Source organism: Metopolophium dirhodum, chromosome 8, assembly GCF_019925205.1.
Source record: "Metopolophium dirhodum isolate CAU chromosome 8, ASM1992520v1, whole genome shotgun sequence".
NCBI classification, from domain to species: Eukaryota; Metazoa; Arthropoda; class Insecta; order Hemiptera; family Aphididae; genus Metopolophium; species Metopolophium dirhodum.
In genome coordinates, this window is record NC_083567.1 from 22434920 (window position 1) to 22507008 (window position 72089).

General features: G+C 29.3%; 5 protein-coding genes across 8 annotated transcripts; 2 read left to right on the forward strand and 3 right to left on the reverse strand.

Annotated features, from left to right (window-relative positions):
• Positions 1-10363: 10363 nt before the first annotated feature.
• Positions 10364-14164, reverse strand: LOC132951375 (uncharacterized). Its single transcript, XM_061023188.1, has 3 exons — positions 13965-14164; positions 13212-13910; positions 10364-10370 (listed from the first exon to the last, which is right to left on the reverse strand). Exons 1-3 carry the CDS (start codon positions 14162-14164, stop codon positions 10364-10366), a joined length of 906 nt encoding a protein of 301 aa, XP_060879171.1.
• An 11898-nt stretch (positions 14165-26062) lies between these two features.
• LOC132951376 (uncharacterized) lies at positions 26063-27637 on the forward strand. The gene is made up of 2 exons (XM_061023189.1): positions 26063-26186; positions 26943-27637. The coding sequence occupies exons 1-2, from the start codon at positions 26063-26065 to the stop codon at positions 27635-27637; spliced, it is 819 nt and encodes a 272-aa protein (XP_060879172.1).
• Positions 27638-31089: 3452 nt separating this feature from the next.
• Positions 31090-42291, reverse strand: LOC132950112 (muscle LIM protein 1-like). Of its 4 annotated transcripts, XM_061021343.1 has the most exons (13): positions 42144-42291; positions 39655-39804; positions 39434-39593; positions 36739-36868; positions 36188-36284; positions 36044-36128; positions 35082-35153; positions 34695-34824; positions 34291-34466; positions 33895-34027; positions 32574-32761; positions 32359-32464; positions 31090-31744 (listed from the first exon to the last, which is right to left on the reverse strand). In XM_061021343.1, exons 2-13 carry the CDS (start codon positions 39767-39769, stop codon positions 31574-31576), a joined length of 1563 nt encoding a protein of 520 aa, XP_060877326.1. In that variant the 5' UTR covers positions 39770-39804; positions 42144-42291; the 3' UTR covers positions 31090-31573. The 4 variants fall into 4 exon arrangements, with proteins under 4 accessions (XP_060877326.1, XP_060877324.1, XP_060877323.1 ...); XM_061021341.1 differs by lacking the exon at positions 35082-35153; XM_061021340.1 differs by lacking the exons at positions 36044-36128; positions 36188-36284 and adding an exon at positions 36550-36646 and having other exon boundaries at positions 35082-35181.
• Positions 42292-53799: 11508 nt separating this feature from the next.
• LOC132950351 (DNA repair protein complementing XP-C cells homolog) lies at positions 53800-70156 on the reverse strand. The gene is made up of 14 exons (XM_061021767.1): positions 70014-70156; positions 69702-69858; positions 69403-69631; positions 69143-69318; positions 68972-69068; positions 67541-67697; positions 67348-67460; positions 66989-67285; positions 66785-66925; positions 55504-57117; positions 55070-55311; positions 54688-54913; positions 54464-54629; positions 53800-54383 (listed from the first exon to the last, which is right to left on the reverse strand). Exons 2-14 carry the CDS (start codon positions 69842-69844, stop codon positions 54052-54054), a joined length of 3933 nt encoding a protein of 1310 aa, XP_060877750.1. The 5' UTR covers positions 69845-69858; positions 70014-70156; the 3' UTR covers positions 53800-54051.
• LOC132950350 (periodic tryptophan protein 2 homolog) lies at positions 57789-63084 on the forward strand. Its single transcript, XM_061021766.1, has 19 exons — positions 57789-58065; positions 58145-58257; positions 58336-58430; positions 58494-58622; positions 58712-58829; positions 59100-59252; positions 59318-59478; positions 59550-59772; positions 59827-60034; positions 60146-60294; positions 60361-60508; positions 60574-60730; positions 60800-60980; positions 61624-61771; positions 61844-62021; positions 62080-62223; positions 62287-62361; positions 62458-62659; positions 62833-63084. The coding sequence occupies exons 1-19, from the start codon at positions 58048-58050 to the stop codon at positions 62966-62968; spliced, it is 2736 nt and encodes a 911-aa protein (XP_060877749.1). The 5' UTR covers positions 57789-58047; the 3' UTR covers positions 62969-63084.
• Positions 70157-72089: the final 1933 nt, after the last annotated feature.

A 72089-nucleotide genomic window follows, 5' to 3' on the forward strand; every position in this document is an offset into this window, starting at 1 on the left:
GTAAATTTTAATGATAAAAAAGAAAATATTTATAGCCTATATTGCCAAAATTATCTATTTTAAAAACCGTTCGGTAAAAATTTGTGGACTATTTTGCACCGACCTATTATAATTCTATGCCTTTATCTTTAAAATCAAATATATATGTAAATAAGAGTTCTAATATCAAAAAACCTATTCTTGAATGGTTATTTGCATTAATTATTTAACTTTTAATCTTTAGTATTTAATAATGTGTAATGTTTTATTGTATATATCTATAAACTTCTATAATAACAAACCTTTTTTATTTTTTCCTAATTAAATTAATTTTGTTGTTTTTCTGTATGTATTCAAGAAAGTCCGTTAAGAATTTTTTTTCTTAAAAAGTATAAAATTATGAAATGTTAAATCAAACTAATCTATATTTCAACTCTCTGCCTTTAACAAAAGCGTTAGCTTAAAAAAGGTAGATAAATGATATATTTTTGTTTTATTTGTAAAATTTTAAATACCGATAAATATGTATAATTTAATAAAAAAAAAAAAATTTTACTGATCTTTAGAGGACCATAGTCAATAAATTAACGAACCAAAATTGATGATTTGACTATCAAAATTTTCAAAAAAAATAGACTTACTAGAATCCATTAAAAAAATAAAGTAATTACCATTTGAAAAAATAAAGTTAATTTAGCTATTGGTACACCTGCGTGTTTAAAAATTTTGGAATTGTTATATTATAAATTTAATTATAAATTTGTTCATATCTATTTTGAGGAATTTTCTTAATTCTAAATAGTTTTCTAATACAATTGCATTAGAAAATGCATCTATGTCCGTCGACAGGATGAGCCTTAACCGATAAACCTAGAAAAAAAAGGTCCCTACGAGTACAAGTGGCCCACCAGGAAACTCCCGGTATCCCGCCTGCCCAGTCCGGCCCTGTCTGGTACATAGTTGTCTACTAGCTAGGTATATTGATTATGAGTAATAACGTTACGTTTTATAAGTAGGTATAATATAACCCACACAGCATTTGAATATTTTTTTACTATGGTAAAAATATTTTCAAGAAAATAATATAGTTGTCAAAATATTGAAAAAATTGCGTAAATAATTAGAAAATATTTTAGTTATATTCATTGGCCAAGAAGTTCATATTTGGAAAAATACAAAACATTTTAATCATATATTTTCAAAAAAGATTTTCATGGAAACTTTATAAAAATATTTAGTCAACATTTTTATGCAATCATATAGTACATTATTATATATTATCATGAGAAGAAAATATTTATTGAATATTTTCAGTCAAATATTCATTATTCAAGCACTTCAAATAATTCACAAAATTGAAAATATTATTATTTCCCAAATGCTGTGTGGGAAGCTATTATAAAGATCATAATTCGGTTATTTCTTAGGTATTAGATATTACTACGACTACACAACTTTTAACTTCGTGTTGTACACTCAATGCTTTGTATTCAACAAAGTATGTGCTACTGCATACAGTTTTATTAGGTATTAACACACATTTTGATGTTTAATTTTCGTCAATATTGATAAGTAATAATGAATCATAAACAGTGTCGGGATTAGATAAGTACTTTTTTATCTAGATAAAGATAAATATAAAGATAATATGATGAACATTTATCTAGATAAAGATATAAGATAACTAATAGCGTTTTCCACATTACCATAGACATTATACGAGAGCTCACGCGAGCTCGCTCAAATTAAGCCCATGGCCTGTCTATTAGTATAAGGTCTATGGCACCAGTGCGGTATGTTGGAAAACGATATAAATTCAAATCTATCTAGATAAAGATTAAAGATAAATACATTTTTATCTAGATAAAAAAAGATGTTTTTTTTTAATACCAGCACAAAATACGTCGGAACTAGGAAAACACAATTAAATACGTGGTATATAGCTCTGAATGAGTAGCTTACTCTACCTAAAAATAACTTATAACTTATAAGTTAAAAATTAAATCATAATAATAATTTTTCCACTAATTTACTGTTGACGAGTCACCAACACCAGATAACAATGAAATATAGGTATAATTGAGCACTAAGCTGGGCCCCTAACGAAAATATTAATAATAAATAATAGGAACCAAATATATAATGTTATTATGGACATACAATTTTTTTACTGAGATGACGAAAATTTAAATTTAAAGTATTAATTATCAAAAATAAATAAATTGACAATAAAAGTGTAATTCATTTTTTTGTCCAGAGACGAATTTATCTACATGGATGAATTTTTTATCTCAGATAATTATTTAGATAAAACGCAACTATTTATCTAGATAAGATAAAATATAACTAAATATTTATCTAGATAAGTCTCAACACTGCTCATAAAGTTAATTTGTTATCAAAAAGAAGATTGAGGTTTGTCACGCCATGTGTTTAAAACACTCAAACTAAAAATGATTTTATATGCATTGCATTTTAATATTTTGTTAACTATTGTTGTTTGCTATATTATATAGATTTAAATTATTTGCATTGTGTAGTTTTAAATTTGACAAAAATTTAACATTCATAACTTTAAAAGTTTAATTTTACGTGGCTTATTATTAGATTTACTTGGGATAACTAACCCCGAAATGGTGTGATAACCTAGTACCAACTTTGAAAATGTCAAAAATTAAATATTTTAAAATTTAAATTTAAAAAATGTACTCTGACTAAATACATTTAATTTTTTTCAATGATCGATGGTAAACAATTGTTAAAAATGAATTAAAAGTTAAAAGCTAAAAACAAACCAGACGGTCTCCCTAGTCCCTAAAGATTTATTTGCATTATAAATACATCGTAAAATTAGACGCCATTGAATAATTATGGTTTAGCGATTATGAAATTTGATATATTTATTCAAGTGTGTAATCAAATATACACTTTGTTGAGTTGATACAAGTGTAAAAAACTTTTAAATACCTTTTAAAAATGGGATAAATTAGGTTACTGTTCCATGGATGTATTAAATTTGAATTTAATGATGAATCATTGCATACGACAAATTAAAACCAAGTAGGTAAGTATAATTACACTGAATTTCTTCTAAGCTGGATTAGCTGAATGGTAGGTACGAATCAAATGGAGGCATATTTCTGTGGTTGAAAATAATTAGGCTTAACGATGCCAAGCACCTATAATAGTCACTGATAGATGCTTATATAAAATAATAATTTTAGCTCCTGGATATGTGTTATTGGCCAATGTTTAAAATCTAAGTCCCTACATTTGAATTTCGTATGTCATTGCATCACCAGAAGAAGTCGATCGGGTAAGTGTTATCTTTTTCAAAAAAGTAATTTTTGCAATATTTCTTTCAAATTTTAGTAATTTCATACGTTCGATCTTTATTACAAACAGCCAAGGATGGGCAAGTTTATGATGTATTTTAACTCATTTATTTACTGTACAAATGTCAGTAGTTAGTGGTTTTAATTAGGTTAGCTTCTGTAAGGGAGTGTAAGACACTGACGGATTTAAAACAAAAATACTGGTAGTAGTTAAATTTATATAACTGCCCAATTAGTTTATTTATTTTTAAAGAAAAGTTTGTTAGTAGGTACTGCTATTTTTAAGATTAATATATATAAATTTATGCATAATCAAGCTAATAGTTGTTTTATACCTAAAAAAATGCCCCCCTTCAACAAATTGTTGCCATATAAATAGTAGGTATTTATACAAAATGAACAAAATTAATTATAAACTGGGGATAATTAAATCAGTTTAGTATACATCAATAACTTTACACGTAATATACTTATCTTGCAGATTTGTGTTCTAACGATCAGATCTGCGTTAATCACGTTCACAGTTTACATTTATTAAAATATATCAATTATCTTTTCACGTTTTAATAAATTATCCACAGTAATCTTACAGATCAAAAAAGACAACGTCGCAATCCCATGTGATTCCCTTATAATTTACAAGTCAGTATTCAAAATCCGTAATTTTAGCAAGAAAAGTTGGATTGATGGTTAATACAATTATTTCTGTTGTTATATATGTCTTTTATAAATATTATATAAAGATACATGGACAATTTTTGACCTCATAAAAGATTAATAAAAAAATATATTTCATGCACTGATAAAGTTCAATATTATATTTTCACTGTTCGCTTTAAACATTTTCAATAATATTCACGTCAAAGTTCAATAGTATTCACAGTACCAAAATATGATGCAAAGATATTGATGGCATAATTATGGTCCGATTCATATGCACAGAAATCACAAATTAAAGTTGTCTTAATATTAATGTTACTAGTTTCGATTTTTCAATAGTAATTATTATTCGTGAATTTTATGCACAAGTATATAAAACGACATTGATAAAGCTTTGAAAGTAAAAAAGTATACAGGTGTTTGAATACATATCAAAACAATGAAAACAATATTAAATATAATCATGGATTTTTTAAATGTTTTATTAAAATAATTAGTATATTTGGGGTGGGTGATATTACAAGAAAAAAAAGCATAAAACAACGTTCGAATAAAGTTTGTTTAAAAGTTATATTCTTTAGCCTTTGATTTGCATTCATTTCACAGTAATCATTTATGCCATAGACAGAAAACCAGCACCCATACCGAAGCCGCAACCTCTTGGTCCAAAATGTTTTGCATAACAAGGTCTGCAATGAATATCGCCATCAGGACCATCATTCAAACTTGTTGAATCTAATGATTTACTGCAATCAGCGCAAGTAAAACATCTCTTGTGCCAGGACTAAAAATAAATTCATAAAATATATTATTAAAATATATAATATATATGTATTATATATATTATAATTTATAAAAAACAGTATTTATTAGTATGAAACATGTGCATATGTTGGACAAATTTTCAACATTAAAATGCAACATGGTGGGCAAAGAGGCATAATATAGAATAATTATAATAAGAAAAAGAAAAAGAAATGTAGGTTATGATATTATATACAATATGGAAATACTGGGTATAGGCCATTGAATTCTCTTCAACATTTAGTTCATGAAAATAGAGGGAAATGTATGTACGTTTACAAATTATATAGATAAACTGATAATTTATCGAAACAGATAATTGTATGCTATGAAAAATAAATAGTTGGGAAACTTTTGGGTATCATTAAATACCTTTCGGTTTCATCGTTTAAGTCACATGTTAAACCAATTGACTGACCACCAGCACCTCTGTGACCTATACCTCTGGGACCGAAGCGCTTCGAATAACAAACTATACGGAAAACAAATTCTGAGTATTATGATGGACTTGGTCAATTATTATTTCAATTGTAAGGTTCATGAAAACAAAGAAAATCAATCATAATTTTCTATAAAAAAGATTATAAATTGGTAATTCACGCAAAATAAAAATAACAGGTAATATAATTTAATAAAGTAGGTAACATGCATGAAATAAATTTGTTATTTTGAAAATATCAATAAGTTCTTCGCTTGAAAAATAATAACTTATATAGGAAGTTCAGTGGTGCACACGAGGGGGAGTGATAAGGAGGCGATCGTCGTTTGGCCATAATTCTCATATTCTACTTATACTTGTTATCGTTCAATATTTTTATGAATAAGTTAGACAGGTTTGCCGACTATAGCATTTCATATATTTATACTAATCCCACATAAATATAATATATATATATTACTAATATTTCATGTAAATATATTTTTTTAAATCATCCACCCTTTCTTAGGCACTCTGCAAATCCGCTTCTGAGGATACTGATGCTATATCAAAAAACAAATATTAACTGCAAGTATTTTCATGAATACTGAATAGCCTATATAAAACACCATGCTTAAAACAATACAACTATATATTATAATTGTTATGTATTTACATTTTACATAATAAACTTTGTACAAAATACATTTTTATTGTAAAAAATTTACCGATTCTACTTGATGTCATAATATCAATTAATGGTTTTATGATTTGAATAAATTGAAATATTTAGATACGGCTATTTACAGTTTTACTATTTGTTCGATTTTTTTTAATTCTGATAGCGGAGCAACGGATGTATTTTTTATTCTAACTAAACAATTATAAACGTATCCATTATATAAGCGCGATCGCTTTGAAGGGCTCCAGCTCCTTATCCATATCCATAACCCTTAGGTCCAAATTGCTCGCCATAACATACTGATTTAAAAACATTTATTTTAAAAATTAGAACATTCAAAATACATGGATCACTTTACCTTTGGCGTATCACACACAAAACAACGCGAAAAAGCATCTAGGACAAGAAGAAAAGCTGGCAAGGAAAACAACGTGTCTTAACGGCTAAGACTACTGCTGATCACACAACACCAGTGCCGCACTACAGGCTAGCCAACCTTGACTAGCCAGTCTTGCTCTGACATACTCCCCCATTGGAAGAGTCATCTTACAATTCTGGATGAATAGCACCACCGAATAGAAAAGATACGGCACTGTAAATGGTAGTTGCTTGAGATCACTGAACAACGAACGGAAGTTGACAAAGAACTGATGTATGGGGTGACCCGTGATAACAGCTTACAATGAAATCTTATTTAAACATTAAAATAAAAACATAAAGAAATAGTTGAAAACAAGAAGCATACATATATTGTATGCAAATAATTATTTGATAAATCAATAGTTGAATTGCATGGTTCATTTACAAAGCCATCAATACAAAAATATTCTACCTAATTGGGGTAATTAGTTAAAATAAACAACATCAAAGAAATCATTTAAAACATATATATACTCGAGAACTTTAATTTTAAGTTACATAGATGTGTCATTTTTAACGAGTAAAGGAACAAACTTGATTACAGAGTGCACTGGTGTCATAACCCACGCAACTCGTCTACCCCATCGGTTCCCGGCAGCAATTTAACCACACGTCCCAGCTTCATTCCAAAAAGGCATTGGAATGACTTTTTGGAAATCAGACGGGTCAATGGATACCGGAGCTAAAGGCCATGAGATTAACATGGACTCGACGTAAGCCAAGAAGGTAATACATTTCTCCAGAGTTGTAACTTGTGTGCCAATTGAACGAACAAGTAAAGACTTCGCAGATTTAACAGCAGTCTCCCATTTGCCATCAAAGTGCGGAGCACTGGGAGATTTTAAGTGCCAGATACAATTAAAAGCGTTGATAAGATGTGGTCAACTGTGAGCATGGTTGACTAACGCACGAAGTTGACGTGCAGCACATACAAAATTAGTGCCATAGTCCAAAAAATAACATCGGATGGCAAGCATCTCCTGTCCACTACACTACAGACTAGCCAACCTTGACCGAACAATGTTCTTGCTCCGACAATCTCTGATATTATTATCCTAGTTTTCTATGTCAAAATTATATTTATTATTTATTGTAAAGTGTAAGATACTGTATTATTGTATACCTCCGTCCATTATATATATATCAAATAAATCAATAAGTAATGCCACTTTCTACGATGAGTATTATGCACTTAATATAAGTGGCGTAGCCAGGAAAGGGATTGAGGGGGCTGCAACAACCCCCCCCCCCAGAAATGTTAAAGAAATTTAAAAATTGTTTTAATGGTCTATGGTAGTTGCTCAAAAAGTCTCAAATTGTATTTTAAATGTTTAAAAATGTACTATAAGTTTTAACACTTTTCAGCTATCTATCTATGCTAGTACGTATTTAATGTGTAGAATTGTAAAAGTTAACAGCCACCCCCCCCCCCCCCCCCCCCGAATAAAATTCTGGCTACGCCACTGCTTAATATTTAGTGTAAAATATAAATATTTTATTAAATTACATAACTTTCAAATTATTCACTGTTTCTTATGAGTACAGAACAATATAGATGCGACACTGAATAGGTGATCAGGCCACCATATCCCTAGGGTATTAAAGATTGGACTCTACAATTTGAAACCGTATCCGTTATCTGATAAGATGTTAGTTGCTCCAAAAATTCTTCTCTTATGGCTCCCACCAGTAATAATAATACCCTAGAGCATAGTTATAAAAACTTTATTCAAACCTTGTGGAATGAGAAGGAATTTTAAAATTCTCTTGCGAGAGCAGTTGAGCAGGAGCATATTATAATAAAGACCGGACTAGAGAACAATAAATGGTTTTGAGGACTCTAGATTCTAGATAGCTTGAAAACTTGAAATCTTTCAATGAGCACATAACAGAGCTAAAAGTCTTGGAAGCTCTACAACAAACAATCTCAATGTGTAATCATAAATCAAATCAGAACGGCAAACATAAAAAATTTACAATTGTTGACAGCATTTTGTATTCCATTTAAAAATAATAAAAAGAGCAGGGGTGAAAGGTGACCTCCTTGAGGAACTCTAGACGACATATTTACAGCCACATACCTAAATCCAAGTTCTTTTACCTATTACACTCTATTATGGACAAGTATAATTTAAAGCCAAGATAAGATAGGCTCACCGAAAGCGGACTTATTGAGCACATCCATAAGGATATACGGTCAATACGGTCGATTGCTTTGGCAAAATCGGTTGATTAGAGAATGATGATTGAAAATTTTCAATTGAAGAATTTTTTTTCATTCAAATTTTCTGAAAATATTAGTGTATTTTTCTGAACTTAATTAATTTTTGAGGTTTTATGGTTGTATCACCGTATGATAGCTGTGTATTTTGTTGGTTATCAATAAAGATATTTATGAATATAAATCTAATATAACTGAAAATAAGTACATAGGAGGGTTCTGAACCAGAGAAATCCTGTAAGAACTGAATTCCTCCGGAGAAAAACTTTGGTCACCCGAAGATAACCTCCGAAGTGAGGAGTTGTCCGGTGAAAACCGTTGAGCCTCCGGGAAAACACCGGAAAATCGACGAAGCCACCTGAAAAAATCCATTGAAAACGACGTTCCGGTAAAGGAACCACAGTTCGTGACAATGGACCGGGTAAATGGTTTGGTGATGGAAACGTGTTCCGACCAGCTGGACAACGGATCGGGAAAATTATTAAGGATCGTAAACGTTCCAGACAAAAGTGAAAATCTAACCGAGGTGAGTTATTTTTCCAATAAAAATGTCGCGGACAGCATTTCAAGTGATACAGAACAAGATAAGTTAACACAGGAGTTGTTAATTAGTCCGGTCACATCCAAAGATTCCTCCGAGGAGTTCATTCCTTATACACGTGTAAAGTGCAAGAGGAGTGACTCAGATATGGACTCAAAGTTTGAGTTGAGAAAACGCTTTTCGAATCTGCGGACCGGAGTGTTAGAGTCTCGAGCCATTACAACGGTGTCAACGGGGAAAACAAAAGTAATGGATGTTCCATTACCGGCCATAGAACTAGAGTTTGCACTCAGGGCAGTAGTAGCGTTACTGGACTCCCAAGCGGCGAGGACATACGTCAAACCTTTGGTGGCAAAGAAGTTTGGCCGGAGTTTTACCGAAGAACAGGAGATTGTCCAGATGACGGACGATCGGACCCGAGAAATTACGAAGTTTTCCGAATTTCGGGGATGGATAGTGGATCTGGAGGTAAGCTTCAGCGCCGCAGTGCTAGACGATCTAATCGGAAATGTCTTCCAGGGCCATGATTTCCTCGTGGAGCAACAAGTCGCTTGGGACTATAGCTGTTGCATAATCCACCTAGGGAAAGAAAGACGTGTTTCCGTGAGTTGGAGAAATCCAGTAACTCCGGTCACCGTAGGAGTGGACTGAACAACCGCAAGTTTACCTGAAGGAGAGTACGGATGCGGGTCAAAGAAGTCCTATGCCAATATCCGGAGGTTTTCTCCAGAGAGGTAGGCAGAACTCGGGTGATAGAACACCAGATCCGTCTCAATGATCCAAATCCGGTGGCTCTAAACGCTTACGGGTACTCCCGAGGTTAGAGAAAAACGAGGTGATTGCCGAAATGGGGCGAGACATGGAAGAACAGGGATTTGTTGAACCTAGCATATCTCCATGGGCTGCACCAGTGGTACTCGTGAAGAAAAAGGATGGCTCACGTAGATTTTGCGTTGACTATCGCCGTCTGAACATGCGGACGGAGTCGGACGCTCATCCGATGCCGGACCTCCATGACATGGTTCTAGGAATGGGTGGAGCGAAGATTTACAGCACCATGGATTTGAAATCAGGATATTGGCAGGTGGGTCTCTCACCCGCTGCTTACGAATTGCGTCCTGTATAAAAAGGTATAAAACGGTATAAAAAGGTATAATACTAATTGCATCCCGGGTTTTTCTTTAGCATGTCTGAATTGCGTCCCCATTACCTGTGATATCTTAAAAGGCGAAATTATTGGTTATTATAGATTATAGATTTAATAAAAACGATTACGTTAGAACTTTGATAAATTTCTAGTGAGTTACGTTCTGTAGACAAACACAATTATTGTCACATTTTAGTGAAAACGGTTCATTTATTCACACGTGTTTATTTTTACTAAAAACCAAGTTTTTAACTTTGAATAACTATGGCGAGTGATATTAAAACTATGTTTAGAAAAAAACAACGAGATTTATTTGTAATTGGTGTGTACAAATTTCGCTTCCACAAGTACTTGAAAAATAATTTAGAACGGTGGTGTTGTTGTAAAAATACTTGTACAGCTTATATTCATTTGAACTCCGATAATAAAGTAGTCAAAAAAGTTATTGATCATAGTCATGATGAAGTAAACGAAATATTGAAGCGTCAAATCGTGAGTAATAAATTAAAACGAAAGGCTATCGACGATATTTGTGAAAAACCAAGTAAAATCATTAATTGTGAATTACTTACACATGATGTAGATACTTTAACTACATATGATTTACAATTGAACAGAAAAAATATGCATTATGCACGATCGTCTATTTTGCCAAAATTACCAAAAAAATTGTAGGAATTGCATACTTCATTAAACAATATGAGCGATTTCTTATTAACCAATCGTAGTGAAAACTTTTTGTTGGTAATGAATATCTTATTATTTTCTTGTAAAAGTAACTTAATATTTTTAAGCAATGTTGATACAATTTTTGTTGACGAAACTTTCAAAAGTTGCCCAAGCCTTTTTACTCAAATCTTCCCTATCTTCCATGGCTTGCAAAATGGTAAATATATACCACTATTATTTTTTCTACTTCCTGATAAGGAATTAAAAACCTACGAAAAGGCATTTTTCCACATTTTGTCTGAATGAAATAAAATCAATATTATATTTTCTCCAAAAAGAGTGTTTGCAGATTTTGAAAAAGCAATACATTTGGCTATTTTATCAGTTTGGCCTTCAATAACTCTGAAGGGATGCCGATTTCATTTGGGCCAAAGCTGGTATAGGAAAATACAATCAATTGTCCTAAGTTCTGAATATAAAATTGTCAGCGATTCAAGTAAATACTTAAATATTTTTTTTGATTACCGTTTCTTCATCCTGACGAAGTAATCAACTGTTTCACAGACGATTTAATATCTATTAAACCGTTGGATGAAAAAATTGATATTTTTACTGATTATATATTAGAAACATATATACTACCAGAATCTAGTTTTCCGTCTTCATTATGGGCAGAATACTCAGCTACTACTATGAGAACTACAAATAGTTGTGAAGTTTTTCATTCTATGCTCAACGCAATGTTTTATAATGCACATCAAAACATTATTCAATTTATGGATACTATGAAGAGGTTACAAACTGATATTTATATAAAACAACGTAGCATTCACTTAAATTTTTACCGGTACTAAATAAAATAATTAATAAAATTAAAATTACAAAAAAAAAACAAAAACAATATATTTTTCACCAATAACAATAATATTTTTTTTACAGTTACAATTTTATGACAAAATACAAAAACAAAAATAATATATTAAGCAAATACAATACTTTTAACCTACCTGTAGTAGTAACTATTACTACACACAGTCCTAAGTCCGTATAAAAATGGGAAGGGAAATATTGTTTAGTTTTTATAATATACAAGACTCAATTGGTGCCTATAAAAGTTAAAAAAATTCGGAATTAGTATGCCCCTCAAAAACCCCGGGACACAATTCGGAAGGAATTTTTGCGCGGGATGCAATTTGTATGCAGCCAATTTAAAATACCAAACCTATTTTATCATCATGCGGTTTTTAATTTTTTCTGAGTGAATGTTTACACGGATATTAATATGATATATTAAATATTTTAGTGTTACATAACTAATTCAGTAGGTATAATAATTAATTACAATTTAAGCAGGTTAAATAAATAAATAATTCAAAAATGTTTGAACTTGATTACCTAATCATTGTTACAAATCGTATAAAAATAATACCACATTAAATAAAAAAATCTAACGCATTAGATAGTATACTAAATTATATAAAAATATTATTATTGAATAAAACATCAATACAAATTAAACATGAATTTGAAATCCGTCATTGCCATGACAATTGTCATCATCGTTAGTATGTTTATAAGTATCTACATGTTATATACTTATACTGTAATTTATGGTTATAACATTTAAGTTAACAGTTATAATTTATATGTGTTTTATTTATGTTAGCTAAAATAATGAAGTAGGAAAATTCAAATGTTACAAAACATAATTAAAAAAGCGAGTAAGGGGATGTCACTGTGCTGTACAGTAGGTTACAAGTTGGTCACTGTTTAACGGGTAGTATTATATTTGAATGATATAGTATCGTATCCTTGTATACGAAAACTGATTCTGAGCTGAGACGGTTTGTCAGTGTGGATATATTTTAATTTTATATTTATATTGTTATTACGGCTATCTTATCGTATGCGCTCTACCGGCGACATTACGACTGCAGTATGCGCTCTACCGTTTGATTGCACTCTACCGTTTTTACCATTCTAATTGTAAGTAATACAATTACACCATACATAGGTACAAGCATTAATTTTATATACAGAAAATATGGGAATATTTGGAAACTGTATTTTTAGATTTATTTTATTTCGACAAACATTACAGTTGTATCTGGACCGGCGTGGATTACGATTACAATTTATAGATTAATAAAATTATTATATAAATTAAACCATAAAGTAAAAAATAATAATATACACGTAAAATAAATAAAATGAATAAAATAAATATAATAATATAGGTAAATAAAAAACTTGTCCCATGTCTCTCAGAAACAAGGTTCGACTTATCGAGGTTCCACTGTAATTTATTATATTATTATATATAATTATATTATACCTTGGAATTAATTCTGGAGTTGTACCACACATATTTTTTACAATTTTTAGCCTCAATGGGCGCCACAAACTTTCTATTCTTTGGGTATGTGCTTTTGTTATTGGATCCACAAAATGTTCGATATGATTTACAATATTGTGACTGTACCCGAGATCCGAAAGTCCATTATAACCTGACCAGCCATCGGAATGTATTGTAGACCCAGCAATGACCTCTCTTTGTATAATATTGTGTAATGTAACCTTGTCTCTTTTTTGGATTACAAAATATCTTCCTTCGATATTATCACACAAACCGAATACCCGTGGTCCATCAAGCCGTCTTCCATAATTCCTTGCTCCATTTTCTAGAGGATCAATATTTTCATCGTCGACGTTAAGATTTTCGGATGGTAAATCTCCAAGTCGAAGTCGTCCTTTATTATTTTTCCTTGATCCTCGTAACAAACACTCGTCTACTTGGATAACTATTCCGGGTCCTCCTAATTTATTGCGGTTTTCAAATATTCTGACGGGTACATCACGACCCAAGTTCATCCAGTCACACACTGTATGAGCTGATCTACCGGTTAAAGTTATAATTGTGGACTGCTTTAAATCTTGACACCAATAATAAACTAATTCTAGTTGTGCTCCAATGCTTAATCCACTATTATTACGCCTATTTTTATCCAAGTATGTCCAAAAACTATTGTTCTTTCTAAATATATAGGTAATTAATATTATACATATGAAATATTAAATATTACCTTACCTTATATTTTGAGTGGTTTGACACCCTTTCCTTTTACACCTCAACAATTTTCTTTCTTTTCCGCGTTCTTTTTTTATGTAATATTTCATTTCACTACTACATTTATCGCACAATACATTTACTAAAAGTTTTTTAGAAATTAAAAAATTAGTAGCCGATTCTTCGTTTTGAATTATAGTATAAAATTCTTTTGCAAGCATATTGAAAAGTGAAAATAAAAACCGTGTAAACCCAAGAACTGTCGGCCAATGACTAAATACACGATCAAAAATTATATCATGCAATAAAAGAGAGTGCTAATCTTTATTAGCATTAAGTCAAGATAGTAAAGATAAATTGGGTAGTAGAGCGCATACGACAAGATAGCCGTTATTACTTATTATCAAAACGAATAAAACAATAGCCGGTAAGTTGAATTGATATTATCAAATTAAAACAAAATAACTTTGTTGTTTAATATGTAATTTCGTTCAAATTTGAACTTAAAATAACTCTAAAATAACGATGCTTATTTATTTTTTGGTTACAGAATTGACTATTTACGTGGAATATTGTTTTAGATTTTTAATCCTAAGCTATAAAAATTGAACAATTTATCAATATTAAACTACAAAATAATTTTTAAATATAAAAAAAACTTATTTAAATTGAGTATTTTTTATTAATCTTTTCTAATAAATAAAACAATGTTTGTCAAATTATTTAACTATAATTTATATTCATTCACAGAAAAAATGAAAATATGAATCAATGTTTTAATTTTTTCTTCCAATAATTGAAAAAAAAATGATTTTAAACAACTATAAAATATAAATTAAGTTAAAGTAAAATGTAAGGCTTAATGAGCAAAAAAATTTGAATTACAAATATTTATGGTGTTAAATTTAAATTTAAGGATATAATATTCTTTGTATACAAAAAATGATTCTGAGTGGAGACGGTTTGTCAATCTAGTATATTTTATATTATATTTATATTGTTATTATTAATACGTTAGAGTGTTAGACGGTAAGTTGAATTGATTTAGAAAAAAAAATAAAAATAATTATAATTAAAAATGTACCTAGGTACGCATATCTCTCATAACAAGTCAAAACATTTTAAAAACGTTATCAAGAACGTTACCTAAATGATAAAATAAACTTTTGGAGAAAAATTACGTTAAGGTAAGGTTAAGATTTACGTTAAGTATATACTGCTATAAGTTTTTGAAAAAGTTACGACAAAATAAGAAAAAAGTTGTACGATAATTTGTTAACACGCCAAACACTGCACTATACAGTGACCCACTTGTAACCTACTGTGCAGCAGAGGGATATCCACTTCCCACTCTTTTTTTTTATTAGTTTGTTATAATAGTGAAAAATAAAATGTTCAAATAAGTAAGAATTATAAGTAAGAAATATAAATTTAAAATGTATGTTTTTAATATAGGTACTGACCTATTTTATCATCATGCTGTTTTTAATTTTTTCTGTATGAATGTTTACACGGATATTAATATGATATATTAAATATTTTAGTGTTACATAACTAATTCCAGTAGGTATAATAATTAATGACAATTTAAGCAGATTAAATAAAACATAATTCAAAAATGTTTGAACTTGATTACCTAATCATTGTTACAAATCGTATAAAAATAATACCACATTAAATAAAAAAATCTAACGCATTAGATATTATACTAAATTATATAAAAATATTATTATTGAATAAAATATCAATACAAATTAAACATTAATTTGAAATTCGTCATTGCCATGACAATAGTCATCATCGTTAGTATGTTTATAAGTATCTTCATGTTATATAATACTTATATTGTAATTTATGGTTATAACATTTAAGTTAACAGTTATAATTTATATGTGTTTTATTTATGTTAGCTAAAATAATGAAGTAGGAAAATTCAAATGTTACAAAACATAATTAAAAAAGCGAGTAAGTGGATGTCGCTGTGCTGTACAGTAGGTTACAAGTTGGTCACTGTTTAACGGGTAGTATTATATTTGAATTAAATATTATATAGAATCGTATCCTTGTATACGAAAAACGATTAGCTAAGACGGTTTGTCAGTGTGGATATATTTTAATTTTATATTTATATTGTTATTACTTATTATTAAAATGAATAAAACGATAACCGGTAAGTTGAATTAATATAATAAAATTAAAACAAAATAACCTTGTTTTTTTATATATAATTTCGTTTAAATTTGAACTTAAAATAACTCTAAAATAGTGGTGCTTATATATTTTTTGGTTACAGAATTGACTACTTTGGTGGAATATTGTTTTAAATTTTTAATCCTTAGCTATAAAAATTGAACAATTTATCGATATTGAACTACAAAATCATTTTTAAATATAAAAAAAACTTATTTAAATTGTGTATTTTTTATTATAATAACTAATAGAGTTACAGTGGTACATATAAAAACATATACAGTGTGATTTATTAAACATGCTCATTCCCTTTTTCTCATATATAATATTTTTTTTCTAATTCTAAATTTTAGAATTTTTTAGTAGTTATAACCAAAGACTATATTATTTTCGAATTCCTGATATTTGTATTACCTACCTGCCTAATTAAAAAGTGTTTTAGTAATTTTATTTTTCAAATGAGAACCCATTTTTTCACTGTAAATTATTTAGCTGGAGAATTTCTTGAAATTGTGAATGTATCTAAATCAAATTCTAATAAGTAGTGTCTACTTTCTGAGTTATTAAAATGTTTATATTAAAGATAATAATCCTTAAAATAAATATGGTTCTATAAAAATATAAGCTCTGTAATATTATATGTAATATTCATTACACTATATTCGATAATTTTTACAAATTATTTATATTGATGAATCATTACTAATTAGTAAATTATTAATGCAATATATTAATATTTATCTTTAAACATAAATACGAAGTTCTTTGTGAATATATCTTATTTTTTTTTTTTTTGATCATATTTTCTATATTCTGCGAACTTATAATCATTATTATAAACCGAAAATCTGTAATAAACAAAATATATTTCAAGATAATAGGAATATTCAAAAATATTAACTTAATTGGGAAAATAAAGAAAAATATATCAGTTGATTTTAAGTTAAAGTTAAGGGTAATTAAAACACCGAACTAGTAAGTTAAGTTAATAAGTTAAAATTAACTTAACTTCTAACTTATTAACTCGTTATAGGCCAGCCTTGACACGAAGTTCTCAAAAAATTTCTGCTGAATAATTAAAAGTGAACAAGAGGGGTTCCTATTTGAAAAGCAGAAGTTTGTATAGTCAATAGTCATAGGATCATCCTTAAGTGGTACACAAAATCTAAAGTATTCGAATATAAGGTTTTCAAGTGTATTTAAATATTCCAAAAATCAAAATCTGTATATATGTATAATTTAAGCATAAAAAAAGTTGTTTTCTTAAAAAATCACTCTGTATAAGTAATTCTAATCCTGTATGGTGTTTTTATCTCATTTGTTTGAAACAACACAATACCTATTTATGTACTAATACAGCATTATCACGGCATATTATAGTATCACCAGCATACATATTGCTGAATCAAATTATTTTACATATCTATATGTATTTTTAGATTCTGAGAGGAGCGAGGAAGCTAGTGGTTTTACAATGGTGTTTATCTTATTTTATTTTTAATTGTTTTTATTATTTTTATTAATCGTATTTATTAATCATTATTATGAATAATTTTTATAACATACATAGTTTTCATTAATTTTGTAAGAAATAATTTATTTATAATTTTTAAGAAAAATAACTCAAACTTAATTTATAAAATTGATTAATTATTACCGTTAAAATAAAAATAAAATAATAAATATGGTAACCAAAATGTTAATTTATTTTCTATTAATCAAAATTATAAATTAGGTTTGAGTTATTTTTCTTAAAAATTATAAATAAATGATTTCTTACAAAAAATATTGAACATTTTTTATAATAATGATTAATGACTAATAAATATAAATTAAAAAAGTTATAAAAAAAATGAATTTAACTGGTCATCATTTTTGTTAGTTGCATTCACTAATCATTAACAACTCAAAAATAATTTATAACATTAATAAATAAAAATAATTTTAAAAAATGCCCGTGGTAATTATTTATGGTTTGATGGTACTATTTGATGGCAAATTGATTTTTTTTTATAACTTTTATGAATTATAATATTATATTTTATAAATCATCAGTACCTAGGTATCAAACATAATTTTCGAGTTAGGTATTATTGATTAATAATTTATAACATTGATAAATAAAAATAATTTTTAAAAAATGCCCGTGGTAATTGACGGTACTACCATCGGGAAATCGGATTTTCCGGAAAATGGGCGAAGTTGCAAATTTCAAAATTGTTGTTGCAAATTGTGGCGAATCAGTTGCAAAATATTGGCACTGGTTTGAAGTCGATAGCTCAAAGTGGAGGTGCTCCGTGAAGTTGGCACCCCCATCGGGAAATCAGATTTTCCGGTAAATAGGAGAAGTTGCAAATTTCAAAATTGGTGTTGCAAATTATTGCAAATCAGTTGCAAAATATTGGCGCTGGTTTGAAGTCGATATCTCAAAGAAATTTTGTGTACCACTTAAGTATGATCCTATGACTATTGACTATACAAACTTCTGCTTTTCAAATAAGAACCCATCTTGTTCACTTTTAATTATTCAAAAGATATTTTTTGAGAACTTTGTGTCTAGGCTGGCTTTTGACGAGTTAATAAGTTAATTTTAACCTATTAACTTAACTTTATCTTAACTCATTTGCTTCTACGTTAATTTAAAATTAACTCGAATTTTTGATTTTTCTTTATTTTCCCAATATTAAGTTAATTTTGAATATTCCTATTATCCAGAAAAATATTTTGTTTATTACAGATTTTTGGTGATTATAAATACGCAGAATATAGAAAATATTATCAGAAAAAAAATAAGATATATTTACAAAGAACTTCGTATTTATGTTTAAAGATAAATACTAATATATTGTATTAATAAGTTACTTATAAATATTAATATAGGGGTAACATTAGTCGCCCGTACAAAGACTTTTTTATTTACATTGTGACAAGTATAACGTCAAAGACCAGACTCGAACAAAACACTTATAATACAAAAAACTATAATAATAATCTTGTTATTAATCTTTTTTTTAAATTTATTATAAATTAAATGTTTATTATATGAATTAAATGTGACTTGTAGTCTGGTGTTAAAAATAGATACAATGTCATTAGTCATAACATGTACTTTGGGTAAAACAATTATACACTCAACATTTATAGTATATACTGAAGTAAAAATACAACATTTTTAATAAAAGATAAAAATGCACACTTATTAACGAGATAAATATTATATATTGATATAGAACATAGTTATAAATACAATTATGAAGGTTAAATATACTATAACTATATAATATAAAAAATAATTACCGAATATTTAAAGTTAATAATAACATAAAACATTACGGCCGTCCTAGACCCAAAGAGCGTTTGGGATTTAGGGGGCCTAAGCCTTACTTTGATGATATTGAATAAGCTTAAAACAAAATGCATGAAAAGTTTAGGGGGGCTATGGACATTTTTGAATGGGCTTAAACCCTACATCCCTTTCGTTTTGCGCTTATGCGGCTGCCTCTTGAGTTCAGACCTTGTTTCTTGTACATGATATACAGCATGGACTTGTTCTAAATTCTAAACATTTAGGTATAAAATAATTATTAGCTTGATTAATGATTATGCATAAATGTATATATTTTAATCTTAAAAATAGCAGTACCTACCTAACAAACTTTCATTTAAAAATAAATAAACTAAATGGGAAGTTATAGAAACTTAACTACTACCAATATTTTTGTTTTAAATCCGTAATTTTTTTACACTCCCTTGCAGAAATTAACTTAATTAAAATCACTAACTACTGACCGTTGTACAATAGGTATAATATGCAGATGATAAGGTTTTCATTTCATCAACGATCGCCTCACTGCTTCGTCAAATTTACAAAACCACATCCAAAATTAAAAAAGGATAAAAAATATTTAAAAATATAATTTTTCAATAAAAACGTTGTTTTGTGAACGACTTGAAACTATGTAAAATGTAAAATCATAATTTCAATAACATTTAAACTTCTTTAAATAATGATTAAATTAAAGAATCACCCTGTATAAGGTTTCATGTATGGTTATCCAACTACTCATACAAATCCACTTATTAAAAATCTTGCATTTACTACTAGTTACCACAGCCGGCAATCTTCCAAGACAACTTGATCGTATGTGGGGTCTTTTAAGTATCTATCATGCACACTAAGCTCCTCAATTGAATGTGTCCCCACTGGGTAGCTCCTTTCTTCAAACATATTCATGTTTTGTTTTTTTTTTACTGTTAGCCTATATACTTATTGTGTCAACTGATACAGATTATATATAAAGTACTTATTTAAAATAAAAAAATAAAAACTAAGGCATTTGAATACTATCAAAAATCTCTTAAGAGGACGTTGTCTCCGTCATACACACGTATGACATAGACAATTTTCGCTCTCCAGTTTCAATAGTGTGCCATTAATGTGATATTATGGTGAATTATCCTATGATCAAACTTTTAGGTAAGAACAATATCTGTGTTCTATCGTTGTTTTTTTTAGGATATCTTAATTTTTAAGTGAGTTATAATTATGCATAAATTTATGCATATATTCTGCATGAAAAAATATTAATATTTGAAAATGTTTTACACAGAATAAATAATAATACAATAATATATTCATTAAAACTCGGATAATGATCTTTACTTCGTTTTTGAATCCTCGTATGATTGCTATTGAGTGGGAACGCACAAATATCACGCACATAATATATTACATAACATATAAATAATAGGTATATTTTTATTAATTATTATGGGTTAATTATTAACTTTTATATAACCATAAATTACAAAATAAGTATATAACATGTAGATACTTACAAAAATACTAACGATGGTGACAATTGCCACAGCAACGACGAATTTCAAATTCATGTTTAATTTGTATTGATGTCTTATTCAATAATAATATTTTGATATAATTTAGTATATCTAATGCGTTTTAATTTTTTATTTAATGTGGTATTACTTTTATACGATTTGTAACAATGATTAGGTAATCAAGTTCAAACATTTTTGAATTATGTTTTATTTAACCTGCTTAAACTGTCATTAATTATTATACCTACTGAATTAGTTATGTAAGACTAAAATATTTAATATATCATATTAATATCCGTGTAAACATTCGCACAGAAAAAATTAAAAACAGCGTGATGATAAAATAGCTCGGAACCTATATAAAAAACATACATTTTAAATTAATATTTCTTACTTATAATTCTTACTTATTTAAACATTTTATTTTTCACCATTTTAACAAACTAATAGAAAAAAGATATGGGGAAGTGGATATCCCTGTGCTGTACAGTAGGTTTCAAGTGGGCCACTGTATAATGCAGTGTTTGGTGTGTTAACAAATTATCGTACAACTTTTTTCTTATTTTGTTGTAACTTATTCAAAAACTTATAGCAGTATATACTTAACATTTTTTATGTTAATGAATATACATTATAGTTAAATAATTTGACAAACATTGTTTTATTTATTAAAATAATTTGGGTATTACTTATTATTAAAACTGATTACACTAATTATTCAGTAGGTAGTAAAATTCATGACGCAAGAGTAGCCAAATAGGTAAACATTTTCTAAGGCACCCCAAAGTGTGAACTGCCTATGAGCACACAAATGTTTAATCCGACACTGGATTCCAAACATCGAGATAGATAAACATAATATTATTCTAATCCAACACTAGTATACGCGTATAGCCAATTTAATTTAGTTAACCACTACCCAGGATCCTATTAGTATTAATATATTATTAGTTATAAGTTATGATAACATGTTACGTTATAAATTAAAATCAACAGTAGTCAGTGCTTGAATTGTGGAAGGGGGGGGGGGGGCTAGATTTTTCACCTAAAAGAAATTCGTTGTATTCGAAGCATATGTATTCATTCAGGAAAAAACTGAAAGTTTTAAATGATGAAAACTATAAAAATACTAACACTTATAGTTAAATGTAATACATTTTATTACGAATCATTTAATTTAAAACATGGTGGTAGTAAATAAGAGAAGGCGTGGGGGTTTTTCCCCCACGGGTTCGTGTTAAATAAATGTTTAGTTGGGACGCTGTTTTTTAAATTTCTTATTTAGTTCCCTTTCTTTCAATTTCCCAATTCTTGCAATGACAGTAATAATAATATTTAAAACATTATAATTAGGTACCAATTTTTAGTTATAACAACTACAAAACAATTTTAAATTTCGTATAGCACACTTAACTTCATACTACACAAAGTGTGTGCTAGTGTACTTCTGCATACAACTTCCGTCGCTGGTACCTACATTCTAACGGACATTTTCATGTTTCATTTCGTCTGTATTGATAAGTGATAATTCATTGAGTTAATTTGTTTTCAAACAGTAGATTAGGGCGTTGTCACGGCGTGTGTTTAAAAAGTTCAAACTAAATATTATTTTATATTTATTGCATTTTATTAACTAGGTATTGTTGTTTGCTTTTTAAAAATTTTAAAATATTTGAAAAAGTAACGATTAAAAATGTTGATAAGTTTATTCAAGTGTGTAATCAAATATACACACCGCCGAAGTAATAAACGTGTCAAAACCAATTAAATAATTTATAAATAGGTAATGAGGCATGTAACCGTTCTACAGACTGTATAGTAAGTACCTAATATTGCAGTAATGTGTTAATTTTGGATTCGATAGTAAATCATTGCATTTACAAAAAAGTTAAAAGGATTCGAGCGGTGGTGATGGACTACTTGTGATGGTAAGGACTATTAAATTACCTTCATATTATTATACATACAAGAATAAGATAAGCAATTAATTAATGTATGCTTAAAAGAAAATTTTTAAAAAAATATGTCTGCATATTATTATTGTACTATAATACTGCGTGATTATGAATTCGTGACTAACTGAGCATCTATTGAAGCATTTTCAACTTTTCGACTTGTGTGCTATTGAACCTCTAGTAACTTCCACTCGTGTTCTATTTGACTATATAGACCCTATATTTTTAAATATTTCTAAAATAAAGTTATGGTTTCCAATTTTAAATAAATCGTAAAAGTCGTCAATATTAAATTATTCAACATTTGTGTCAAAATGATACGATAAGTGTGTCAGTTATGTAATCGCCTTGCGTACGTACGAGTCGTTAGCGTCGTAGTGTGTATGATCGTGAAAATGACATCTAATAAACCAGGTACTTCAGGTTTAGGTGTAAAACAAAGCTATAAAGATGAGATTTCTTCGCGTTATTTTAATACAGAAGATTTTCCAGAACTACATAATCTAGTATTCAAATTGGTTTGTAGATTTGGCTCCACCTACATATGTGAAAAAAGTTTTTCTCGGATGACTTTTATCAAAAATAAGTAAAGAACCACTCTAACAAATACCTACTAATTTAATAAAATTAATTCTGATATCTTAAACTAAACTTTAGCCAAATTACTGTGGTACTTGTTCAAAATCAATCAGTCGTGCCGAATACTTCGTGAACACACAATTAGTTAATACTTACAGTGAAAAATGGAGTGTATGTTAAGTGAAAAACAAAAACCAATAAAAATTATTAAAGGTTTTAAGTTTCCATTCCATAAAATATTGCAAGGCGAGGTTCAACGGTGGACATATTGTAAAAACTACGTGTAAGTGTTTTTTTAAATTAACATCTGATAATGTTATGTCAGAAATCTTCAATGAACACAGACATGATAAGTGTGACGAAAATATACTTACGAGACAGAAAATCAGTAACGCTGTTAAAAGGAAAGCTGTGGAAGATATTTCTGTTCGGCCATCGAAGATTTTACATAATGAGTTTAAAAATGGTAACATTTCAACTCTCACGACAAACGTCGTTATTTTAATCAAGCAAAACATTCACCACGCTCGTTCGTTGCTTCATCCAAAATTACCTAAAAAGTACCAATGAGACTCAAAATACATTAAAATCAATGAATATTATAACAAATAAAGACGAGAACTTTATGTTTTTGAATGATTTCGAAAATTCGATAGTAGAATTTTCAACAAAAATTAATTTAGATGTTTTGTGTGATGTAAAAAATATATATATTGACGGGACGTTTAAGAGCTGTCCTAAATACTTAACCCAAATTTTTACGATTCATGGTTACTATAAAGATTCATATGTTCCTCTTGTGTTTTTGTTGTTGCCCACGAAAGAGTCGAATATTTATGTAAAAGCATTTCAACATATTATCAACTATTATACATCGCTAAGTTTAGTATTTAGCTCTTCAGAAATGTATGTAGATTTTGAAAATGGAATCCACAATACAACTAAACAAGTCTGGACCAATGTTAGAATTAAAGGGTGTAGATTCCATTTGGGTCAAAGTTGGTGGCGTACAATTCAGAAGTTAGGTTTGTCTAAAGAATACAAGTCTGATTCTGAGAAAAGTAGATATCTCAAGTATTTTTTTGGATTGCCATTTTTAAACGAAAATGACGTAGTCCAATGTTTCACGGAAGATTTGATGGCAATAAAACCACGTGATGACGAAAAAATTGATAGTCTTACAGATTACATTTTAAATAATTACGTTGACAATGATGTTGCACAGTTTCTCCCCAAAGTTTGGAGTGATTTTTCAGCAACCACTAATCGGACCACTAACAGTTGTAAAAGTTTTCATGCAAAATTAAATGCCTTTTTTCATTCGGGACATCTAAATATTTTTATTCTTGTGGACACTCTTCGGGGAATACAGTCCGACATATATCGTCCGTATTAATATGATCGCTTTAATATAATATGACGTGATGTCTGGATTATAAAACAACCGCGATCCCGCTATTTGTTCATCTCTATTACAAATTAATATTTATGTACCTGTATATATTATTTGCAGTTCAACAACTATAGGCATAATATATCAGTGGGGTCGCTAATAAATATTTTTTTTTAAATCTTCTTCCCTCTCTCAGACATTCTGTGTATCTGCTATTAAGGTACTGATGCTATATCAAAAAACAAATATTTACTGCAAGTATTTTCATCAATACTGAATAACCTATATAAAACGCCATGTTTAAATAATACAACAATATATATATAATAATTATTATTTATTTACATAATAAACTTTATACAGAAAACAGTTTTATTGTAAACAATTTCTCGATTCTACTTAATGTCATCTTAATCGCATACTGTCGTTTCTGAAACGTTAATCGTGCATGCAATTTTGGTTGCCTATCCGTGACTCCTTCAATGTTTTCAGTAGATACAATCACAACAAGTTCAATCTATCGGATGGTCCTTCGCAATCATCGAGTACCCTACATAAGTTTGGTCCTTCGAACCGGATGTACAAGACTAACCTAGGCCTTATCAAATGTTCTACGGGTATATCTTGTCATATCGCATAGGAGTCAATTTCTCTAAACGTTTCAACATGGTTAACGAAGGGGAAATACTGTACTATAAAGCAAAGTCTCGAATAATTTAAGCATTGGCCCGAGTCACTTATTTTGCCAAAACAACTAATGAGTACCTTGCTGACGTAAATAGTACCAGCAAACGAGCAAAGGTGGAAACCATGTTCATGGATCTAAAGAGCATACGTACAGAGGTCAATAACGATATCCACATCATGGAGCACGCAGTAAGTTCAAATACAGCACCTGATGATGTCATGGATAACACCTACACAATTTCGTTTGTTGATTCTTTCGATTCAATGTATTATGACCTAATGGCTATCGTGAAGCTTCATAAGATATCACTATCTCCGCAACCAAATCCTTCACAGGTACGACTCAGTTTGGTGGAACTCAACATTTATCAATCTACCCATTACCAAAACGGTCATTTCTGATTTTTTCCGGTACTATAACTGAATGGCAAGGGTTTGAAGATCTTTTCTTGTCCATACTTTCACATACCCCGGAAATGTCAGACGTTGAAAAGTTTGAATGCCTAAGGACTTCATTGGCGGGAGAGGCGCTCTCTTTGGTGGTGCATCTCACGTTAACACCGCAAACTATAAAAGTGCATGGGAAATTCTGCGGAGTCGGTATGCAAACAAGCGTGACTTAGCTTAGATCCATTTAGATGCTTTGCTAACACCACATACCGTTACATTTAACAACGTCGATTCAATTAAACGCGTAATAAACACAATTTTGGAACACACCGCTGCATTAGACAATTTGACTTTTGTTACTCGTCAGTGGGGTCCTAGACTCATTCACATATTCGAAAACATCTGGATTATGAACTGAGGTCCCGCTGGGAACTGACAGTCGGTGACAACTATTCTCCAAAAATTAGCGAGTTCGTTGATTTCTTACGTAGTCATATCCGTTCGGCAGAAGTACACTCGTATGGTCACACACAAGCGGGAAATGCAATCAAACCAAAAGGGCCTTTCAAAAATCTACTTCAAATTGAAAACCTGGACCGTCTCCAAAAGTGTTAACTGCAAGCATTCTTAAGACGTTTACCAAAAGCTGTGCAATGTGCAAAGATACTCTTCCCATACGTCAATGTCCGAACTTTCTCAGTGAAACTCCAAACGATCGTTTCCAACTAACTAAAAAGCTTAATCTCTGCATCAATTGTTTAGGGTCTGGTCATTCATCTGCAACGTGTCCTTCAAAAACCCCTTGCAAATCTTGCCAAAAGCGCCATCATTCGCTGCTTCATTTTACACCGGATGCTACGTCAACTGCAGCCACTGTTTCCCCAACCGTAATGCTAGTAGCTGACACAGTACCTTTATCTGTCCTATTATCAACGTTACTTGTTAACATCTGATCAACCCACCTAGATACCCACACTTTCCGAGCACTCTTGGCTACTGGATCCCAAGTTAGCTTCATTACGAAGAAATGTGCTGATCGACTTTCACTGGCAAGGCGTCGCTGTTCTGCTCAGGTAGGCATCTCAGGCACGTCAGTTAATGTGGTATCAGGTATAACCTCCATCAAGCTGTCACCAGTGGGAAAGACTGATCCACTTATTCCTCTCGACGTTTTCATTGTATCTAAAATTACAGACGCCACACCTCAATCAAATATCATATCTTCCTTGTGGCCTCACTTGACGAATCTAGACTTAGCTGACCCAACATTCAATATTCCTGGTCCAATTGACATTTTACTGGGGGCTGATGTTGCACCTGCGCTTCTCACGGGGAACCACATCGTAGGTCAACCTTTAGAACCAACTGCCTTTGGTACTATCTTTGGATGGGTTTTGATGGGGCCAGTCTCATCAAAACAGTCAAATTCTGTGACTTCTTTATTAGTGACTTCTAGTCTATCGTTAGAACACTCTCTGACCAAATTTTGGGAAATGGAAGAACCACCTAATGTTCAACATTTAAGTCCCGATGAAATTCAAGCTGAAGCAATATTCACTTCTTCAATCAAACGCCTGAAATCCGGACGGTTCAGTGTCGCATTACCCTTCACATCCCATCGTAGGGGATTCCAAAAGTGGGGCTCTCAAACGGTTTCATAGCCTCGAACATCGACTATCACGAGACAAAAATCTTAACAAACACTATTCAGATTTTATGAGGGACTATCTAGAAAATAAATATATGGAAGTGATTCCGAAAGGTAATCAGAATACTCCTTATTGTTATTATATACCTCGTCATTGAATTCTACGTCCGGAAAGTCAGACTACTAAGCTCCACGTGGTTTTCGATGCTTCTGCTCGAACCACCACAGGTCAGTCTTTGAATCCAAGCTTATATACCGGGCGAAAGCTTCAGCATGAGATCACTCAAACTTTGATTCGTGCACGAGTACATACGTTTTTGTTCACTGCGGACATTAAGCAAATGTATTGGCAAATCGAAATCCATCACACCAATCGGGAATACTTGTGGATTTTTTGGCGTTTCGACCGTGACTTACCCATCGATGAATATCGGCTATGTACGGTTACATATGGCACCTCCTGTGCTCCGTATCAAGCACTACGTACGTTACAACATTTAGCGAAGATTGAAGGAGATAGATTCCCAGTCGCAGCCAATGTAATCTTGAACGATACTTTTGTTGATGACACACTCACAGGAGCTAGTTCAGAAGATGACACCATATATTGTCAACAACATGTAATTTCGTTGTGTGCTCAAGGAAAATTCCAACTTAGAAAATGGGCTAGCAACCTACCCAGCATCCTGTAGTCGGTACCCACCACTGATTGCTTAATGTCTCATGTCGTGCTACTCGATGACGACTTGGATGCGAAGCTAAAGATCCTTGGCATGCAGTGGAACCCTACGGAAGACCATTTTTTGTATAACTGTCGGACTCCGAGCCGCAACCAAGCGGTCAGTCTTATCAGATCTGGCACGTATTTTTGATCCGCTGGGTTTCCTGTCACCTGTCACATTCATAGCTAAACACCTAGTGCAACTCTTGTGGGCATCCGGAATATGCTGGGATGATCCCATTACTGTACAAACGCTAACAATTTAATATGCGACACTCGATAGGTGATCGGGCCACCATATCCCTAAGGTATGAAGGATTGGACTCTACAATTTGAAACCGTATCCTTTATCTGATGTTAGCTGCTCCAACAATTCTTCTTGTATGCCTTCCACCTGTAGTTATATTCCCAAGAATAATAATACCCTAGAGCATAGTTATAAAAACTTTATTCAAACCTTGTGGAACGAAAAGGTATTTTAAAGTTCACTTGCAAGAGCAGCTAAGCAGGAGCAATAAAGACCGGACTAGAGAACAATAAATGGTTTTGGAACTCAATGATATAAAATCATTGTATACAAAAAACAATTCTGAGCGAAGACTGTCTGTCCACCAATAATATTACTTATAAGTTTACCTATATTTGATGATATTATTGGGATTAAAGGAATTTATTTTACTATTAGGAATTAGTACACTAGTAGCCGTAGTTTCTATTATTTTGTCTTAAATAAATACCTACCTTATAAAAGCGTATGCCGCCTTGGATGATTACCAGGTGCGATAGTAGACGCTAGATTTTTAATAAGTGGATTTGTACGAGTAGTTATCCTTTCATGAAACCTTATATAGTAGAACTTGGTTTCTTCATTTAACGTATTTAGATTTAGATCTGTGTGAAATGTGAGATTTGATAAATAAGGAGGAACATTTGATAGTTGAAAGGTTTGATTTTTTTGCTATTCACCAGAGCTGAATTCCATAGAGCCATATAGGTTTAAGTAGGGATTTATACATGATAAGCTTAACATTTAGAGAGGAGTATTTATTGTTGTGAATATTTTTTTGTTGGCTGGTCTTACAAAAATGGACCAAAGATGACATTCCGTTTTTTGAACACGCAAAATGGAAACCTAAATGTATATTTGTTTTATTTTGTAAGGGAAATTAATGTATAAAAAATATAAATAACGAATATGTAAAATCCATACATGTTTATGATTGTAATCAGTCTAAATCATAATATGTTATTATATTACTTACTAGTTTACTTGATTAAATTAATTAAATTAATAATAAATTTGTAATCATTTATAAATAAATATTGTATTAATTAACTTAAATGTGTTAATATTTGAATTTTTACCTCGGGAACTTGACACGGTTCGACGGATTAGGTAAGTACAATAATTCTACGAGTTATCGGATTTAATTTCACGTTCCACTTTATTAGTTTTATATCAATTTCAATTAAATCAGTTTAGTATAATATATCAATAAGTGTATACAAGTAATATACTTAGTTTGCAGATTCGTGTTATAACGATCAGATCGACGTTAATCACGTTCACAGTTTACGTTTATTCAGTCTTGTTAAGTATTCAAATACTATTGGTATTTAAATACTTTTTTTGTATTTCAAATACTTTTCAAATACTTTTTGAACAATGTATTTTAAATACTTAAAAAATACTTTTTATTTATATTTTTATTCTAGAATACTAAATACTTTTTTTAATTCTCGTGGTCTAATCCAAATTCTAATTACTAATATTTTGGAATGTACTATTTTAAATTTTGTTTCTACAATATTATTTTAAAATTTTTCTAACTTATGATAATTTATAAATAAGGTTTCTCCAAAATACAAGCAGATAACAGAGTGACTAAACACTAAAACCCCTGTCGGCTCCTCACTCCCATATTATACCATGGCATACAAGAGTACAAGACACTGACCACCACTGGTTGGATTGGCATTTATCTTGATCCTTTAAATATCTTTCTTCTTATTTAATGGGTAGTACTGTGGTAGTAGTTTATAATTTAAATACAAGTTTTGGTATTAATGTTATTGAACTTTTTTTTTATCATATTTATTTTAATTTGTACAATCTGTAAAAAATATTTTTACAATAAGCACAATAGATGGAGGAATACATAAGAGGGATTGGTTGGCTTGATTAAAGAAACTATTCAATAATAGTACTTCATGGCGTGGGTAGTACTGGTTAGTCGGCTTGTTACTGAATTGATTTAATTATTAATTATTCATTTATTGAACTTAAAAAAAAGTATTTGTGTAAGTATTTTAAATACTTTTAAAAGGTATTTGTATTTATATTTAAATATTTTTAAAATAAAGTTTTTGAATACGTATTTTAAAAACAAATTTCACCAAGTATTTAAATACGTAGGTATTCTGAATACATTTGAAAAGTATTCTTAACAAGACTGCGTTTATTAAAGTCATATCAATTATTCCTTTACGTTTTAATAAATTATCCACAGAAATCATACAGATCAAAAAATACCACGTCGCAATATAATAGGATTCCACTCATCGTTTCCAAGCCAATATTCAATATCCGTCACTTTAGCAAAAAAAGTGTAACGGTTGGATTGATGGTTAACACAAACATATAATTATTTCTGTTGTCATGTATGTCTTATGTATGTCATGTATGGGCAATTTTCGACCTTATACAATATTAGAAGTAATGAATAATATATTGAAAACATATATTTAATGCAATGATAAAGTTCAATATTATATTTCCACTGTTCATTTTAAATATTCTCAATAATATACACGGCAAAGTTCAATAGTATTCACAGTACAAAAATATGATGCAAATTTATTTATGGCATAATTTTGGTCCGATTCATATGCACAGAAATCACAAATTAAAGTTGTCTTAATATTAATGTTATTAGTTTCGATTTTTCAATAGTAATTATTATTCGTGAATTTTACGCACAATTATATAAAACGACGTTGATAAAGCTTTGAAAGTAAAAAAGTATACAGGTGTTTGAATACATATAAAATAAAAAATGAAAACAATATTACATTAATCATGACTTTTTTAATTGTTTTATTAAAATAATTAGTATATTTGGGGTGGGTGATATTTCAAGAAAAAAAGCATAAAACAACGTTCGAATAAAGTTTGTTTAAAAGTTATATTCTTTAGCCTTTGATTTGCATTCATTTCACAGTAATCATTTATGCCATAGACAGAACACCAGCACCCATACCGAAGCCGCAACCTCTTGGTCCAAAATGTTTTGCATAACAAGGTCTGCAATGAATATCGCCATCAGGACCATCATTCAAACTTGTTGAATCTAATGATTTACTGCAATCAGCGCAAGTAAAACATCTCTTGTGCCAGGACTAAAAATAAATTCATAAAATATATTATTAAGATATATATTATGTATTATAAAGAAAATGTTTTAATAGTATGATACAAGTGCATAATATGGTGATGTTGGGTACATTTTAAACATTAAAATGCAACATGGTGGGCAAAGAAAGCATATTATTGTGGTTAAGTCTCCTAAAAAAAAAATCACGTAAAAACAGATTTTTCAGTCATAAAAAAAAATAGAAACATACGATGATTAAGTGTGTATGACGCCTTTATTCGACCTACGTAATATTCATATCATAATATATTATGTAAATTGTATACACTATACTACCAAATGTGTTACCAATCAAGTAACATGTTTCGTTTTTAATACTAACAACTTATCATATATAATTATAAAACAAATTAATCAGACGATATTAATGTTCGTAAATCGTAAAGAATATTATATATTAATATTTCAGTCAAAAACATCTTGCAACAGATTTATAGGTATCTTATTTATATTATATACTTTACTCTTTAATGACATTAAAATATGTTTTTAGAAAAATGTATTTATTTGTATTATATTAGTTAACAGGTAAGTACTTAAATATTTTCATTGAGTAATAAAACTGTAAAATGTCTTTACCTTATTTTTACTTATCATTTGTTCAGCGGCATAAACTTCATATCCACACCTCAAACACCCATTTCCATTTCTGCCCTTATTTCCAGATGTTGGTCTTGCTTCCGAGCTAAATACAAAATGTGAAATAATAAAATTAGTTCTCCGTTTTAAAAATATTTAATGTATCTTAAAATTGTTTTATAAAAATATATTTATTTTTGATTGTCAGTACTTACAACAACATTGTAGATTCTCCTTTGGTGGAGACCAAAGTTGGTGAGTGTCCATATCCAAATCCTTTGGGTCCAAAATATTTTCCATAACAGGATCGGCAGTAAACTTCTTTATCCGGTCCATCACAAGCTAATGTAGAGTCTAATGGCCGGTGGCAAGTAGCACAGTTAAAGCAAATTTTGTGCCACATCTGTTAATAATTTTATGAATTTAAAAATTAAATGCATATTATTAAAATTAAAAAAAAGGTAATGTGTTTTTTATAAGGTACTTCACAATATTATATTGTCATAAAGACATAAAGTAATAATTTTCAGTAATGAATTCTGAAAAAATGCATAATATTATGCCTAGCTGCGTGGAGATTAAAAATCTACTTACATCATTAGTTTTTTAAGTGTATGATCAGAGACGTATTTTGAAATTTTGCGCCCCAGGTAAGAAAAAAAACGCCCCCCTCCCAACCTGTGTATAAAAACACATGATAGTGAAACCACTGCATTCTTCGCTACACTCATAGTCGGAATTACACAATTATTATAGTAGGTATATTTATTATTAATTCTAAAATAAACCTCAATGTAGGTTAATTGACAACATTTTAATAAAGAATATTATAGATATATGTTAAAATTAAAAATGTTTACGTCGTGCTTTTTCATTAGCAAAGGTATCAATGGTATCATCATAATTTAACTGTTGTGTTAAATCTGACTCTAACGTCAAAACAGCCAAACAATTTAGCCTCTCATCTGTTGTTCTAGATCTCAAATAGGACTTTAGCCTTTTTAATACTGAAAAAGATCTCTCAGCAGAACAGTTTGATATAGGGCATGAAAGAAAAATTCTTAATGCAATTTCTACATAAGGATACAAATCTTAGATTTAAAATTACGAGATAATAAATTATTATCACTGGGTACGACCGTTTGTATCTAAGACAGTGGTTTGTGTACATGTCGACGGCCATATGAGCCCATGTAATATCTTATCAGTTTCCATTTTGCTTTCATCGATTCTGTGTCACACTGTCACTCCATTCTCAAACTAAAATATTATATTTTTCTATGTCCTAGTAGGAATTATAAATGCATGTTTCGTGACAAATGAAAACAAAAAATCATAATAATAATTTTATTAGCATAATTACTTTTTTTAACCTACCGTATTATATCAAATTGCTTTCCAAAATGTACTGCCCCTAAGATTTGACCACCCGGGGCTCAAGCCCCCCCTGCCCCCCCCCCCCCCTAAATACGTCACTGTGTATAATGCATATTAATGATGGATAAGATTGGCATTTAACTATTTTAAAAAACTTACTGCTCCTTTAGCCAATTGTTGTTCAGCAGCAAATACTTTTCCACCACATCTCGGACAACCCTCTCCCTTTTCCGCTTTAATAGATGTGGTGTCCGGATTATAAAACGGTCGAGATCCCGCAATTTGTTCATCTCTATTAAAAACGAATATATATATATTATATTATTTGCAGTTCAACAACTATGATATAATATTATATCAGTGGGGTCGTGAATAAATATTATGGGTAAACGATGGCCATTACCCTCCAACGTGTTTACACCCGGTAAAAATATATAGATTTATGATAGCCGATAGGTGTCATAAATTAATTAATAACTGATAATATTTATTCGTTTAAACTACATATAGGTAGTATAAAGTAAAGCCAAAAATATTGCAATAATGTATACTAACGTCAAGCCGTCTGTCTGAAGAAATCCTGAGCCGCAAGCAAATCCATATCCGTGAGGACCCCATTTTTTACCGTAACAAGTTTTACAATAAACATCTTTATCAGGTCCATCACAAGCAATTATTGAATCCAAAGTTTTATTGCAATCCTTGCATTTGAAACATTTTCTATGCCATTCCTTGAGAAATACAACAACGTTTATTATTATAATTATAATTAAACGATTTTAATTTGTTATTAAGTACATCAGAACTTATAAAGTAGGTTTACGAAACTGCCTTCATCTCAAATTTAAAAAAAAATTATTCAAATATTTATTAACTAGGTACTGAAAACTTAACTTTATTTATTGGCATACACAGTGCACACTACACAATCACAATAAGTATCAACAATTGTTACTTACACTTCCTTTAGCAAGCACTTGTTCAGCAGCAAATACCACACCTCCGCAACGTGGACACCCTTCTCCTGCTTTTGCCTTAATAGAAGTTGTACTCGTATCAATGATAGGAGCTCGAGATGTGCTAACATCCCTAAATATAAAAATAAACATTTTTCATTCATGGCATAATATAGAATAATAATAAGAAGAAAAAGTTGAAAAAATGTAGGTAATGGTATATACTATATAGAAATACTGGGCATTGAATTCTATTCGACATTCAGTTCGTGCAAATAGTGGGAAATGTACGTTCATGAATTATATAGGTAAATTGATAATTTATCGAAACAGATAATTGCATGCTATGAAAAAGAAATAGTTGGGAGACCTTTGGGTATCATTAAATACCTTTCGGTTTCGTCGTTTAAGTCACATGTTAAACCAATTGACTGACCACCAGCACCTCTGTGACCTATACCTCTGGGACCGAAGCGCTTCGAATAACAAACTATACGGAAAAAAAATTGTGAGTATTATGCTGGACTTGGTCAATTTTTATTTTTATTGTATAGTTCACAAAAACAAAAGAAATTAATCTTAATGTTCCATAAAAAAAAATTAAAATTTGGTAATTCACGCAAAATAAAACAATATAATTTAATAAAGTAAATATCATGCATGAGGTAAATTTGTTATTTTGAAAATATCGGTAAAATCTTCACTCGATAATTATAATTTCTATAGAATACTCAGTGGTGGACACGAGGGGGGGGGGGGGGGCGATGAGGAGGCAATCGTCTTTTGGCCGTTATCCTAATATTCTACATTTCTACCTATAATTGTTCATATGATTTCAATATTATTAATTATTACATATAAGTTAGACATGTTTTCCGACTATAGAATTTCATGTATTAATACAAATCTCCCATAAATATAAATATATATATATATTACTAATATATTATCATGTAAATATTTTTTTAAAAACCTTTCTCCTCCCTTAAACATTATCTGGATTCGCTACGGAGGAGACTGATGTTATATCAAAAAAAATAATATTTAAGTACTGCAAGTATTTTCATGAATAGCCTATATAAAACGCTATTCTTAAATAATGCAACTATATATATTATAAAATAATTATTATATATTTTCATAATAAACTTTGTATAAAATACATTTTTAGGTGTAGGTACCGATTCTACATAATGTCATAATATCAATTAATGTTTTTATAATTTTTAATAAATTGAAATATTTACGGTGTTTTTACTATTTGTTCGTTTTTTTCTTAAATTCAAATATTATAGCGTAACGATGGATGTATTTTTTAATCACCTATAACTATACAGTTGTTATAAACGTACCCATTATAAGCGGGATCGCTTTGAAGTGCTCCAGCTCCTTGTCCATAACCATAACCCTTAGGTCCAAATTTCTTGCCATAACATACTGATTCAAAAACATTTATGTTAAAAGTTAGAACATGCAAAATACACGGATTACCTTACCTTTGCAGTAAATATCTTTATCAGAACCTTCACAACAATTGACTGAATCCAAACGTTTCGTGCAAGTAGCACATTTGAAACACTCTCGATGCCAAGACTAAATTTTAAATAAAGATCATGCGTAGGTAAGTATTTGAAATGACAAGGTTATAGGTATTTCAGTGACACTCAAAGGTGGTAATGTTTAGGTAGTTAAAAAGTATAGCTAACAAGTAAACAAACCTAACTTTATTTGGAAATGTCACCATTTTAATTCAATCATCGTTAAAATGAAATATAAAACTAATTTCCGAATTTAAACAAACAACTTTCAAACAAATCAGGATTTATGCATTTTCACACAAATATTTGTTCTCATTCACCTCTACAGTGTACTTCCTTATCGGGCCCATCACAATGTATCACAGAATTCAAAGTTTTGTTACAAGAAAAACAGGTGAAACATTCTTTGTGGTATCCCTAGAATACCATATCGATCAAATGACATATCCTATATAGATCTAATTAAAATTGTGGTTTTTGGACTGTAATTGTATAAATATCACACTTACTCTTCCTTTTGCTAACATTTGCTCAGCCATGTACACAAATCCACCGCAGCGTGGACATCCTTCGCCTTCAGGAGCCATTGCCATAGATCGTGATTCCGAGGCACCTTGAGGTTTAGTATGATAGTAAGACCTAAAACGCAATTTATCATAAACGCTTAATGCATAGTAAAATGTTACTTTTAATAAATGTTAATCATAGTGTATTGAATATATTATGTAAATATGTAGGTAATAATGATACAAATATAAAGTATAATATATTAGTAGTTTTAGTGATTTTTTATCATTAAATATAGGCATTATTAAAATAGTTGTGCGTTAAATAGACAAATTCCATAAAGTTAAAAGATAAAACAGTATCAAAAATAATATTATCCAAGGGATCATAATATTATTAACTAGTAATACAAAGTTATAAACTAAAAATAAGTGATTTTTTTTTCTTAATATATTACTATAGTTAATTTAAGATTTAAAAAAGAAATATACGCTATAATTAATGAGAATATTTATATTCTAAACTTAAACTTTAAGTTAAATTGAAGTCTTAAAGTATACTTAAATGTAAAACTATTATTATTTATTTCAAAATTTATCTATGTCAATTAAATAGTTAATACAGGCTATACGTGTATATAAAATCTTGAATTAACAATTTTAATTTTAATTGTTGACTGTTGTTATCATTATGTATAATATATATTTATACAATTTACGTATTAATTTAAGATATTATATATATATATATATATATTTATATTTTTTTTATCTTTATTTAAATTTATAGAAAAACTGTATTTTTGAATTATAACTGAACATTTTTCAAAAGTAAACTTATAACTATAAACTTCATTTTATTATACGGATTAAATTTATAAACTATATAATTAAGTATAAAGTATAGTGGTTTAGTAAGTTTAAAAATATATGTTTAGTGTATAAAAGGTTACGATTATTTATCATTAATTATTGAGCAAAGTTTCCCCAAAAATGTACAGTTAAGTATATTATGCTATTTCATAAAGTGAAGTACAATTTAAAAAAAATATATTATTTTCATAAATCATCATATTATAATGACTCCAATCCAAAATTGCAGCTTGCTGAAGTAAAAAAAAAAAACAAAATAATAATTAATTACTGTTGGTACCATTTAGGTACAACAGTAAAAATAATATTTACAAATCATAAAAGTTCACCTCTCCGTATTATTGTTATTTTATAAGTATTATTGTTAAATAGGTATGACTCATTAAGCGAAAGCTTAAAATAAGATAAATAGGTACACAAATACAATTACAATATATACATTAGTGAAAGCATAACCATCAATAAGCATAAGTTTTCCAATTTACAAAGACTGTGTGATATAATATAGTATATATAAATACTATACTTATATACGTATTATATATGGTAAGTTATTAAAAAAGTTTAATCTCACCATTTAAAGCCATTTGGACTCTAGAAGTGAAACAATATAGCATTCCATGAACTCTCTTAAAATTGATTCTTTACATATTACATCAATATGTTTTGTAATATTATGCTTAGGATTTAAAATGGTAATAGTCATGTCAGACATGATAAATCTAAATAAATAACTTAATAAATGGTATCTTAAGCGTGCTTTAGGTATCTGCAGTCGACATTTAATTATATTGCTAGATGTTTAAAAATGTGTATCGTATAGCGTTATTAATATGTTTCAAAATTAAATACATTTTAGATATTATGTCCGATCAATAACATATATTATTTTAATATGTACATTTCATATTATGTATTCTCCAAAGCAATCATTGTTATGTAATATGTACGAAAATTAAAATCATGAAAGTAATAAAATAAATAATTGTTATGATTAGCCGAAAGCATCGCTTAAGCTGCCAGATAAACGAAAAATAAAAATAAAAACAATCATTGGAAATAATATTATTAATTTAATGAAAAATCAACAAAACATCTCTATACAATATATTGCTTGTTCACTGTACATAGACTGATGTGTAGGTAAATAGGTACAAGCTTGGATACTTAACATATAATTATTAAAAAAAAATATCTTCTAAAACGAACAGAAATGAGAGGTGAATTTGTATGTATAAGCAAATATTAAAAAGGTTTTACTCTTGCATGCAAAAATAAATATAGGTTGATGGGTAGGTCCTTCGGATGGTCAGGTATTTAATTGGGTTGTTTCTCCATTAAAGGCTGTTAAAAAAAACACACTTATTATTATATATTTGAAACATGCTCGCAGGAAAACTATCTAACAAAGAAAACTTTGTTGGGGCGTTTTTTTATACACTTGAATTATAGTAATTACTTATTAGTTTCATATTATTCTATTATATTATAAATAGAAAAATATTAAGAAACAAAAAATTAAATTAAAAAGTAGTATCTATAGAATACTTATTAATACAATAACGAATCAATAAGTATAAACTTGCAAACGATAATTATTATTGCTTTTTAAAAATAGGTAACTATTATAATATTATGTATTGTGTGATTTGTATGGTTATGTAGGTAGTTATTATTTTAAAAATATTTAATTATGAAAGATAAAAATGTTTCTATCATTTAATGGTTCTTGTGATTCCTCGGAAACAAATCATTGTGATAATAATTAGTAAAAAATGTGACCATTAATAGGAATTAATTTGGACATTAATTATTATTCTCTTACACGTTGCTGAGATGTTCACCATTGTCTGTACTCAGGCATCCAGCGCCTCCACCGAAACCGTATCCTTTTGGTCCGTATTTTCTTCCGTGACAGTTTTTACAGTACAGCTCTTTGTCGTGCTCTGCGCAGTTGGTGGAGTCCAAAAACTTGCCACACAATTCTACATAATTTCATGAAGATTATAATAATAGAAAAAAAAGTTTAAAATATTTAAATCTCACCGCATTTGAAGCACATTTTATGCCATTTATAACCTCCAGCAATTCGCTCTTCAGCGGCATATACTGATTTGGTGCATTTTACGCATTTCGGGTGTTCGATTGCGACGAAAGGCATTTTGAGAGTTGATTTAAATAATTTTACAAATAAAACTGAAAATCAAAGTTTAAATTATTCAATATTAAAAATACCTACTTATGTATGAATGATAATAATGTTAATGTTAGCACATAAAACGTTACATTTATTAACCTAACGTCCAAACCTAAGTACCTACAGTTTTGACGGTTTTATGCATTTATTCGAGGAGCATAATATTTTTGTAATCAATAATGTAGATACTAAAGTACAATTAATATGACAATTTGTGGATATTGAAAACTTAAATCATTGTTTTATAAATGAGTTCGATTTAAGTAGGTACTCCCCTTCAACAAAACTGCGAACGAGTACGAATAATAACATATTTTTACTGATAAAACAAACTTGATTCCAAAAAAAAACGTTGATAATTTTTACACGTGGTCTGGAGTAAAAAAATTACTCATAGTGACACTTTTATTTGTGAAATTATATTTAAATTTAGAATCAAAAAATGTATAATTTAGATATAACATTTTGCACATGGTTTCTCATATCCATGAATTAGTGAATTAGTCACCAGTAAGAATATAATATTATAGTCTATAAGTATAAGTATAGTAAATAAATTATGAGGAATTTTAAATGTCAGCTCAATTTAGACTAGTTGTTCACCAATAGATCGAGGACTAATAGAAAAAAAATAGAGAGAGAGATAGAGAAGTTAAATGACACAATATAATATATGTATATACTACTTAATTATATATTAATAGCATTTGGCGATACTTGACAAGTACGATTGGCTATGAGCCATTATTCACTCCTGGACACTTTGACCTATTTTTTTATGTCATATATAGGAAAAAATAAAATAGCACTATAAATTGTCAAAGAGGACAAAATATTGAACTTATATACAGATAGGTATAAGGATATGAAAAAAAACCGAATAATTATTGTATAATATTATGAAAATAATGTAGGTACATTAAATAAAATTAACATTTGTGAACACCAGAAATCTATAGAAGTTGAGTGAACGTACAAAGAATGCGTGTCTGGGTAATTATAGGTTAAATTCGTCATATTAATATAAATATACATAATCGATATAATGTTGAATAAGCGTTGAAAGTTTAGAATTCCATTTACACTATCACTTAGGTACCCATATGGCTATATAAGGATAAAACTAACGTGGAAGAATCTAATGACCTCCGAATATGTATTAGCTCCATTTTTAGAATAAAATGTTACTCACACTCGTGAATGATTTATTAAGTAAAATGGTATAATGGAAATTTAAATATAAAATATTAACTACCCATCATCTATACAATGTACAGATTACAGGTAAGTACTACAAAATAGTACACGAGTATTGTATACTTTTTATATAGGCACACGCATTACGTAAGTATTATACAGCTAAACTAGCATACGCAGATCACTGTTCATAATAAATGTATAAATTGGTACGTGCAAGCACACCTATTACTCAAAATTAAAAACAACGATCCATACAATTTGATAGTACATATAAATTATGAACATAATAGACTTTAAATTATTAAAGTTGGGTAGTTTTATTTAAAAGCATATTATGATATTTTACTTTGACACATGCTTAAGAGTTTAAACTTATAATTACATAATTACCTATCGTGATTATAGTCGAATATATAAATTAAATCATATGGTAGTAGATTTATTTTGTATGATATTTTGATAGTATAATAATATAACGGTTAATAAGATATAAAACAAATTTTAAATTTACTATAATATGTAAGAGTATTTATTACAGTTTATGTTGAAACTTGACATTTAAAATTTAAACAGGCATCATACAGGAAATTACATATTATAACTAGGTATTATAAGATATTGAAGTATATTATTAATTCGATTTATATACTGAATACAATTTGAATTAATAGGACAAAACAATCGTAGGTAGATTGAATATAAATTAAATATAAGAAATATCATTTAAATATATAATGCCTTCTTAACATATTGCAATTAATAAATACAATTGGTGAATAATGAAAACGTTATATTTACAAACCAAATAGGTTATACAAAAGGTATTCAATGTGTATCAGGAAGATCTAACAATTTTTGATTGAAATTACATATTTTGTTTGTATCAGTTGTCTGATGACCGTTATACACTCCGCGTATATTCACTAAATTATTGTAAATCGTAATTTAATTAAATTTTAATTAATCCCAGATTTTATTCGATTACACAACCAAAATAAAGTTTGAAAAAGTTAAAAGTTTTTTTAATATTATGTTGTGTGATTTACATTAATATTTAATTCAAAAATATTATTATATTATCATTTGTATTATTAAATTATTGTTTATAATAGAATATTAAAATAAAATATTTGCTCACCTTAGTAAACGGAGATTGTACTACAGGCGTGTTCGGCTTCGGTTTTGTGAATGTTCTCGAACTTTAATCAAAGTGTTCTACTGCTTTTATCCCTACTACAGTATTGCACACGGCACATTTGCTCCGCCCTTTAAGACGCTCCTACGCAAGAATATTTAGTATCCCCTTGATCTACAATAGTATAATTTCAGGATAAAAAATATACATATAAATAGTAAATACAAAGATTATTAAGTTTACATTGGGATTTGGTACATATACTTTTGCCAATAAAAATAGAAAAAAATTGTATTGTTACAAATACTTAAAAAATTATATTTATAAAATGAACATCAACATTTTTGTACTTAAAGAGACATTAGTATTCCATTTAAAAACATAAATAATGCGGGGGCGAATTACACGGCACTTGGCATATGATCATTCAAATATTATTTTAAAACTTTCTAGATCTAAATTTTAAACTTTTAATTGATACACACACGCGTTTCTTTTGTTTTGGTCTAATTTTAGTGCACTGTAAAAACTATTATTCTCTACCTTCGCTATACCTACGTTTACGCTATTTGTTCAAATGTATGGGTAACGGGTTAATGTCCAAATAAAGTAAATTCCCGTATTTTAATTTAATAAATATGAATTATTTAATTATTATAGTAGCTAAAATGTATCATCAATTATCAATATATCATGACATCATGATATTTTATGTATTATCTTAAATGAATTATGTAGGTACTAGAATTAAATTTTAAAATAATGTAAGTAAATAGTGTATAATAGTAAATATAATTTAGTGCAAAATAATAGTATATTTTAATAATTAATACCAATAACGTATAAAATAATACATTTTGAGTGATAATAATTGTATTAATTACCTTAAAATGTCCTTAATTTAAACATAATATAATATATAGGTATTTGATACTATACTAAAATTTGTGTCAATGGTCTACAAATTGCAATCATAAATAATAAAATAGTAATATTTTTAGTAGTTATTAAATTACAATTTATCAATAATAATTAATAAATAATAAATAGGTAACTAATCCATTTCATTTTAAACTCTGATTGTAGCAATAAATGTATTGGTTTTAAGTTATATTGGTTATGTATATTTTTATTTTTTTATTTTTTATTTTTGAACCTAACGTAACTGTTATTACATTTTGTACCAGTAAAAATGCTTCAATTTTCAACCTTTAGAGAGGTTTCTCGTAGCAAGCAAAATAGATCTAATTGGTACTTTGTGGGAGGAGGGGATCTAATTCCCAGTAATTTAAAATATATTATAATCAGGAAAACCAATAACTTGACGTATCCATATAATTTTCTTTTGCTATACACAATGAAATTTTCAAAATATTTTAACTAATTTTGAGAGAATATCAGAGCATTAATAATTGTTTTTTTCTCTCAAACCCACGTGCCCAACATAGATAAGACGCATTCGAGTGAAATCATTTATCAATTTCGTGTTTGTCAATATTATAGGTTTTATATTTTATTATTATTTTACCTTTTATTTTGCTTTAAAATAAGTTTTTAAACTTAAATAAATATTAAATTATTTTGAGACAATTTTATTTCGACAAATCAATATGACATATCCTAAGAAATATTACTATCCATACGTTTTGTGAAGGGTGATTTTACTCATAAAAATTATTTGCGTGAATGCGTTTTGTCTATGTTGTTTGTAGACAGTGCGGTGACATCATATTAAGCTATTGCCTATTTATATACCTGTACGACCCTATTCACACCAATACACCATGCTATGATAAGTCGATATTGACTATTAAGTTAATAAAAAACAATAGTATATGATATAAATGTATACAATAAATTATAGTATTAAATAATATAATAATATAATAAACGCGATGTTTTCGGGAAAAAAAAATTCAACCTACCGTTTTGCTGATAGCAAAATAAATAACTAACTGCAATATAAATTGTTGATAACATATACTAGGTACCTATTGATAAAGGCTGAAAGACTGAGCTAATCGTTTTTCCTATGCAATATTATTCATGATTGAATTTAAATTTAACACATATATTACAGTGACCTAATCAATGACGAGGTACACTCGATATCTATTATATAGCAGAGCGAGTTTTCCGATTTGTTTGCTATGAAAACTTCATTTTTTAGCTCATAAAAAAATATGAAGCTTTAGTTTGAGTAAGAATAATTTTGCTAGTGAGTTTTGGACTAGATAATATGTATAGTTACAACATACTCCTTAAAACAACATAAATAGACTATTTTTTACTGAGATCAACAATATTTGATTGAATACGTATTGGAAATGTATTTATAGTAACTTATTTTAAATTCTGAGCGGAGTGAGGAAGCTAGTCGTTTTACAATGGTATTTATTTATTATATTTATTTTTTTTTATCCTGTATACAAAATGTCTAACAAAAGAAGTGCTTCGATTTCAACATAATATAGTGTCTTGTCTTTTAGCAAATTGGATCAAGACGGTACTTTAAAGAAGTTATTTCTGAATAGTTATTTAATGCCTCGGGAAAAACCACCGACAAATTACGAAAAATCGCTAAAAACGGGATTTTTATTTCTAACGGTTTATTCATTACCATTATAGAAACGATTAAAAATTGGGACGATATAAAATATCCAGACTGACAGATCGTCTCCACTCAGAATCGTTTTTCGCATACAATGATATTATATCATTGAATTCAAATTTAATACAATCCATTATACAGTGACCCACTTGTAACCTACTGTACAGCAGAGCGACCTTACCCTCTTTTTATATTTTAGTTTTAAAAAAGTGCAGTATCTTAACACTATTACAAGGTGTATATGTATAAAGTACACATTAAAATAATGAGACGTATTTTCTCTTCTTATATCATATTATGTAATAATATAAAATTACTTTATAATACAACATAGTACAAACAGATTATTTTCCGGTGTCCTTTCAATTATGTTTTTACCAATGACTAAAAAAGTTGAGTAATAATATTTATAGTCATTTTTTTAAAAAAAATTCTAAAAATGTACATTTTAAAATACCGCATGACCTGGATAATAAAGTGCACGTCACAAGGACTTCCAGTTGCCCATCTTTGGTATAAAATAACTATTATATACTGTGTAATAAAAAAAAAACAGATAATTTATTTTCTTCAATATATTTATCAATAGTTATAAAAAAAATAAAAATCATTTTTACATTAATTTAATTAGAACTAAAGTTACTCTAGTTAGTTGATTGCATTAGACAGTTATTTATGTTGTTACACCTTGTTTATAATTAAATAAACTGTATTAAAATAAGTAATTAGTATTTTAAGTTAATATAAATGAATGCATAGATCTGAAATTAAATACATTGAACTAATTGGCCATAACGGTTTAATTTTAAATACCTATTAATGAATAAACAACGTTGACATGCTCGTATAAAATCACCTGTAGCTACCGGTTTTTTTTTTTGAATTTTCGAATTCTTGGCATACATCTTAAGGTATAGAAAGAACATTTTAGTACTATTTTCGTCCGATCATACCTTAGATACGCGTGGGTGGCCCAAGGACAGATATCTTACAAAGAGGGGGGCAAGAAGAAAAAAGGGAAACTCAGATATAGATAGTACATAATATAATATGCCAAAATAAAATGGGCTTCTTGTGTAAATGACTAAAATAGGTCACGTGTCTAACCTGGCCAAAATGATCACGCGATGGTGAACGAATTCAATAAGATAGTGTTCACACATAGGTCTATTTCGGGTGTAATATACAATCAGTATAGATGGTTTATATTTCAACTTTGAAGTAAAAAGAGATACACAGTAATGTTTATGTTGCATTATATTTGTGTATCTAAAATCAAAGTAGCTATATTGTATAGTATATGAAGAGTTATTTTGATACATCTCGCGAGTATACCTACAGCATTTATAATCCATTAATATCAGCATTAATATTATTATGTACCTATGCATACCTATGTAATTAAATTTACAAATATTTTTATATTTTATTTACAAATTCCAATATTCTGACTATAGGTATTCTAGTTGAAAATTATTATAAATATTGAACAATATTAAAGAAAACCAGTTATTAGGGAACTATAAACAATTTTCTTAGTCCTATACTAGTCATCAATCATCATTATAGTAGATAATATTATGAAAATCCCCATATGGAAATAAAGTTTTATAAGACTATAAGAGTATATATATTTTTATTTCTGTATACCTATTATAGGTACCTACCTAATAAAAGGAGAGGTATAAGATGTGGGGGAGCGTATAAAGTTGACTAAAAGTTTTAATTACCATATAGTATCACGAGTACTATCAAAAGTTTTGATATTTATAAATCCAAATCGTGTGGCAGCTTTACACTTTGTTTATAATGTTAAATAATTTTTCATTATCTTTAATTACAACAAACATAATACTTAATTGTAGTTATTATATTATGTAACCCAGGGCACTCAGGGTAGGCTATTCACTACACTATTTAACTTTTTTGTTGTTGTTGGTATTAACAATTATATGTGTAATAAGATAGATATAAAAGATAACTCTAGTTATGTAGGTAGCCAATACCAAAACAACTAACTAAACATTTATATTTCGGGAATTTGGAAATGTTTAGATCATAAAAATAGAGATATAATATCAAAATTATTATCGAGTTAATACACAATCTTTATTATTACCAAGGTAGTTGATAGGAACAATAATCAATATCAGGTGACATGATATCGCTATCATATATGGCCTATGGATTATCTATGGCTATAATATAAGTATATAATAAGACGTAATAACTTATAAATTAAAATAGGAAATTAAACACCAATTTTGGTTTCAATAGTTTTTAAATTTTTTCACAACTCAACAACATAATTAATTAGCATGAATAATACATAAATATTGCATTAAACATTTAAAAGTTCACATAACACACGATAAATCGGTAGTTAATACATTTCCTAGGAATTATATGAAAATTACCTGATAATATGGAAAATGTTTACATAGTTATCCATATTGGCCAAAAATGCCCAACCAACGTGTAGAATTCCAAGATTTTCCCCATTGCCAATAATATATACCTACAAGAGATACTTAATATCACACAATATAGAAATCTGTAATTTTTTAACACCAACAAGTGTCGATTTATTACACATTTGCACGTCGTTTTTTCGCTAGGGCTCATTTGTGGTTGTTTCAACATGACTTGTATTTATAATTAAAACTAACATAGTACCCAATATTACAGTTTAATATTAATTGCTGTTGAAAAAACAACACCAAATTAATTTAAATCAACTTAATTATTTTATTCAAATTAAAAATATAATACTGTTTTCAAAATAAATTTTATGTGATATCAATGGAGTTAATTGGAATGTTAAACTGACAACAAGCAATCTTACAAATACTGTAATTCTTTACAAAAAAGTAACAATTTTTTTCTTAACCAACGGGTTTCATTGTCCGTCAACATTATAACTACCTAACAATATTATCCTACCTACAATTCTCCACGTTTAACCATTAGACTACCTATCGGGGCTATAGTATACATGATAAAACGTTTTATTCAAATAAGTCGCTATGGGTATAATAGGTATATTGTATTTTATTATTGGAAGGTTTGTATATGGCCTGCAAAAATATTTAGTACAGAGGCCCAACATTTTATGTTGGGAGAGAGGCTGGGTCTATCTAATATCTAGGATTATTTTTTCAGTTAACAAACACCGTCATCCCTCTCCCTGTAGATACTTCTGATTATATATAATATGTTAGCAAATATAATATAGAGTGAAGAAAAGTTCCCAGGATATTAAAACACTGCAATAAGGTTATACCATTGTACAAAAACAAACAAATAGGACAGAATGATTTGTAGCAAAAGTTGCAGAGGTATGTCCCTTTTTAAATGCAGCATATTATTATAAGGTTTTTACTAAAATATTCTAACAGACTTCTGTTGCAGCTGATACGCGTATTGAAATTTACAATATCGCAAAAATAAGTCGATGATAGATTAGGCGTGAATTATCAACCAAATAATGGAAAATAAATATGAATACCTAAATCTATATAATTTATAGTATTGATGGGACACACTATCAGATACTTTTGGAGAGAGGACGGGGTATGTAGCGTTTAACACAAATTGTTAAAACTATGCTATGCACAATTTCCGCTACTTTTCCATAATATTAAATATTATTTTTCTTTGGAAGATCTTTAGAGGGATGAACAAAAAAAGCATGCACCAGGAATAAATTTAGGATTATCCAAAAAAAAAATGTTGTATTTTTAGACGATTTAAATATAATAGAAAAAGAAAAAAACATTGTAAGTACCTAATATATAAATATATAATACAAATTAAATGTTAATACGTGCAAGGACAATAAGGCTAGATATACTTAAATTAATAGAATACTTAGGTGTAACTGTGTCAGAAATTAGAATTATTATTTAAATGCAATTGAAACACTGGAACTTTATAGTTGATGGGTTCGTTTTTGAGAACTTATACTCGTTCAAGTATCTGGATGTAAACTTAAATAATACAAACTATTGGAGTACCTATAAGATATCAAGCAGACAACATAAATCAAAACATTCTACGCAAGTTAGTAGGCACTACTGAAAAATTGAATTCAAAGTTTTTCTAAAAATAGACCAAATTAAAATTGTACTTACATAGCGGCAGTAAAACCTACGTTATAACATATAAATACGATGTATATCATACCACTAAAAGAATTGAATATTAATCAATCATTATGGGTAGGTATATATTTGAAAACAAAATAAATTGAGAATAATATGTTATGCTGAAAAGAGACAATGCAGGTAAATGTATAATAGCTGTGGCTCGTGAGAGATAACAAAATTACCTAGACATCGATTAAATATTGTAAATTTAATCAATGACCTAGTACCATATATATAGTACCATTAGTAACACAGATAACAAATCGTCTTAAACTGTAGAGGTTTGGACGTGGTATGCGCGGAGAAAATGAAGAAGGGATCAGAGCAGCTATAGAATGATGACCAACAGGCAACAGGTAAATGACCAAGAGAGAGACCCAGAAAACGTTGGATGGACGGAATCAATGAAGACTTGAAATATTGTTCGGGAATAATTCTTCTGCGATAAAAATAGATAGACGGAAGTGGTGTTGACAGTGTTTGATGAGCTAAATTATAAGAAGAATTTCTTAATATTATAATAGGTTTAACTACTTGTTGACGAGAAAATCGCATGTAACTTGTAAGTTTTAAGTGAATACCGTTTTATGATTTCGATTGATCATTTATGGAGAACACACAACCAACTATCAGCCTGGGCTCCTAGAAGCCCTAACCCGGGATTGCATGCAATTTACAAGTCTAAGTTGTTTAGTTAAGAAGTTTAAGTTTAGTAGTAAAAACTTTAAAAATATAGGCTTGCAATACACCATATTATTGTAAGTTGGCAAACTTACCTAACTGTTTTATTTATTATTACTATTTAATGTAATTATTCAAGCTTAATGTGTATTGTTATTATTATTTACTTTTAATTTATTATATATTTTTTACTAATATTCGAATACTATATTGTTCTAAGTTTTGAATTTCGATAATTATTGTTTTGGTAAATTTGTATTACATATTGAACTATCCTGCGATCGATTGTCGTGGGATAAACTATTTACGATGAAATGACGAGACACAATTAATACAATGACTGCATAAAAATTACAATAATCTAAATCTAAATGTAGATATTATATTCTAACTTATAAGACTTTTATATAAGTAAATAAGTAATAGAACAGTCAACTTTGATAATAATAATTTAGTAGGTAATATAATAATCGATAATTCTTAACAATACGTACATATCTTAAAAACTAAAATATGCTTAATTAATAACTAACATGCATAATATATACTATTATAATAGGTTATAGGTACACGGTACACGTACACATATTTAATATAACATACTTTTTGTACATGGGTACTATATTATATAGGTTCAACAAATATTTTATTAGTTGAACGTGATTTGATTTTAAGTTTTAATTGTTTTTTTTCTTCAAATCCGGCTACATTAATGGTAAACTGCGAGGCGATTGATTGATTTATTTATTAATTTAAGTTTTTAATCAATTTTTTTTTATCTCTTAATGTCTAAAGACTGTCGTACAAAATATAACAAGAAAAAAAGTGCCGGGTAGAAATCGTATACACAAAAGGACGTACGCTTGGCACAAGTGTTGCACACGACGATTATTTTTAATCTGAGAGCTTTATTATTTATTTCTTTCACGAGAAATCACGAACCATTCCGACATTCCGACTAGATTATCAAAACGAAATAATAATAATAAACCACAATATTTTTACTATTAAATGTATGCTATCGACCACTAATATAAATATATAATATAATTATATACTATTAAGGTATAATATATTATATCATATATATTAATTATAATCTAAATGACAAATTGACAACTAATATACAATAATTATATATTAACATATTATTAAGATATATTAATTATAATCACCTAATTTATAATCCCAAGCAATTATTTGTATACATATTTATATACTTATATTGATAAAATCAGTGACTACTAATTGGGAGGTAAGTGGTAACTGGTAACAAACAGTCCGGTCGCATGAATTTTTTTAATTTACCAAATTATTTATAGAAACAATATTATAGCAATGTCAAATTTAATAATTTATGAATAATATGCATCACGTCATATTATGTAATATTATGTTTTTTTTAAATAAATAATCGGTTATCGGGTGCTAAGGATGAAGCCAGCTGTTGTCGCTTTTTGGTATGCAATGTGTATACACTATACAGTGCACACCTTTCATAAAATATTTTGTGGTATATATTTTAGTGAGGTACCTATGCCAATATGGCTAATAGTATCGCATGACGCATGAATTATTTACTAATTTTAAAAATCTGACCACTGGAATTTCTGACGGGGATACAGCATACCTATAAATAGTTAATACAAAAAAGTATAATCAGTATTCAGTAATAACTATATTATATACCTAATGTACAACAACTATAATATGTCTATGTATACAAATTAATAACACATCAAATTGAATATAGTTAAATATCATATTAATGAGTAGGCACGTAGGTATGTAATTATATTTTTCGATTGAACGTCAATCACATAATAATAATATACAGTCTGTATCATACGGAGTCATTATCTCGACAGTAAACCCTCAATATTTCCAAAAGTATATAGGTTTTCAATTTTGGAAATAATCAATCTGTGTTTTGAAAAATTAAGATACACACTGCTGTCACGCAATCCATTATTTTATGTAGCAATTCTTATTTTTCTCCTTGATATTTGTTTATAAAACCAATTGTTTATTTTTTTTTTTTAAGCCAACTATGTTTCATTTTTTTTTTTTTTTTGAAGCAGAACACTTTTATAAAACTGTAGATATATGAATATAAAATATAGGACGTATAGTTTTTTTTAATTCAATAACCATTTAAAGCTTAGTGTTGAATATAACGCTTGTAGGTATGTATTATCAAGGTATATTATCATTGTGTATAGTGAACCACACATTTTGTGGTTCATAACTCGCCATTTTACAACACTTTTCGAATATTAATTATAGTGAGTATTTATTCATTATTCGTTCAATATGTACAAAAACATTTTCAAAAAAGTATTCTGTTTCAGCCATATGATTATGAAACAAAAAAAACAAGTTGTTATTTAAAAATCAGGATTGGCACCTATACCTATTTCATAGTTATTTTTCGAACAAACGGTGAAAAAATGAAGTGGAAAGGATATATGTATTATACAATGTTAGAATTGCGGGTATCTTAGTATCTAGGAAAGGAAGGTACCTATATTAAATTTTGAAAATATGTTTAATTGTATTCAAAAAAGTGAGTATTCTGCTACACTCAACAAAAAAATCTAGACAAATTCAATGACATTCCGGTTAGATTTTTTTTAGGAAGTCGATTTTCAATTTTCGATTTTAAAGAACCTTAAAATTAAGTTTCTTTTCAAAAACCCCATGAAACAATTGCATTGCATTCGTATTTTTATCGAACACATCTGATTTTTAATCAAAAATGAAAAAAGTGATTCCTAAAGAGCTGCATAGTTTTGATAAACTTATAAATTCGACAATTTTTTCGAAATTACAGTCAAACTTCAGGAAGTACCTATGTTTAATGTTGGTTATACCACTTTTTTTAGTTTTTTATAGTAAGTTATGCTGCAAACAAGAATATATTTCATTTTTTGAGAAGTTTATTGACATGTGCGTGCGAGAGTTGCATCCGTCGGTGGTTGCCCGACGCGGCATTACAGCGATTCTCGGAAATACACACTAACGTTCATTTTTAAGTTTTTAACTACTCACACAATGTCATAGCTGAAATTATTGATTATAAAATAATAGTATTTATAATCGATGCCGAAATGTACATGTCGTGTGAATTTCCTAAGTATTACTCCTTAAAACATGATACGTTGGAGCCCCCCCCCCCCCATAAGGGTCGATACACGATGTCGCGATCGATTTTAGTATCTCAACAATAATTATTATATTCATAAATAAATATCAAAATGGCTTTGATATTTTCAATATAATATTAAACACTCCTTCAATATCATCAATACACGGTAAATGATATTTAAATGATAGATACAATACAATTTATCGTGTGAGTATTGGGCCCTTATTTAGACGCACATCAGCCGTCTATTATTATTAACAGGTGTTCTTCATAGGAAAAGACGTGTTCTACTTTCCACACGCCATTCTTCCGACCGTTATTTAGAATTGATTGCATCTTGTATTTGTGTTTGATGTGTTTGAATTTTTGTTATTTTAACTATACAATAATACACCAATAAAATTAAAATTAAAAATTAAATTATTAGTGTTGTGATGTCCTTTAACCCGAGGGCAACATAAGCTATTGTCGCCTATTGGGTGATTAGTTTTTAGTAGGTTTTTAACTGTGGGTGAGGGTACAGTGTGTACCTATATGTGACGAGGATTTGTCACCACTAGAACCCTAATGGTCACCCATCCAGGGACTAGTGGCACCGGCTGATGTTTAACTTCAGAACACGTTTTATGACTGAAGCCAACCACTGTGCCACACCAGGCCACTGTAATAAATTATCACAGCAAACAACTCAAATATAGGCGCATGCGGCATTGTCAAACTGCAAGTAACTATCACAATTGCTTATTGAATGAAATTCTCCCTTCCCATGACATTCTTTTTTTTTTGATTATTGAATAATTATGAATTACATAAGTGGTTGGCGCACTACTGCACTAGTGAACAAAATATGGCATAAAAACATGGTTTCGTACTTAGGTCTTAAGTATTGAAGCAGTTTACAGTAAAAATACCTATTATAAAAATTGTAAAGCCCTAAATGGTCATAGACCCAGCAATATTTTATCAGTTTAATGTACTAATAATCTAATGTTTACATTTTGCTTAAAATTATATACCAATACAAAATCTGCTACTTTAATAGGTAGACACAAAAACTGTATACCAAATATATATGTTTTTTTTAAATTATATTTTACTATAATTATTATTATTTATTCATTCCAATTAGAAGAAACATTATAAACAACAAAATATTTAAATAAAATATTCATTACAAAAGACCACAATATAAATACAATTTTACAAAACAACCAAAATAACATTAATAAATAATAATACTGTTGGAATTAAATATTAATGACTATTGAAACGTACAAGATATAGATTTAATTTAACATAATTAAATATACTAACATATAGATTTTATTTTTTACTATCAGTTGTCTTAGAAGTAGACTGGCCTTCTTTATCACCTCCAAAATAATTGTATTTGATTTTCAATCGTTCACGAATAAGAAGAGCTCTTACTAATCGTTTCCAATTACCATAAACTCTATCCTCATATCTTTTTTGCTCTCGCTTACGACTTTCTTCAAGTTCTTGGTTCCATGCATCTATTAAAGTGTCCTTATACTCTTGGCATACTACAAAACCGTCATTTACTGGATGGGAACCACCTGCGTGAAAGTCAAAACCTATAACTGCAGGAGCACAATCAATGTTTAGTTTTTTCGCTACACGCAGTAACCCAGGCACTAAAATTAAAAACAATAACAAATTAATATATTGATGAGTTACAAGTAACAACTTATATAAGTCTTATTTGTATGCATACGTTGAAGATGAACGGTTCCTTTGGGTAACATGCAAGGTTTAAATAAATCAACATTGCCATAACAATTTCTAGGAACTTGACCATTAGTAGCAGTTGGAGGATCGTAAGGTTCAGTTTGCCAATAACCAAACAATTCTAATGGTGGAGGATCTGTTCGCACACCATTCTGTAACATAAATAATTATTAATAGAATTAGATTTATGATATTTAACAAGGAACTAACCCGATCAAATCTAGGACGTGCTTTAACTTGCTTGTACCACTTTTCCCCCATTTTAACCACACGGGCTTCTTTTAGCCAGTTTTCTCTACCATTTAGCTCATGAACATATTCTCGTAAATAAACTGGTTCATTTCTAACATGTCCAACAATTGGTGGTTCCGGCGGATATATGGCTTGAAATTTTAGCAAATGTCTTGATAGGGCATACAATGGATGGTTTTTATACCTTAAACAAACATTTTAATAATATTAAGTATGATAAATTGATAACATATATTATAAATAATATATTATGAATAATAAATTATGCTTATAGCACAGATAATATTATACAATCTGTGCTTTCAGTATAATTTTAATAAAAAATTGTCATCCAACTAACTCAGAAACCGTTTTAGGTAATGGTATTTCTTCCAATTGTTTATTTAGTTCTTCGTCTTCCTCACGTTCTCTAGCTGACCTTGTTGGAATGTAAGGTCGTAAAGTAGCTTTCCACCATTTAGGATCAACTCGGATTTTTCGTGTTAATGTATGAAAATATGGATCATATCGTTTTGTAATATCTTTAATACTATTGTCATTGTACCAAGCCAAAACATAACGCATAGGATGAGAAGTACTACTCTATAAAGAACAAAATTTAAAAAAATTATAATATATAGTGGAGTATTTCTATCATTTGTGTAATTTACTGTAAAAATAAAATACTCTTTATTAAAAGATTTTAATAAAATTAAATTAAAAATCTCCACTACTTTAAAATATTCCAATACATATAAAATACTATTGTTATCTATAATTTATAATTCAACTAACATATATTTCTTTGATGCAATGTATACGCTGACCAATAACATCCACACAAAACCATTTTTCTTCCATTTCCAGAAATACTTCCACCCAAAAGTCATTTTTCACTTTTTTTTTAGCAACTGTTTCACTATTTGGTGTTGTATGGTCTTCTTCATCAGTTGAAAGAACACGGCGATCAATTTTTTCAATTATTTTAGAATTTTTTTTTGTTACTTTTTTATTGTCATTAACAGATTTTAATTTTTTTGTATCAGATTGTGCTTTGTTTGAAATTTTATTAAAATATTCAGATTTAGCACTTTTTTTGCTTTTTACAAAAATCTCATCTTCAGTATCACTTGAAGAAATATTTTCATACACAATTTTACCAACTTTAGGTTTTTTTTTTCTATCATCTACTTTAGAATTTTTTGTTTCAAGTTCTTTTTTACTATTTTTAAGTTTGTTTGATTTTTTATCGAAATATTCTGATTTTGACGGAGTTTTCTTTTTATTATCTTCATTAGATTTACTACAAGATGGTTTCATAATATTATGATCATCGTCTACTAAAGGACCCAATAATTGATCAGAACTTGGTTTGATTGAGACAGCATTTAAATTTATCACTAACCGTACATTCAATCCTAATGATCTCAACATAGAAATAAACATTGCAATCAGTTCATATCTTGTTTTAGCTTCACATCTTGAAAATCGGTCTGTCAAAGATAATACATTTATTTCACATAATGGATCAGTTTTTGAAGATATTTTAATTTTTTTAGAAAACCATTTTATATAATTTTCTAAATAATTCAAATCACATTGCTTTGGTGGATATGCCTTTTTAGAAGGTACTAGAGACAATGCTGATCCCATGACTTCTGGTGAATTAAGAACACTGTTCAACCGATTACCATATGATATCCATAAGAGAAGATTTACTTTATGAATTAAAACTTGAGTATCCTTACATATTGTATTCATACGTCTCCTGAGAATATTTTCCATATCTTGACCTTTTTTACACTTCATATCATTCGGAAGTTTAACAGTGATTTCAACCATTTCAGGAATAGTATAGTTATCATCGCGTTTCATCTCCTCTTCTACAGTATCATCAACATTATTTAAAACTGTTCTTAAATTAACTCCTTCTCCCACAGATAAGATTTTGGCAACATCCATATTATCATAAAGACCATTTTCCACAAGTCTGTCAACAGTCTCAGATTGTACATCACTTTTGGAAAGTTCTGTGGTATCTTGAGGATTTAAAAGAGTGTTGAAATCAAAATTTGTTTGACAAACATTGTCATCAACTTCACTTTCAGTATCAGACTGTTCCAATGCTTTTGCATTGGTCTTGTTAGACTTGTTAGAGTCTTGAGCATCATTATCGCTGTCCGATTCTGATAAATTCAAAGTACAAGAACTTTTTATAGAAGTATTGTCAGTTGGCGCAAATTCATCTCCAGAACTGTCATCTTCAGTTGTTGAATCCTTAACAGAAACTTCTAGTCGATGACCACGTTTACGTTTGATCGGGGGTTCATAGGTATTATTTTCAACCGGAACAGTTACTTTTGACTTGCAAGTACGTTTTGATCTGCGTAACATGATAATGGATTGGATCTATAAATAATAATCAAAGTTAAAATATTTTGAGAGCAGTTTAGGATACAAAGCATTTTTTAGGTATTAAAAAAAAAACCATAACTCATTTATTTTTTTACTATTATTTTAAATCTTAACTAGTTATTATTAAAGTTTTACAAAGCATTAGGTACATTTAATAATACTACTCAAAGCATTTACCTGGTATAAAAAAAACCATAAATCGTGCAGAAATTCAATAATAAATTACTTCATGTTTTATTCGAGAATTTGAAAAATAACTCAACTCATAAATAAAACGCGGACTAAGGCAGTAGTAGTTGTTCTGTGATAGTATTAGTCATGATATTATAACTATAACCAAATGGTATATACGTTGTTGGTATATAGTATTTGCTATAACTAAATAGTAACTAATTAAATAATTAGATCATGTACATAAATACATGTTATAGATTATAAACATAGGGTGTAAATCACATGTGACTGACTGGCGACTGCAGAAGTGCAGACTGATTGACATTGAGATGTTGAATACATACGAGAAACTCGGAAAGTCAGAAAGCACAGAATACTAGAATAGATATTTTAATGGTGAAAGGACGCCAAACTGGGAAATTGATAACGCAATAAAACGACACTGATAAGTGATTGTTGATTAGTGTTATTATAAGGCTGATAACAGCATTCTATCCACGTGCTTACAACTACTGACTACTGCTTCCGCGGCTGAGTAGCAATTTGTTTATTACAGTCCCTGTTTAATGTACTATTCTATACTAATGTGAACTTTATTATGATAGCCATACAGTTATAGATTTTGTCTGTAGTTTGTTTGCGCCGCTTAGCTAATTGTATACAAAATACGAATTGGTGTAATATTATAATTTTTATTTTCTAATTATTATAACATTATTATTCACTATCTTGGTTGTCGTACGGTGTACAATGAGATTTAATTACAAGGTATAACTAGTTAAAGTAATCTAATGTTATAATATTACAATAATCTTTTTAAACGTTTTTATGGTTTTTTCTGATTTAGTTTTCCAACGTTCTTGGAACAGTTTATCGTGAGGGAAACTTAATTTTCACTCCAGATGGAAATTCAGTCATCAGTCCAGTGGGAAATCGGATATCAAAATTTGATCTGAAGAAGTATAATATTATAAACCTCCATAATTCACTTAGGTATTGTGTTTCTCAGAATGACATTTAATTTGAATTTCATTTTAGTAATACATCGTTTACACTACCAGTGGAAAGCTCGCACAATTATGAACAAATAGCTCTGTCACCAGACGGCAATCTTTTGTTTGCTGTAAATGAAGGTATTGTAAATATATTTAAAAACCTAAAAGGACTTGTATTTTGATTATATTTCCTGTACCTAGTTGGAGAAGCGGATTTAATTAGCTTAGTAAGCAATAGAGTGATTCACAAGTACCGTTTCAATGAACGAGTGCTTCACCTGAGATTTAGTCCTGATGGAAAGCATATAGCTGCTTGTAAGCTCAACAAAAGTAAGTTATCTATTTGGTATAAGTGAATGTATTCCTTTTAAAAACTTACTTGTATGAAGTTTGAAGTGTAATATTAAGTCGGTTTTCAGTTTTTATATTGCAAACACCTGGTCATTTTATTGGACAATTCAATCAGTTTGCATTGGAACGAGTTTTCAGCGATATTCTAGGGGATACCACATATGTTGCATGGACTGACGATTCAAGGTATATTATAAAACTTTTAATACTTTTGAATTAAAAAAACCTTACTTACAAATTGTTAGTTATGTTAGTATTCTGTACAATTGTGTGGGTACATACCACTAATTTTTTATCACACCACTTTATTTTACAAATTTGTTATGGTTGCAATGCCCCTAAAGTATTTGACAGCTGTCTGCTTACCTACTAAGAACCTACCCCAGTGTAACTATAACCTCTCCTATACTATAAACTTATGACACTAACATAATACATATTCTTTTAATTTTTCAGTATTTTCGCGGTAGGCAGTAAAGATGCTACTGTGAGGCTGTATACAATTGGAAATTACTCAAATTTTCGACCATATTCTTTAACTGGACACCCCGATACTATTGTTGGAATATTTTTTGAAGAAAATTCGTTGGACTTAATGGTTGTCTCCCGGTATGTTATGGATTAAATTTTAAAATATTTTATAAATAAGCTAATTCTTGAAATTCAAATTTCAGAAATGGCCATTTATCTGTTTGGCAATGTTCACTATTTTTAAATCAAATGGCTACTATTGAATCAACCAATAGTAAACGATTGAAATTAAATGATGATGAAGAAGATGAAATTGATTTATCCAAAGGAGAAGACAGAGAACGTTATGTAATTAATAAAGAAGGTACTTAGTAGAAAATTAAATATAAAAATTAACTAGTTTTTAAAATTATTTTGTATTTTATATTATTTCAGAAAAATATAATCAAAAACAAGCAAAGATAGATAGTAAAAATTTATTGAGTTACCGTAAATTATCAACACATTTTCTCAATGACTATATTAAAGATGAACATAACAATTTGAAAATGACTGCTGCTGACTATCATAAAAAGGTCAAAATCCTTGTAACTGGTTTCTCAAACGGATCATTTTTAATTTTTGAGACTGTCGGGAAATCACTTATTCATTCTTTAAAGTTGGTTAACTTCCATTTTACCTTTAAACATTATTTATTAATTTACGTTGTTAGTATTTCAGAAACCAGTATTAGTACAATAGTTTTGAATAATGCTGGAGATTGGATTGCAATTGGCTGTAAAGGACATGGTCAATTATTAGTTTGGGAATGGCAAAGTGAAACATATGTTATGAAACAACAGGCTCATGGTTCTGAAGTATCTTGTTTGACATACTCAGGTGACTCTGTGTATATAGCTACTGGTGGTGAAGATGGAAAAGTAAATTGATTGATGACTTGATATTATATTTTATGTCTATGACAGATACAATAATTATGGGCAATCATAATACTCTCTTAAAATTCTTATAATATATAATTTTATTTTTAGGTAAAATTATGGAATAACCAATCAGGATTTTGCTTTGTTACGTTCTCAGAACATACAAGTACTGTTACTGACATAGTATTTGCTCCCAACAAAAAATTTATCGTATCTGCATCTCTGGATGGTACAGTCCGTGCTTTTGATCTTACAAGGTAACAATTTGTTCATGAATAATTTTATACTATTATAGTATAATGTGCTATCAATTTTTTTCTTAGATACCGTAACTTCAAAACATTTGTATCCCCTCGACCAGTGCAATTCAGTTGTGTGTCTATTGACTCTACTGGAGAGTTTATAGCTGCTGGCGGACAAGATGTTTTTGAAGCATACCTATGGTCTATGAAAATTGGCAAACTTTTAGAAGTAATTATATTTAAAATACTGAAAACTAAATACATAACAACAGTTATTAATTAATATTACTTTAGGTTTTGTCAGGACACGAAGGACCAATAGTAAGCTTAGAATTTAGTCCCATAATTTCTAGTACTACGCTGGTAACTGCCAGTTGGGATAAGACATTACGTATTTGGAACGCTGTGGAAAATGCATCTGATCATGAAACTATACAACTGTTTGCTGATGGTAATTAATATATTTATAATGTTGTTGTACAAAATGGGTATCTATAGACCTGGCATTCATATTACTTAGGTCTATGTGTTGCATTTCGTCCTGATGGAAAAGAAGTAGTTGTTGCTACGTTGGACGGCCAATTATTATTTTTTGATGTGCGTACTTCAACTCAAGTTGCGAGCATTGAGGGCAGAAATGATCTTGGAAGTGGGAGAACAGATACAGATCTCATCACCGCTAAAAAGAATCTTCAATCAAAGTATAACAAAATTCCTTTTTTAGTTAAATATTGATCAATAATCATCCACATAGGTTAGGCTAGTGTAGGATGCCAGAATGTGCTTGATAACTACCCAAACATTTACCTGGGACCCATTCACTACCATTTGTGCAACTATAGTTGCGGACACAAAAAATTAGCACAGTTTGTCATGTGCCAAATGACAATTTTTCAGTAGTAGTTATCAACCATAAAGTCCATATTTCAACATGTCTATACTTCAAAACATTTTATATTCTTAATTTTTTTTTTTTTTTTTTTTTTTTTTTTTTTTTTTTTTTTATTGGGTAACCCGCGGCAACATAGGCCATTGGGTGTGGGGAGGGCACTGTAGGTTTTTATATTGGGTAGGTTGGTAGGTTGGATAGGTTGGTACACGTGTGTGTTGTGTTTGGCAGAATTTCTAATGGGGCACCCGTAGGTTTCTGCCGTGCCCCGGGGTGGGGGGATGGCGGCACTTGTTCTCCGGACACCGTGACTTGCACGGAGAAAAATGCCGCCCAGTGGTCGAGGATCGAACTCGGACCGGCTGTGCCGAATCCGTCGCGTTAGACCGCTCGGCCACCTCGTCCCCCATTCTTAATTTTTGTTATACCAAATAAGAGTGTTTATATTTCTATAGGGCATTTAACTCAGTTTGTTATTCAGCTGATGGACAGTTTGTTATTGCTGGGGGCCAGTCCAAAAATGTTTGTATTTATAATGTTGCTGAAGGTATTTTATTGAAAAAATTTGAGATTACACAAAACCAATCATTTGATGCTGTACTTGTGAGTAGCATAAACAGAAAATATACAATTTCATTATAATATATTGATATATTATGTATATTATAATATTAGGATGTTGTCAACCGACGTAAGATGACAGAATTTGGGAACATAGATCTAATTGAAGAACGTGAAACAAGAGAAGGGGGAAATGTAAAATTAAAATTGCCCGGTGTGCATAAAGGTGATTTGGCAGCAAGAACATTTAAGCCAGAAGTTAATGTTTTTGATGTCAAGTTTTCTCCAACAGGTAATAAACTATATGAACTATTTTTTTAAAGATATTTCTAACATTTCTTTTTAATTAGGTTTATCTTGGTCAGCTGCTACTACAGAAGGTGTCTTGGTATATTCACTTAATAATGGGTTCATATTTGACCCCTTCCTTTTGGAACTGGGAATAACAACAAAGACAACAAAAGATACTTTGCATAAAAAAGAGTATGCATCAGGTGAGTTGGATTTATAATTGTGTATATTTTCAACTATTAAATTTTTAAATATTAATTTACCAGCATTAATGATGGCATTGCGTCTCAATGAACCAAAACTCATTACTGAAATATTAGAATCCATACCATCAAACGATAGTAAGTACCTTAGTTAGTTTCGAAGTATTGAAAAGTATTGAAAACTAGATAATAATATGTACTTACTTATGTCTTATATTCAATGTTTTGTCATAGTTGAACTGACTGTAGTTTCATTGCCAAAAATGTATGCTGAGAAAATTACCAAACACATTGCAATACTATTGGGATCTACCCCACACATAGAATTTTATGTGCAGTGGGTAATGTACCTGCTAAACTCATATCAACCTCACCAGACCATAATTTTAACTCTATACAAAAATATATCGAAAAAATATACGGATTTATCTAAGATGTAAGTATTTATTATGACAAATAATACCATGCACTCTCGTACTTATAAGAATAAGACAGGGTAATTGACTATAATATGTTGTTTTCAATTAATTCAATGCATTTATTTTGTATTTAAAATTAAGAATAATTATTTAGAAGAATATCATAAATCATTATATTATCATTTTACAGTTGCGATTACAACAAATATACTCTAGCGGTTATAAAGAGGTTGGCTCATTTACAAAAGAGTGAAGTGAAAGAAGAAGTAAAAACCGAAAATGAAAAAATGGAAGTTGACGAAAACAAAGTTATTTCTATTTATTAATGATGTTACTAAACTATGTTTACTCAAACTAGTGTAAATAAATATTAATATTTCCAAGTATTATATTTCACAAGTTTGACTTTATTATGATTAATTATATGAATCTATGTATAGTATTAATTGGTAACTATATTCTAACATTATTGATGTATGTTAGTAATTCAAACAAACAAAAATATATTATTTATAAACCAGTAAGAAAAACCCCACTCTTTGAGTTTGTTTGATTTCAGGGATTTCTATTTTTCATGAAAGATAATATAGTGCAGTAGATACTCCACTAATTAGATCTAATAGTCGGTGATCAGTCACTCGGTTATAAAAAAAATTACCCAGTAGCCAATGTAATTATAATTAGTAGTATAATTAATATAAATTCTTAAATTTATTATATTGCCTCCATCCTAATAAACAAAAAAGAAGAGGGGGTTTGACGGACGTGTGGGGGTGCTAAGCAAAAATAGTATTCTCTATCTTGTTTGTAATGGGTAATTTTTAGGCTTCTTCAACGATATCGATATCGCAGAAATTTAGGTATCGATTATCGTAATATATCGTTAATCTTAATATATCGATAATCGATGTACAGCAAGCTAAACTGATTTTAATGCCAAATCGCTTGAATAATATATTTCAAAACATTTAATTGTTAATATAATACCCACTAGTAACTAGTTACTACTTTTTATAGTACCTAGTCAATTGAGTATTTGAGTATTGACATTATGATAGTCATAGAGATATCGATCCCTACATTTTTTTTTCAATATCGCACAATTCATAACGATTGCAATATTCAAAAATATATCGTTGGAGAAGCCTAGTAATTTTACTCTAAGATTACTTAAAAACATAGAAAAAATGATTCTGCGTAAATGCGTTTCATCTATATTGCGCATGGGCCAGAGAGAGAAAACAAATAATGCGCTGACATCCTCTTAAGAGATTTAGTTTCATATTAATATAATATTTGTATAAAGTTATTTTATTGCATAATTTCTTACCACTTATTACTCAGTTTATAGTTTTAAGATAAAATTAATAATCGTTTTTTCTGTTTTCTAGTTTTAAAAAACAAGAGCAAAATTTAGCTTATAATTATTTAAATACTGATACAAGAAGGTACCATTAATTTAAACTGTTTAACCATCTAAGGCAATCCTAAGTTGTATTAAGGGCCAAGGGGCCTCGCTACGGTCATTATTTAAGGGGCAACATTTAGGCAATTTCTAATCTCTTCATAGCCGCCCGGGATCTATGAGTTGGTTGTAAATGATTATTACTTTATTAGCGTGAGTGAAATTAAATGCGGGTATCCTCTTTCGTACACACATGCACATGTCAATAACTCGATAACCATATCAATTTCATTACACGATTTTACAAAAACATACATTAATTGTTTTGACAAAATTAAAGTTAGATAACGTTGTCTGATTTTGATTCTGAAAAAATATTTGAATTCAGCAGAAAAATATCTGTAGATCGTACGAAACATTTTCTAAGCAGATAAAAATAGTACAAACTACTAAGCCAACTGAGAATTGAGATAGAAACTAACATAGTAATTACTAATTAGTAACGTACTGGCAAATACTATAGATAAGAATACGGGACAGACGGAAATTAAAGCTGAATTAAAATGCGCGACTCATTTTGTCCACAAGAAAACGTATGGGTTGCCTAATTAAAACATTTTACGGTGTTGAATCTAATATTATGCTAAGTACCTACCTATTAATTTCTGATTCAAACATATTATATTATAAGAAATGATTATAAACCCATACCGAGGTTGATAAATTGTCTAAACGTAATAGTAAATACTGAAATACTATAGTACATATAAAATATATATCTGTATTATTTGGTAATAATATAATTATTGTGAACAATGATAACAATGGTTACTATACCTAATATTCTTTACATTTACTGACTATTTATTTATTTTATTTGATCTTTGTGTTTCCTTACATAACTTTCCTTCTCTCAATCCAATTTCGCGTGGCTTGAACATAGTGGTATTTGGTATTGTAATGAAAGGAGTAAAAACCATCCCGAATATTCATTCCATAAATTTCCAGCAAATGAAAAACTGTAAGTGTTGCAATAGAAAAATGTTTACAAATGAATTGTATTTATTCATTATTGCATAGTAATTAGTGGTACTAAAATATAATATTTATAAGTCATTGAGACCGACTAGTACCTAGTTTTAAATAGTGTTAAATCTTTTCTAGTAGAGTGAACCCAGTTGGTAATTTTGGGTACCTATCTAAAGTAATAAATTCCCAGAAGTTTTCAAAAGCATCAGGAAAATAGCCGGGTGAGTATTGATAGAAGAAAGAGTTAAAAGAGTTAATTTTATCGGATAGGTATACCAATATTATAAGCTGTATGTTGCCTAAAATTATTTAAGCAGTATCAATTTTTTTTTGATACACGCCACTGAATTTCTCGCCACCATTAAATATGATTTAGCCAAACCATTTCATACTAGATGAGCATATAATATGATATGAATGAACTTTGTTTATTTAATATATTATTTCGACATTTACCGGGTACGTTAACCCCATGATAAGCATCCTTGTTCAACCGAAAGTGGAGTTTTTCGTAAGTTACCTATACATCATTAGAAAATCACTGTTCATCTATTCCCAGTTTATTATTCGTAATGATATACATTAAAATGGTCTACTCACTCCAATGGCTGACGGACTTATAAGACAGTCCCCACCGGTCGTAATAGTAGATATTTATAGTACCTACGCTTAGGCGTGTAGCTCATAAAAATGCTGCAACAATAAATAATAAATATAACGAATAAATAAATAAAAATATTTGGTAAATAAATAATTAGAGCAATCCTGCACAGTGCACACATTTATTGTTTGCAAGAGATATAATTTAAGAATAATATTTACTGGCATGATATATAATTTAAATATTTAATACATTCTATAAACTGATTATATTTTGAATCAATAAAAATCGATTAATATTGTATAAAAATTGTTTAATCAAACTTATACAAAATCTAAAATTTATGGAATAACAAATATAGGTAAGTAAGTACAACCATAAATTATAATATATTATTATATTGTAACTACGAATAACCATCAGTATTCTTATGCGGTAACATATTAACGACAGCTCCAGAATTAATTTTAACAGTATAATTTCTTCGGGTTTTCATTAATTTCCATGTATTGGTGATAGGGTTGTAAATTTCTGCAGAATCTGAATCAGGAGAATTGCGAGTTCCACCAACAACACATAAAAAACCATCCAACGCAAATACTCCTATATTAAAAATGAAATTTAAATTCAACACGTCATTATTACAAAGATTTTCCTAAAAAAATAATAATTGTCAGTCACCACTCACCAGGTGCGCATCGAGCCAAATGCAAATCAGCAATAGGTGTCCAAACTCCGTCACTTGGTCTATAGGCTTCGACAGATTTACACCGTTTTAACCTATTATTAACACCACCAATAGCATACATAACACCGTCTAATATTCCTATACCAACACAACAGTGGCATTTCGACATCTCAGCAACCTGTGTCCATTTGTCAAGACTGGGATCATAACATTCAACAGAATTTAAACATTTTTGGAATGAATCATCATATCCTCCTACCTATATACAATTTAATACAATGTAATAGACAATAGTACTTGATCTGTTTTAGTTAATGTTTGTTAATCACCATTCACTAACAGGCCACAACCAATTACAATTTATAAAATACTGTATTAACATCCACAAAATTAAAATTAAAAATGTAATGCTTATTTACCGCGTATAAAAGATTATTGAGTACTCCAACACCAACCAATCTTCTCTTACACGACATACTAGATATCATTTCCCACTCTTGATTATCGATATCAAATAACTCTGCACTGTTTACATTATTAGAACCATCAAATCCACCAACCTAAACATTAATATAATATACAATATTTATAAAATAAAATAAGTGATATATTGGTTAACTTACAGCGTACACACAATTATTTAAAATACCAACTTGAAATTGTGTTCGATTAACTATCATATTATCTAAAGATTCCCAACGGAAGGATTTTGAAGATAAATCAAGCATTTGAACAGACCTGGTTCTTAGTAAATCATTACTACCAATAGCAAATGCATATTGATCTGTTAATAAGCCAATATGAACTGGCCAACAGCCATCCCTCATATCTGGTACTCTCTTCCATAGGTTGGTTGCTGGGTCATAACAGTTTATATTGCACTTTTCCATAGATTCTGACCAATCTAAATAAAGAGTTACCTAAAACAAATAAATTGATAAAATATTTTTAAAGATAAATTAATCAGAAAATCCAATTATACTTTTTGTAAGCCACCCGGTTGTCTTGGCTTACACCGAATTGTTTTAGGAACAGTGATGAACTGTTGTGTCTTAAGCATATGAAAATGTAATGCTTCTAATGCATAATCTTTATCTAAAAATATTGTAATTATGTAAGATGACGTTCACAATATTGAATATAGGCAATTTAAGGTTAAGCTACAAAAATCATACATATAGGATTATATTTTAGCAGAGGTTCATCAACTACATTTTTAAATATATACTGCATTGAAGTTAATGGCAATCGTACATGTTCCATTAAATCGGGCAAATACCTTTTTCTACAATTCAGTTCATGTTCTACCCAATCAATAACACACTCATATACCTACAAAAAATAAAAACAATTTACTTAATACATATTTTTCTCCATTTTTTTAAACATTAAAATTTTTATTTGTCTGTCAAGTATATGTAATCGCTTTGCTCTGACTCTAATTTATGTGTTATATTTGAATTCAATGACTAGTAAAATTATTCAATGAAAAACGATACTGGGAAAATAAAGTTAAACTTTTGATTAACCGAGGTTTGTTTACTACAATAAATTATTGTTTTAATAATTGAGGTTTTTTTTCATAACGAAGGGCAAAGACACAACACAGGCTAAAATAGTATAATAAATATCTAAAGAGTAAAGACTAAAAGTAAAAGTTATCGTGGGTCTTGGTGGATCGTGGATGTTAATCAGTTATTACTTATTAGTTATTACGATATCTATTGCCTATTTACCTATTAGTATTGTAATTTGTAGCACTGCTATATAGTGTGTTTTTTTATCTTAATGAGACTTATTGTACTTAATACTCATTCTACTTAGTATAACTCAAGTCACAGGTACATTCTCGTACTAAAATTTAATAAAAATATAACATGTTATATAAGACTATAAAAGTACCTATGTATGATTACAGGTATGTCATATATTTTCCGGTCAATAAAAATTTCAGGGCATATTAAGATTGATCTGTAGATGGTTTCTGTGAAGTTTGTACGTTGTGGGATAAGTGGTTCCGGAGTTATGGCCTCTTAAGTGCACACCTGGCGACATGGCCAAAAACAACAACAACGTCTATACAATTATTTCTATCTATATATATAACCCATAGCAACCATTAAAAAACAAAAATTTCTATCGTTAATCTCAAAATTCCTGTTTGAGCACCTACCGGGGCCCGGGGGTGATCACTTCCCATTTTAAATTAGCCTATGATACTCACAAAGAATGTGGCTTTGTATTGGTGAAAGAATTTTCGAAATCGGTTCAGTAGGGCGGAATTAAGTAAAAATGACAAAACTTGGTACAATTTTGATACTTTAAAGTTAAATCATACACTTACGTACAAACAACACGGGGTCTGCAATCTACCATACCTAATCAGAATTTTTATTCCGGGCAACAGAAAAGTTAAGATAAATTTTGAACACCATACACCGAATATTAAATAACGAATTGAACAAAGTTTGAGTCATATAGAATTGGTACATTTAACGGGCAACGAAGTGCCAGCGGCATTAGCTAGTTACATATAAGCAAATTGAACGATCTTCAACCCACAATAATAAAATATAACATAACAATAGTAATTTTTGTTTGCTTACATTTTCTTCAAAAGGAACAGTAAGGTCATTACAGGAGATAAGTCCAATCACTTCTTCAGGAGATAAAGATAGAAACTCGTCATGTTTAACCACCTCTCTGAAAAAAATAATCATTATGTATATACAATTAATTAGCGGAACCAGAAAATTAAATTATAATTATTATCGTACAAAAACTGTTTTTTAATAAATGCTTCTGAGCTTGACAACAATTCTGTACAGTTATGAAAGGCAGCAAATGCTTTGATACCAAGACAATTTGAAGGGTCCAAGTGTGTTTGTAAGAACTCAACACATGCCCTTTTTATATAGTCTAATTGTATAAGATTTGCAGCTGCTAACAAAACCTTGAGACAACAAAATAAATGACAATGAATTTAAATAATTTTTGTATAAGTCTATAATAAATCATGAAATATATAATATTATACCTGAACATTTTCTGTGGTCACCATGATTTTACCAGTATAAAAATAATTTACCAAGAGTTGTAAAACGGTAGAATCTAACTCTCCGATATCAATATGATCTGTATTGTTTCCTTCAAAACTAGTGAACATGGCCCTGAAATATGGACTAACTGATGCTAAAACAACTTTATGTGCAATAACTATAGAACCATCATCTGTTTCTAATTTAATATCACATAACACTTCATCTCTAAAAGCAAACATTCGTCAGTTTAAGTTATTTTGTTATAAAATAGCTGCTAATTTAAATCACTGCGTACTTCCGTAAAGATTGAAGGCATTCAAAAACATCTACATTGTGAGAGCTATTTTTGAATATTTTTGTTTCACTTATTTTAAATTTCAAAACTCTCTTTTGATCATCTTCACGCGGTAAAATATGTTGTATAGCATTTTCGTCCATCACAGATATTAAACCTTTTGAAATGCATTACAAATTTTAAATAATTGATGTACTATATATGTATTGTATATTATTAAGTTTAAGTTAGTAAGGAGTAAATACCAGTTATTTAGTCCTATATAAATATTACATTTTTAAGTAACTACTCATAAGTTAGTTATGTACCTACCTCGTCTATAGAACTAAACAAATAATTACACGTAGTGAGGTTTAACCACTATACCTTTATTTTAAACAATAATATTATGTTAATACACAAATTCACGGATTTGGAGAGGCTTCGCTGTCTCCGATGTCCTGTCCAAGACTGAGTCATCTCCTGAAGCGACTGCAGGCTCGAGCAGTCCCGCTGTGGCTCAAAATTGTCCACGCAGCGGAATATCGTATTATAATATGTTATGTAACTATGCTCGTTCCCAGTTCCCACAGATATATATTATACTATATCTATATAAAAGAAATGCTTATACTACAATTCACTAACTATAATACTAAATTAATAGGTTTATAAGACGATAAGACGATAAGACGTTTATATGTATAAATAATAGTAAAAATAACTATTATAGGCAATTAATAATGTGCCGATATATTATAGGCATACAGGCGCGGACTGGTAAAATAGGGTACGGGATGCTACACAATTTAAAGGGCAAATAACATAAATTGTTGGGGCGAATTTAATACATGTAGATTATTTATAAAATATTAATATATTTTATTTTGTTTTGAAAAAATATTGAATATATACGTTAAACACGTAAATAAGTACCAAGTTACAAAAAACTTTCAATCAAAGTTGTACAGTTGTACAATATTATAGATTACTAGTAATCGTAAGTTGGTGACAATCTGTTGTTCATTAGGTGTCTATATAGTCTTTAAATATATAATAAATAATATTAGGCAAATATATTTTAGGGCAAGGGATGCTGTAGCATCCCAGCATCCCAGCCAGTCCACGCCTGGACCAGTTTGTATAGTTAAATTTGGCATGCGAACTATAATTGAAATAGAAAACCAGAATAGGTGCATTGCAGATGACAAAGATTTCTGTAAAAGAACATACGATTTATCAATATACCGTATAGGTACTGATAATACTGATAGTACTAGATAATACTATAATATATAAGTTCTATGCAGAGGCGGATTTATCTTTTTTACGGCTATAGGCACCAAAAACTTGCCGCTCCTATAATAGGTGAAAAAGTTACAATACCCCTCCAAAATACCTACTCTAAATATTTAATATATAGACAATAGTAGTGGACATCCATTTTAATTTTTAAACTATTTTTTTCGCCTGAAGTTATTTAGCCTACTTTGAAAAAAATGTCAATGGTTGTTCACTGAATTTGAATAAAAACCTACAATGATAATTGTTATTAATTATAAACCATCATTCATCAATACTTTCTAGTTTCTTGTAGATTTGTAAAATACACGCAGTACGGACACACGACACGCGACTCGATGTTTCAAACACAGATTGCGAAATAATATAATAATTTAATAATCGTATGTCGAATTAGTAATATAGTGTGGCAGTTTGAGTATTTATTTTTATCGAAATTACGACGACGCGCGACGTCGATCCCCGATAAGAATAATAAAACCATTGTTGCTTTATATATTATTATGACCCATGCGGGCTCTGGGCGGACTATACCAACGTGTTAAAATATATAGTATTATTAATATTTATAATATTTATAGGTAATGACTATAAATTATAATGAACCAAAATAGATTGGTATACTGAATATCATATACGATGTACTATATGTTTGATGTTTTTTAATAAAACACTACAAAATTTGCCGCCCCCCAAATTTTGCCGCCCTAGGCAGCTGCCTACAATGCATAATGGGAAATCCGCCTCTGGTTCTATGGATTTATCATAATAAACAATATATTTTATAATATCTATGGCAATCGTCAATTGTCGAAATTCGTCGGCGACGGTTAACAATTCTAATAATTTCAGCAAATACTATTGTATTATAAATATAATATATTGTATATTTTGATTTCAGTGAACAAAAAAACAATAAGCCACTAATATAAACAGACAGTTCGTTAAACCGTACATATTATAATGTAAGTTTTAATAAAAACTCGCAAATTTCATTATGATCAGGTTATTTTCATAAAGTATTTCGATACTTTCAAGTTTCAGTTCATCGGAGTGAGATGATTAGATGGAGATGGATGAAGATGGCTGTTTCTTCGGCGATGGCGG

Excerpts from the sequence above, each read along its gene's own strand:
- LOC132951375 (XM_061023188.1), bottom strand. The coding sequence starts at position 14,164 with ATGCTTGCAAAAGAATTTTATACTATAATTCAAAACGAAGAATCGGCT. Across the intron at positions 13,911-13,964 it reads CAAACCACTCAAAATATAAG|AAAGAACAATAGTTTTTGGA; the intron begins GTAAGGTAATAT and ends CTATATATTTAG.
- LOC132950351 (XM_061021767.1), bottom strand. The coding sequence starts at position 69,844 with ATGGACGAAAATGCTATACAACATATTTTACCGCGTGAAGATGATCAA. Across the intron at positions 69,069-69,142 it reads TTTATTAAAAAACAGTTTTT|AGAGGTGGTTAAACATGACG; the intron begins GTACGATAATAA and ends TATTTTTTTCAG. Across the intron at positions 54,384-54,463 it reads AGGAACCGTTCATCTTCAAC|TGCCTGGGTTACTGCGTGTA; the intron begins GTATGCATACAA and ends TTTTAATTTTAG.
- LOC132951376 (XM_061023189.1), top strand. The coding sequence starts at position 26,063 with ATGTCAGACGTTGAAAAGTTTGAATGCCTAAGGACTTCATTGGCGGGA. Across the intron at positions 26,187-26,942 it reads TGGGAAATTCTGCGGAGTCG|ATACCCACACTTTCCGAGCA; the intron begins GTATGCAAACAA and ends CAACCCACCTAG.
- LOC132950112 (XM_061021343.1), bottom strand. The coding sequence starts at position 39,769 with ATGCCTTTCGTCGCAATCGAACACCCGAAATGCGTAAAATGCACCAAA. Across the intron at positions 34,825-35,081 it reads TTAAACGACGAAACCGAAAG|GGATGTTAGCACATCTCGAG; the intron begins GTATTTAATGAT and ends TTTTATATTTAG. Across the intron at positions 32,762-33,894 it reads AACAATTGGCTAAAGGAGCA|ATGTGGCACAAAATTTGCTT; the intron begins GTAAGTTTTTTA and ends AATTATTAACAG.
- LOC132950350 (XM_061021766.1), top strand. Across the intron at positions 58,623-58,711 it reads TGCTTGTAAGCTCAACAAAA|TTTTTATATTGCAAACACCT; the intron begins GTAAGTTATCTA and ends GTCGGTTTTCAG. Across the intron at positions 59,253-59,317 it reads GACTTAATGGTTGTCTCCCG|AAATGGCCATTTATCTGTTT; the intron begins GTATGTTATGGA and ends TTCAAATTTCAG.